The sequence below is a fragment of the Microchirus variegatus genome (assembly GCF_963457635.1).
Source record: "Microchirus variegatus genome assembly, chromosome: 2".
In the NCBI taxonomy this organism is placed as follows: domain Eukaryota; kingdom Metazoa; phylum Chordata; class Actinopteri; order Pleuronectiformes; family Soleidae; genus Microchirus; species Microchirus variegatus.
In genome coordinates, this window is record NC_139803.1 from 43,975,301 (window position 1) to 44,041,988 (window position 66,688).

Genomic DNA, 66,688 nt, shown 5'->3' on the forward strand with positions numbered 1-66,688 from the left:
ACTGGCAGTGAAGTGAAAGAGGCCTCGCCGCTCACGTGTGACATCATCGCTGCGTCCGCGACAACAGGCGCTAACATCGCGATAAAGTCACGCAGACGCCTCACGGAGCTGGAGATGCTAACGGGCGTTTTTTTTTCTTTTTCCATTATCGTGTTGTTTTTGCAACAGCAGACAGGTAAGTTACAAACAGCTTCACTTCAAAGCTGCCGTTCGGACGAGTTTGGATCGCGATATATAAACCGTTAGCCTCCGAAATCTGTCCACGATTTCCTAGTAACATTTTCAAAAAAAAAACCATAACCGGAAAAATAAATGAAGATTTTTAGCATTTTAACACTGTGCTCAATTCAAAAACCTGGTAAAGCTTTAGCAAACTTTAGAAGACTGAGCGGAAGCTAGCGCTAACGCGTAAAATCCGGAAAATAACGTCGCCTTGCGTAAAGACCGAGGGACTAAAGCCACAAGATATGAGACCAAAGTAAAATACTTCAGCAATGACAATGTGTCATGTTAGCGCCCCCCGGAGGTGGATATATTTTCATCGCAAAGGAAAAATAAATAAACAAAAACAAATTAATCAAATTTTGTTGTTTTGCCAAACGTAACAGACGTGTTTCCGTTTATAAACAGAGAATCATCTGCGTACAGGTCGACATACGTACGTAGATGTTTCAGAATAACGTGCCGTTATTAGCCTTTTTTTTTTTCACCATCGTAAACAACAAACTTCGTATAAATCTACAGAAACGCGTGAATTTGATCGAGACACAAAAACACGCTCGCGAATCACGTACGAAAAACACCTGCTCAGCTGCAGGTGAAGTTGTTGTTGTTTTTTTGGCTCCTCTTGTAGCTTCAGTGTCTGGATGGATCACCTGTCAACTTAACTCCGCCCCCTCGTCACAGGAATGCTGTCAACAAACACAAAAATCAGAAAATACTTTGTCTCCGTCAAGACTTCACATCTTGTTTTTGTAACTCTTTTGTAACTTCCTTTTTTTGTTTCTTACCAATGTCGCGCAAATATTTGTGTAACTAGCATTTTGCCGAATTTCGCTACAAAACAGGAAGTGTTCCTGTTCCACCGAATTTCCCGAAATTTGGTGGGAAGACGTTATCGACCAAGACGAACAAAAAAGTCCATCGTAACCATGGCCTCAACTCAACAGGAAGTCGGCAATTTGGAATCTTGGCGTCCATTTTGGCGATTTTCAGCCTACGCAAATGAACAAACTCGTCTGAGCGCGTTTATCGAACAGACATAAAAAAAAAAGAAAAATAAAGTGCCAATTTGTACTTGACACATTAAAGGCAAAAAGTTACCGAAAGATTTTGCGGATTCAGAAGGGCGTGGCCACGGCAACCATCGGGATTCCGACCATTAGCTACGAAACAGGAAGTGCACCCATATCTTCGCCATACATTGACGGATCGCCGCGAAACTTCGTACTACCGACCCGGAACACGTCTACGGACACCGACTTGACCAAACAGGAAGTCAGCCATTTTGAATTTAGCCGTGCCCTCTCACTATTTATTATTATTATTCTGTGGCTGTGTCGTCATTTTTGAGGAGATTAACGTTGTTTTATTTACGTTTTTTGATTTTTTTTTTTTATTGTCCGTTTTGTGTATTTATGTGACGTACTTAGCATTTTGGTCAATTCAGTTGTTTCTAAATGTGCTATAGAAATACATTCAGATTGGAATACTTCCCGAATTATTCCCGAAAAAGAAAGATCCTGTGGAAAATGTACGGAAATTTACTGGGAATTTTCCCGCCCTTTTGTAACCCTTGTTCTTACGGCACCTTTCACGACAACATTCCAGTTCCATTAAAAACCTTTGGCTCAAAGCGAGCGTCACATGATACCTGATCTCTGGTCAGTGTCAACAAATACTGACAGGAAATGACAACAACCAGAAAAAATAAGGTCCATTTCCTGGCAGGAAGTAACAAGATTTAAAAAAAATAAACTGGTCCCAGTAACTCGTAGATTCTCCGTAGAAAAATAAAACTTCTTTTAAATATAAAAGTGTAGATGATTTCTGAGAAGAAGAAGAAGAAGAAGAAAAATCAAGGCATCTGGGCTATGATTGGCTCTCCTTCACCACGCTGAGGTCTCGCTGTTGATTGGTTTGTTTTTGTTAAGGCACGAACGCGTTTCCCTCCACCGCTAACGTCAAAACACCGACGTCCACGCCGCGGTCAGACGGGCTGGAGAGACGACAGTTTCACCGCCTGACGGAAAAAAAACACACAGAGAGAGATTTAAAAGAACAACAGAAGAAGAAGAAGAAGAATATTCCACCAATCACCAGGAATTAAACACCGCAATCTCCACCCACTGATTGTTAGGATTTAAGCCCCGCCCCCTTTTTCATTTGAATTCGGTTATAAAAGCAAAAATAATGAAAAAGAAAAAAAAATCACTTCAAATAAATAAATTAATGAAAGTGAAGCTGCTGCTGTGAACAAAGGACTCTTATTCTGAAGGACGTCTTTACTCACTCAGCGTGCAGCAGTGTTGGAATGCGGCCCTACCTCAACAACAGACTAGACTGTAGGAGAGGAGACAAGGTGAGGAGTGTGTGTGTGTGTGTGTGTGTGAGCGTGTGTCTGTGTGTATGCGTTTGTGTGTCAGTATGTGTATGTGTGTGCGAGCCTACATGTGTCTGTGTGTGTGTGTCTGTCTGTCTGTCTGTGTCTGTATATGTGTGTGTGTGAGTGTGTATGTATGTGTGTGTGTGTGTGTGTGTCTGTGTCTGTCTGTCTGTCTGTAAATGTGTGAGTGTGTGAGTGTGTATGCATGTGTGTGTGTGAGTGTGTGAGTGTGTGTGTGTGTGTGCGTGTGTGCGTGTGTGCGTGTGTGTGTGTGTGTGTGTGTGTGTGTGTGTGTGAGTCTGTATGTTCTTGTACTTGCGGCATACTGAGGACCAGTGAGGGTTTTAAACCAACAAAGTGAGGTCATTTTTACCGAGTGAGGACATTTTGGCCGGTCCTCACTTTGTTTTCATTGAAATCACTTCCTTAGGTTGATATAACATGCTTTATTCAATTTGTCAAAATTTTTAATTTTGGGTGACTTTTTCTCAAATTTTGGACCATAATTTTTTTTTTTTCAAATTTTGGACCCAATTTTTTTTTTCAAATTTGGACCAACTTTTTTTTTTTCATTTTGGACCAAATTTTTTTTTTCAAATTTTGGACCAAATTTTTTTTGTTCAAATTTTGGACCAAAAATATTGGGTCAATTTTTTTCCTTCAAATTTTGGGTCAATTTTTTTTAAATTTTTTTTCCAAATTTTGGGTCAAATTTTTATTTCAAATTTTGGTCGACATAGTATAGTATGACGTTTTTGTAAAATGTTGGACCAAAAATGTAAAAAATAAAATAAAATCGAAAAAGTTTTCCAGCCCTGTGTGTGTCTGTGTGCATGTGTGTGTCCGTGTGTGTGCACGCATGTGTGTGCGCTTGTGTATGTGTGTGTGTGCGTGCATGTATGTGTGTATGTGCGGTGTGTGTGCACACGTGTGTGTAAGCGTGTGTGCGTGCATGTATGTGTGTGCGTGAGGAGACAAGGTGAGGAGTGTGTGTGAGTGTGTATGTGTGTCTGTCTGTATGTGTGTGTGTCTGTATGTGTCTGTATATATACGCGTTTGTGTGTCCGTATGTATATGTGTGTGCGAGCCTACGTGTGTCTGTGTGTGTGTGTGTGCGCGTGTCTGTCTATCTGTATGTGTGTGTGTGTGTGTGTGTGTGTGTGTGTGTGTGTGTGTGTGTGTGTGTGTGTGTGTACCTTCTGTTGTCCAGTCATCCAGCTGCGTATCGTCGGTACGAGGACTGATCCGAGCAGAATCTGAGACGGATGGTAGATGAGCAGCGGCACAGAGATGAGTGACAGGTGCTCGTAGCCTTCAAACACGATCTTTAGCATGGGGATACCTGTGGGGGGGGGGGGGGGTAGGCGGGGCCAAGGGGGCGGGGTTACAGAGAAATGAGGATTCCACAATAAAAGCATGTGAAATAGATTTTTGGGTTAATTAGCGTCGGGGGACTCAGGCGCTAAAGTTAGCGTCCAGATCCAGTGTGTGTGTGTGCGTGTGTGTGTGTGTGTGTGTGTGTGTGTACCCAGCGTCAGTGACTTGTGTGTGGAGCAGAAGATCACGGCCACAGTGTCTGCAGGAGTGAACCCTGAGCCCGACCTGCAGTGACAGAGCGTGAACAGCAGGGGTCAGTGTCACCTCACTAAACTCTCTCATCTCATTTCCTGAGGTTTTTTCACTTCACTTCCTGTCACTGCTTCAAAATAAAAGCCTGGTCATGTCACCAGGAAGCATTTAGCCGTCTCAAAATACTGCAAATATAAACGATAAAAGGCTGTACTGTGTTATAAAAAAAAAAAAACAGGAAATGAGAGACGAGACAGATTTAAACTCACGTGGTAGAAATGGCGAAAGTGAGCAGCATGAAGCTGATCTGGATGCAGAAAACTGAAAAACAACATAAACAACAAAGAGGTTCAGGATAAACTCAAGACTTTCTGAACAATTTAACAACATCTTTAACTCGTTTAAGCTTTTAAAAGTGAAGACGTGTCTAAGTTAGTTCATTTTATCATTTGGACTCAGATTAATGACTCAAAAATCTAAATATAAAGCCTCTAATTTTGTTTGATTCTTCTTTATTTAACAAACTCCACCGATGGATCAGTCTGTACGCAGACGATACGCTGTTCTATATCACAGATTTTCATCTTTGTGTCAAAGACTGGGCTTTTATTTAGTTTATTATATCTACGTGACACTTTGGGCCCAGATTAAAACAATTTTTTCAGAAAAAGCATCTAATTTTGTCAGATTTCTGTTTGATTTTCTTTAAAATTCACAGGTGGATCCGTCTGTACGCAGACGATACGCTGTTCTACATCCCAGATTTTCATCTTTGTGTCAAAGACTGGGCTTTTATTTAGTTTATTATATCTACGTGACACTTTGGGCCCAGATTAAAACAATTTTTTTCAGAAAAAACATCAAATTTTGTCAGATTTCTGTTGGATATTCATTAAAATTCACAGGCAGATCAGTCTGTACGCAGACGATACGCTGTTCTACATCCTAGATGTTCCAGCTGTTATTTAGTTTATTATATCTACATGACACTTTGGACCAAGCTTAATATAATTTTTTTCACAAAAAAGCATCTAATTTTGTCCAATTTTTGTCTGATTTTCTTTAAAAATCACAGGTGGGTCCGTCTGTACAAAATGTTCCATCTTTGTGTCAAAGACTGAGCTGTTATTTAGTTTATTATATCTACATGACACTTTGGGCCCAGATTAAAATAATTTTTTCAGAAAAAACTTCAAATTTAGTTTGATTCTTCTTAATTTAACAAAATGGCGGATCCGTCTGTACGCAGACGACTCACTGTTCTTTATCCCAGATTTTCCATCTGTTATTTCGTTTATTATATCTCTACATGACACTTTGGGCCCAGATTAAAACAATTTTTTCAGAAAAAACATCAAATTTTGTCAAATTTTTGTCTGATTTTCTTTAAAATTCACAGGTGGATCCGTCTGTACGCAGACGATACGCTGTTCTATATCCCAGTTATTTCGTTTATTATACCTACATGACACTTTTGGACCCAGATTAATATAATTTTTTCACAAAAAAGCCTCTAATTTTGTTTGATTCTTCTTAATTTAACAAACTCCACAGTTGGATCCGTCTGTACGCAGACGACTCGCCGTTCTACATTCCAGATGTTCTCAGATCTTTGCGTGACTTTAGCAGTGATTCACAGACACACACAGAGGGGACAGCACTGACTAATGAGGACGACCAGCAGCAGACTGGTTGGATCCAGCTCGATGGTGGGATTACTGAAGGTCTCGCAGAACGTGGTGTAGACGATCATGAGGAGGACGGCGCTGCTGACGGCGCCGAACGGCGGCTTCTTCCTCTCCAGGAACTCCCTGAAGAACCGACGACAAACCTGCAAACGCGGGCCTGAGGTTAACACAATAACAACAACACAACAACACCCACACACACAGAGAGACACACACCTGACCCAGAATCAGAGGCACCACGACGGTCATGAAGAGCTGAGAGAAGATGGAGGAGAAAGGAACAGAGGACGACGAGCCGAGCTGCAGGAGGACGAGCAGAGCACAGATCAGTGGATCACACACACTTTAAAGGGATATTACACGACTTTATCTTCACTGTTAAACTGACTTTTCCTTGCGTAAACTGAAGTTTGTAAAAACACTCACTCTCCCACACCAAAGTCCATAGAGTAAACCAGTGATTTTAACATCACAGAGACACAGGAGTTCACAGGAGTTGTTGATCCACTGCTGCCTCCATCACTAACTTACAATGACTTATTCTGTAAAATTCGGGCTTTTGAAAATCTTTTATTTGGATGTACTATAGTGACACAAAGTGACCACACGAGGCAGCAGAGGACCAGCAGCTCCTGTGTCGCGGGGAGGTAAAATCACTGATTTTCTCTATGGACTTTGGTGTGGGAGAGTGAGTGTTTTTACAAACTTCAGTTTCCTACATAGATTTTATGAAGTGAGATGTTGATGATGTTGATGATGACGACATGAATAAAGATGAACACATGAGTCAAACTCACAAACAGCAGCAGCAGAACTGGAGTCACGACGATACCCTGCAAAACACCAACACACTGATGAGTCGTCGCATTCTTGCGTTCATAATCACATGTTCATATTAACACGTTCATATTAACACTTTCATAATCACACGTTCATATTAAAACGTTCATAATCACATGTTCATATCAAGACGTTCATAATAACATGTTCATAATCACACGTTCATAATGAAACGTACGTTCATACTCACACATTCATATTAACATGTTCATACTCACACGTTCATACTCACACTTTCATAAAAACATGTTCATACTCACACATACGTTCATACTCACACGTTCATACTCACACGTTCATATTAACATGTTCATAATAACACGTTTATACCCACACGTTCATAATAACATGCACGTTCATATTAACACGTTCATACTCACACGTTCATACTCACACGTTCATAATAACACATACGGTCATATTAACACGTTCATAATAACACGTTCATACTCACACATTCATACTCACACGTTCATAATTACACACGTTCATACTCACACGTTCATATTCTCATGTTCATACTCACACATTCATAATAACACATTCATAATAACACGTACGTTCATACTCACACGTTCATATTAACATGTTCATACTCACACATTCATAACACGTACGTTCATAATAACACGTTCATACTCACACGTTCATAATCACATGTTCATAATAACACGTTCATAAACACTGTGACTTTTAAACTTCTTACCAAGAAGCTTCCAAACGCTGAGTTAAAGATGGCGGCAGCCTGAAAAAACACACACACACACACATTGCGGTTACCGTGACAACACACTGCTCCGTGTCATCTGACACGACACCATGAATGAACCAGTGAGGGTTAACGTGAACACACATGAACGAGTGAGTGTTACCTCGTTACCGCCGACAGCCTTGGTGAGGATGACAGCTGAGGAGACAGGAGGAGGCATGCAGCTCACCGTCTGTAACCTAGGCAACAACAACACTCTGGTCATTACTCATCAACCAGGTAGTTAACGAGTTAGAAACTATCAGCCATATCAATCCTCATGATTCATCCCTAAGTCTACAACGCCCCCTTGTGGAGAGAAGAGGAAAGAGACTTTGCAATGCTGCATTCAATGACATCAGGACTCTCCCACACCAAAGCCCATAGAGAAAACCAGTGATTTTAGCATCATAGTGGACACAGGAGCTGCTGGTCCTCTGCTGCCTCGTGTGGTCACTTTGTGTCACTGCAGTTAAGCCGATTAAATTAAATATTTTAAAAGCCGAATTCATTAAAATCAGTCATTGTAAGTTAGTGATGGAGGCAGCAGTGGATCAACAACTCCTGTGAACTCCTGTGTGCTGTGATGTTAAAATCACTGGTTTACTCTATGGACTTTGGTGTGGGAGAGTGAGTGACTTTGGTGTGGGAGAGTGAGTGACTTTGGTGTGGGAGAGTGAGTGACTTTGGTGTGGGAGAGTGAGTGACTTTGGTGTGGGAGAGTGAGTGACTTTGGTGCGGGAGAGTGAGTGACTTTGGTGCGGGAGAGTGAGTGACTTTGGTGCGGGAGAGTGAGTGACTTTGGTGCGGGAGAGTGAGTGACTTTGGTGCGGGAGAGTGAGTGACTTTGGTGCGGGAGAGTGAGTGACTTTAGTGCGGGAGAGTGAGTGACTTTGGTGTGGGAGAGTGAGTGACTTTGGTGTGAGAGAGTGAGTGACTTTAGTGCGGGAGAGTGAGTGACTTTGGTGTGGGAGAGTGAATGTCTTTGGTGTGGGAGGGTGAGTGACTTTAGTGTGGGAGAGTGAGTGACTTTGGTGTGGGAGAGTGAGTGACTTTGGTGTGGGAGAGTGAGTGGTTTACAAACTTCAGTTTACACAAGGAAAAGTCTGTGTAACAGTGAAGATAAAGACGTGAACACGTTCTTAAGACGTCGTAGACTTAAACTGACGTAGATGAGTCTTTTAAGAGGCTAAAATCTTTTTCAGTACACACCAAAGTCACTCACTCTCCCACACCAAAGTCACTCACTCACTCTCTCACACCAAAGTCACTCACTCTCCCACACCAAAGTCACTCACTCTCCCACACCAAAGTCACTCACTCTCCCACACCAAAGCCACTCACTCTCCCACACCAAAGTCACTCACTCTCCCACACCAAAGTCACTCACTCACTCTCTCACACCAAAGTCACTCACTCTCCCACACCAAAGTCACTCACTCTCCCACACCAAAGTCACTCACTCTCCCACACCAAAGTCACTCACTCTCCCACACCAAAGTCACTCACTCTCCCACACCAAAGTCCACAGAGTAAATCAGTGATTTTAACATCACAGAGACACAGGAGTTCACAGGAGTTGTTGATCCACTGCTGCCTCCATCACTAACTTCATACGGGTTATTTTGTCAATTCGGCTTTTGAAATCTGTCGTTCAGATACACAGCAGTGACACAAAGTGACCACACGAGGCAGCAGTAGACCAGCAGCTCCTGTGTCCCCTGTGAGCTAAAATCGCTGGAATTCTCTATGGGCTTTGGTGTGGGAGAGTGAGTTCTTTGACAAACTTCACTTTCCTGTTAGTAAAAGTGTGTCAAAGTTCAATTTCTGCGCAGTCTACGTGTCAGAGAACACACACACACACACACACACACACAGAGAAGTGACCGTTGTAGCAGTGAATGTGGGTCTTTCACTCCATACATGACTCGTTTTTCAGGTACAGTGGAGTTACATAAAGGACGGCATTCACACGCACACGCACACACAACCACACACACACACACACACACACACACACACACACACACACCCTCTGAGCAGCCATTGGTCGATGGGCGTCAGCTGCAGCACTCTGAGCAGCAGCCACACGGCCAGCGGGAAGAAAACCAGGGTGAACGACTGAACGAAGAGATGGAGGCGAACGTGAAGCAGCGCACTGGTCAACTCCTGAGAGACAGATCGTATTGTCATTATTATTATTATTATTATTATTATAAAAAGTATAATCAGATAAAGATGAGCTCAGACGCTCCACTTCACCTCCGTCCTCAGCGACAGGCCACTGTTGAAGAAAATGAGCGAGACGGCAAAGTAGGCGACGGTGACCTCAGGCCTCAGTGGACCTGAGAGAGAGAGAGAGAATAAACAAGTTTGTTTACTTGTTCCACCCTGAGTAAACATGACAAACATGGCACACAATAACACACTTATTATGTGTTTATTAGAAATAATAAAGAGCAATATTACGTGTATTTTAACTCCATATAACGTCTAATTATTCATATTTATTTCACTTACTCACTGTTAGACAGACTTTTCCAAACAGGAAACGCAAGCTCATATTAGTAAGTAAGTAGTAGTAAAAAAAAATGCTAATCAATATGTTGCTAACATTAGCCACTTAAAGATGCTACTCACATGCCTAGCTTGTGATTGTCGGTAATATTAGCTCATGTTAACCTCCACAGGTGCTGCTCTACGCTAGTCGATAATGTTAGCTAACTGGCTAATTAATCACGTATGTATCACAAATCGTTAGCTATGGTTAGCTAAACGTAACTACGTTGCGAGAGGCCAATTGTCACTGCTAGTTCAACATTAGTTAGCTAAAGTAAGCGGGTTAGCGGGTATAAGTCGCTTATCAAGTTGGTCATTATTAGCTAACATAAAAGATGCTAGTCATCGATATGTCATGATATTATCATTTGCTAACATTAGCCACTTAAAGATGCTAGTCATATGCTTAACTTGTGATTGTCGGTAATATTAGCTCATGTTAACCTCCACAGGTGCTGCTCTACGCTAGTCGTTAATGTTAGCTAATTGGCTAATTAATCACGTATGTATCACAAATCGTTAGATATGGTTAGCTAAACGTAACTACGTTGCGAGAGGCCAATTGTCACTGCTAGTTCAACATTAGTTAGCTAAAGTAAGCGGGTTAGCGGGTATCAGTCGCTTATCAAGTTGGTCATTATTAGCTAACATAAAAGATGCTAGTCATCGATATGTCATGATATTATCATTTGCTAACATTAGCCACTTAAAGATGCTAGTGATTGTCAGTAATATTAGCTCATGTTAACCTCCACAGGTGCTGCTCTACGCTAGTCGTTAATGTGCGCTAGTTCGCTAATTAATCACGTATGTCTCACAAATCGTTAGCTAAACGTAACTACGTTGCGAGAAGCTAATTGTCACTGCTAGTTCGACATTAGTTAGCTAAAGTAAGCGGGTTGGCGCGTATCAGTCGCTTTATTAAGTCGGTTATTATTAGCTAACATAAAAGATGCTAGTCATCGATATGTCATGATATTATCATTTGCTAACATTAGCCATTTAAAGATGCTAGTGATTGTCAGTAATATTAGCTCATGTTAACCACCACAGGTGCTGCTCTACGCTAGTCGTTAATGTGCGCTAGTTCGCTAATTAATCACGTATGTCTCACAAATCGTTAGCTAAACGTAACTACGTTGCGAGAAGCTAATTGTCACTGCTAGTTCGACATTAGTTAGCTAAAGTAAGCGGGTTGGCGCGTATCAGTCGCTTTATTAAGTCGGTTATTATTAGCTAACATAAAAGATGCTAGTCATCGATATGTCATGATATTATCATTTGCTAACATTAGCCATTTAAAGATGCTAGTGATTGTCAGTAATATTAGCTCATGTTAACCTCCACAGGTGCTGCTCCACGCTAGTCGTTAATGTTAGCTAACTGGCTAATTAATCACGTATGTATCACAAATCGTTAGCTATGGTTAGCTAAACGTAACTACGTTGCGAGAGGCTAATTGTCACTGCTAGTTCGACATTAGTTAGCTAAAGTAAGCGGGTTAACGGGTATCAGTCGCTTATTAAGTTGGTTATTATTAGCTAAAATAAAAGATGCTAGTCATCGATGTGTCATGATATTGTCATTTACTAACATTAGCCACTTAAAGATGCTAGTCATATGCTTAGCTTGTGGTTGTCGGTAATATTAGCTAATGCTCACCTCCACAGGTGCTGCTCTACGCTAGTAGTGTTGTTAGTTGTTGCTAATGTTAGCTAATTAGCTGTATCTGAAGTTTGTAAACCACTCACTCTCCCACACGTGTGTTACGTGTGTTCGTAAAGTATGTGGTTTACAGAGAGCACGTGAACGCAGCACAGACTTTATCTTATCTCCACAGTAGCAGCTGGAGTTTCACTGTTATCACTGTTATCACTGTTATCACCGATCATCAGCTGCTTTAACGAGCCTCCACCTGAGACAGGTGCGAGGCGCTCTCTGACGTCACGGCCGTGGGAAATAAAAGGTACATTTACGTATTAGGACTAAATAAACACCTTATTATGACCCAATCGGCGGCGCGCACACGGGAGCGCGGAGTGTAAGGAGCAAAGTTGACATTAGTGTTAGTGAATGCAACGTGTCACTGTGGACCACACACACACACACACACACACACACACACACGCACACACAGAGTAATAGAAAACTTAAAATATCACTCATGGTAACGAAATCCCATTGAGAAAATCCTAAATTTTACGCTCTTTCACGTTTTACACCTACATGCGCGTTCACTGTGACATTCGTTTAAACTTTATCACGATGAACACGATCCACGGTGTCATTCGGCATCGGTTACGAGCACGACATATTTCGTGTTTTCACACTTTTCCCCCGTTCATTTGCTCTCAGCTCGTACATTCCGTCGCCCCCGTCAGGGTGAGACAAACAGCGAACTAAAGTAGAAAAGAGTGACTTTTGTTTAAAGACAAACGCAGGCGGATCAAATGTCTGGCGCCGATGTGTTGTTCGAGTCCTGTCGGTTATTTTAACGTCTAAAGTTTGACACCGAGGACTTTGTGTGTGAGGATGAGGGAAGAATAAAGATGGAAACCTCTCGATAAGTCAGTGACTCAGGCTCTAGCATCTTTCAGACGCTTTTACAGCGGGACTCTGGTGCTGTTGTGTCCCGCGGTTAAAACTCTCTCACCTCCCTTGACGCCGACGCTCGGCTGCAGTTTGGCCGATAAGATGACCAGCACGATCCCGATGATGAACCACTCCTTCCGTATCCTCGCCAGGAGGCCCATGTTCGAGCCCCGGGCTTCACCGGGTCACCCGCCGGCGTACCCGTCGCTCCAGTCGGACACAAGTTTCCCAGCTGAGCCGCTCTCCTGCTCCGGAGCGTGTGTCAGAAAACACATCAGCTCCACCAGCGTAATCGTTTCCGGTCACGTGGGTCATGGGGAAGCCGTAAAGACGGAAGTAAAGGCGCAACAGGGTTTTATCACAAACTACCGTAATATATATAAACGCAACATACTTTACAGTGTTATGCTATACTATTATCTGCTAGGCTATACTGTACTAGACTATACTATGCTAGGCTATACTATATTGTACCAGACTATACTATGCTATGCTATACTGTACCAGACTATAATATGATATACTAGGCTATACTATACTGTACCAGACTATAATATGATATACTATACTGTACTAGACTATACTATGCTAGGCTATACTATACTATGCTAGGCTATACTCTACTGTACTAGACTATACTATACTGTGTAAGACTAGACTATACTGTACTAGACTATAACATTCTAAGCTATACTATACTATGCTAGGCTATACTATATTGTACTATGCTAGGCTATACTAAACAATGCTAGGCTATACTCTACTGTACTAGACTATACTAAACTGTGTAAGACTAGACCATACTGTACTAGACTATAACATGCTAAGCTATACTATGCTAGGCTATACTATATTGTACTATGTTAGGCTATACTAAACTATGCTAGGCTATACTCTACTGTACTAGACTATACTATACTGTGTAAGACTAGACCATACAGTACTAGACTATAACATGCTAAGCTATACTATACTATGCTAGGCTATACTATATTGTACTATGCTAGGCTATACTCTACTGTACTAGACTATACTATACTGTGTAAGACTAGACCATACTGTACTAGACTATAACATGCTAAGCTATACTATACTATGCTAGGCTATACTATATTGTACTATGCTAGGCTATACTCTACTGTACTAGACTATACTATTGATGCTATACGATACTATGCTAGGCTATACTATACTCTGTAAGACTAGACTATATTGTACTAGACTATAGCATGCTAAGCTATATTATAACATGCTAAGCTATACTATTACTGTACTAGACTATACTATGCTAGGCTATACTATATTGTACTATACTATACTGTACTGTACTATTGATGCTATACTATACTATGCTAGGCTATACTATGCTAGGCTATACTATACACTATTAGACTATACCATACGATGCTAGGCTATACTGTACTAGACAATACTATGCTAGGCAATACTATTCTATGCTAGGCTATAGTATATGGTGCCATGCTATTCTGTTCTATTCTAAACACACTATTCTGTACTATACTAGATAATGATGACTTAATATGACTTATTTTAACTTTTAACAAACGATTGGTTTGTACATAAATGAGTTCTAAGGACAAAGTTTACAAAATAGCAGAAATAAAAATGACATTAAAAAGTGCAGTTATTCATTTGAAATAAAGAAAAGGTGAAAAGGCTTTTATTTTGACATCAGTGTTGTTCAGATGAGTCGACGCTCAACTTCCTGATCAGAGACCGAGGACGAGCACACGCCAGCCACACCTGAGGGAGGCGGAGCCACACGCAAGGACATTCTGTGATTGACAGGTCAGGTAAAAAAAAACATGACGTTTAAATACAAACGTTTAAATACAAACATACCTGAGATTTCTGCAGCAGAGAAACGTCTGCTGTCTGACAGGAAACTTCATAAGACTGAAGGAAGAAGTCAGACGCTCTGCTGTAATCACCCTGAGAGACAGACATGCAGACAGACAGGTGAGACAGACTGAAGTTTGTAAACCACTCACTCTCCCACACCAAAGTCCATAGAGTAAACCAGTGATTTTAACATCACAGCACACAGGAGTTCACAGGAGTTGTTGATCCACTGCTGCCTCCATCACTAACTTACAATGACTGATTTTAGTGAATTCAGCTTTTAAAATATTTACTTTAGACTTAACTTCAGTGACACAAAGTGACCACACGAGGCAGCAGAGGACCAGCAGCTCCTGTGTCCACTGTGAGCTAAAATCACTGTATTTCTCTATGGACTTTGGTGTGGGAGAGTGAGTGGTTTACAAACTTCAGTTTACACAAGGAAAAGTCTGTCTAAACTGTGTGTGTGTGTGTGTGTGTGTGTGTGTGTAGTACCATAGTGTAGTAGAATTTGCCCACACACATACAGGCGTCCACCAGGTTGTGTTTCACTCCACGTCTTTGTGCGACTGCGACAAACTTCTCCAGAAACTGGACGGCTTCCTGTGTGTTTCCCTCACTGTCTCACACACACACACACACACACACACACACACACACACACACACACACACACACACACACACACACACACACACACAGGTTCTGCCTCATTAGGACCAGGTTTTGGTCTCCGTGTGTGTGTGTGTGTGTGTGTACCTCTCCATAGACTTGGCCATAGCCTTGTAAGCGTTTCCCAGTCGCTCCGTGTCCTGCAGCGACTCACACATCTGTGCACACACGCTGAGAAACTGGACACACACACAGTTTGTTATTATTGTTTAGTGAATAACACACACACACACACACACACACACACACACACACACACACACACACACACACACACCTTTTTGGCTGTGTGGTGGTCTCCTGCGCTCTGATAGGTCAGTCCCAGTCGATACGCAGCCGTCGCTTCAGCCTGTTTGTCCTCAGCTGAAATAAACAAACAAACACAGGTAAACAAACAAACACAGGTTAACAAATAAACACACAAACAAAGGTAAACAAATAAACACAGGTTAACAAATAAACAAACAAACACAGGTAAACAAATAAACAAACAAACACAGTACACAAACAAACAAACACAGGTAAACAAATAAACAAACAAATAAACAAACAAACACAGGTAAACAAACAAACAAACAAACAAACGCCGGTAAACAAACACAGGTAAACAAATAGACAAACAAACACAGGTAAACAAACAATCAAACAACCACAGGTAGACAAACAAACGAACGAACGCCAGTAAACAAACAAACAAACACAGGTAAACAAATAACCAAACAAACACAGGTAAACAAGTAAAAAATAAACAAACACAGGTAAACAATTAAACAAACAAACAGGTAAACACACAGAGTGTCTGCACCTACACTCTGTGGCCACACGGTGGCTCCTGTGCAGCAGCTGCAGGGCGTCAGTGTAGTTCCGCGCGTGCAGTGGCGCGTCAGCGAGTCGGTCGTAGATTCTCCACAGAGTCCCGCGAACCCGCAGCTGCAGACTGCTGCTGCTGCTGCTGCTGCTGCTGCCCCCTGCTGTCTGTGTGAGGCACAGCTCCGCCTGCTGCCTCGCCTGCTCCAGCTCTCCTGAACCACACACCCACACACACACACACAGAAGAGGTTCAAACACACGGGATGTGTGTGTGCCGAATTAAAGACAACATATTGTTTGTTAAGTTAAGATGTAAAATGGTGGTATTTTTAATGTGAAATACACGTATATATAACGATTAATGTTAAATTTAGTCATTTTCTAAATGGAGTTTTGTTCTTTTTTACCAAGAAAAACTGAAAATGGTGTGTGTGTGTGTGTGTGTGTGTATACCTGCAGCATACTGAGGACCAGTGAGGGTTTTTAACCAACAAAGTAGGGTTATTTTTACAAAGTGAGGACATTTTGGCCGGTCCTCACTTTGTATTCATTGAAATCACTTCCTTAGGTTGCTACAACGTGCTATACTCAATTTTCAAATTTTGGACCAAAAATTTTGGGTACATTTTTTTTTTCAAATTTTGGACGATAGAGTATAGTATGACGTTTTTGTCAAATTTTGGGTCAATTTTTTTTTTCAAATTTTGGGTCAATTTTATTTTTCAAATTTTGGGTCAATTTTTTTTTTCAAAGTTTAGACGATATATTATATGAAGTTTTTGTCAAATTTTGGGTAAAAAAAATTGTGTCAAATATTTTGTCAAATTTTTGACGACAAAGTATAGTATGACGTTTATGTCAAAAAAATATTGTCAACGATTTTTTCAAATTTTGGACGATATAGTATAGTATGACATCTATGTCAAATTTTGGACCAAAAATAAATAAATAAAAAAAATAAAAGTTTTCCAGCCCTTTTTGCTCTGGGGCTCCACCTGTAGACATTTTATGGTACTGCAACCAGTAGTTCTTTGTGGATGTCATTCATGAAGTAGATATTTGTAATTGTGTTGATTTATAAAGTGGAAATGCTGGTCCTCACTTTGTCAGCAAGTACAAGAATGTGTGTGTGTTTGTGTGTGTGTGTTGTCCACCTTGCTGCAGGTGCAGCTCAGCCACACATGCCCGGGCCTCTGCGGTCGCCCTGCAGCTGCCCGCTCGCTCTCCTGCTGCGCAGCAGCTGTGGAGGAAGTGCAAACTCAGGACACGATCCTGCGGCGCTGAGAAGTACTGACCCAGGACCAGACGCTGCTCACACACCACTGACCAGGAACCTGCACACACACACAGGATACAAGTACGAGTTAAATCCTGCCCTGATTTCCCTCATTCTCTCATTTTTCTATGTTCAGTAACAAAACCCCATTGAGAAAAACCATCACAATTACATTAAACCATGATATAGACCTGTATATCACATACACTGACCATCATTTTACATTTTGACATAAAAAATGACCCGCTGTCTTTAATTCGGCATCCAACCCATAATGCTGCAGCATGTGTGTGTGTGTGTGTGTGTGTGTACCGCTGCGTTCAGCTTGCTCGGCCCTGCACAGGTGAAGCCTCATCGTCTCCAGTTTCTCTGCCTGCAGCTGCTGAGCTGATCCTGGGTCAGACTCCGCCCCCTTCTGCTGCTCCACGTGCAGCAGAGAGAAGAGTTCAGAGAAAGACCTGAGAGAGAGAGAGAGGCTGTGATTGGTCGAGGCCGCAGACCAATGACAGAAGGTCAATGTCGCTCACACACACACACACACATACACACACACCTGTGAAAACCCTCCTGCAGCATCTGCACACACACACTCTGTTTGTCGCTGGTCCTGAACCTGCGCGCGCGCGAGAGAGAAAGAGAAAGAGTCATGTGATGTAGTGTCGTCTCTGTGACAGCAGGGGGCGCACTGACAAAAAGAGACTTCAAGTGTAAACTCACTTTGCAATTTCTTGTTTGGAGCTGATGTGAGGGAACTGGTCCATGTTCTTCATCCTGCACACACACACACACACACGCACACACACACAGATTTTATACTAAATATTAAAAATAAGTAGATTTTTTTTAAACACACCTGTGTTGAACACCTGATCGCCACTTCCTGTTCCTGTTGTTGTTGTTGTTGTTGATGTTCGTCGTTGTCGTCACTTCAGGCAGAAACGAGAGTCCTTGTGTGTGTCTCACAGCGGCGTCCATCCTCACCTGTCAATCAAACACACACACATCAACACAATTACAAATATCTCCTTCATTAATGACATCTATAAAGAACTGCTGGGTGCAGTACCATCAAAATGCCTGCAGGTGGAGCCCCAGAGCGAAAAGTGTGTGATACACCGGGGTTTTTGTACCAAATCGAGGAGGATCTCTGTTAAAAAAAGTATAAGTATAGCATGTTTACAACCTCAGGAAGTGATTTGAATGACAACAAAGTGAGGACCGGCCAAAATGTCCACACTTTGTAAAAAGGTCCTCACTTTGTTGGTTAAAAATCCCTCACTGGTCTTCAGCATGCAGCAAGTACAAGAACAAACACACACACACACACAATCAACACAATTATAAATATCTCCTTCATGAATGACATCTATAAAGAACTACTGGGTGCAGTACCATCAAAAGTCTGCAGGTGGAGCCCCAGAGCGAAAAGTGTGTAATACACCGGGGTTTTTGTACCAAATGGAGGAGGATCTCTGTTAAAAAAGTATAAGTATAGCATGTTTACAACCTCAGGAAGTGATTTGAATGACAACAAAGTGAGGACTGGCCAAATGTCCTCACTTCGTAAAAAGGTCCTCACTTTGTTGGTTAAAAACCCCTCACTGGTCCACACACACACTCACACACTAACAAAGTGGCACACAGTCGAGTTTCACAGTGAAAAACAGACAGATTTTTACCTTCAGCTGAGAATCAAAGTCCTCTTCAGCAGCTGCAGCTGCAGAGTTTGTCCGTTACCATGACGACGCAGGAAAGCGGCCGCATTCCAACACTGATCGGACCTGCTGAACTGAACTCTCCTGCTGCTGCGTTCCATTCACAATCAACCGTCCGTAAATAACGTTGTTGTACATTTGTCGTGTTTACATTTGATTACGTTTGTCGGTTTTATTTTGAAATCACATATTTACAATGTTACTTCTCTATGTTTACGTATATTTTGCACTTTTTATATCATATTAACAAAGTGTTTTCTTTATTGTTATTTGACGTTTTAAGGACAAATAAAACATTTAACTTTGATCGAATGAGACGAGGAGTTGAAACGCTGTAATAAAACACACACGCACACACACACACATCTGTCTCTGTTCTTCAAAGAGTTGCTAATAAAGTTCTAATAAAGACGGTGGAAACAACAACAGATGTTTCCTCTCGCTCTCTTTTTGTTGTCGTCACTCGTTCGTTATTAACGCACAAAAATAAACATAAAGTAAACACAGAGTTTGTTTATGACGACGTTTAAACACGTGACAGCGACGCGTTAGCGTCAACGTTAGCGTCAACGTTAGCATAAGTGCTTTTCCTGGGTAAATGTTGTGTTTACACAAGTGTGTGCGTGTGTGTGTGCGTGTGTGTGTGTGTGTGTGTGTGTGTGTGTGTGTGTCGGTCTGACTTTCAGGGTTGACCTCTGACCTTCTTCAAGACCATCGCACTTTTTATTGAAGTTAATCAGACTTTTTTTTTTTAAAGTAGAGATTAAGTCAGAGTCAGAGCTAAATTTAGCTAGAAAGATAAGTGTGTGTGTGTGTGTGTGTGTGTGTGTGTAGAGATAAGCCTCTACGTGACTTCAGACACATGATGTGATTCCACACACACACACACACACACACACACATTATACAATCTACGTCAGCTTACACAGACTTTTCCTTGTGAAAACTGAAGTTTGTAAACCACTGATTTTCTCTATGGACTTTGGTGTGGGAGAGTGAGTGGTTTACACACTTCAGTTACTGCGAATTCGCTAACATTAACGACTAGCGTAGAGCAGCACCTGTGGAGGTTAACATGTGCTAATATTACCGACAATCACAAGCTAAGCATATGACTAGCATCTTTAAGTGGCTAATGTTAGCAAATGATAATATCATGACTTATCGATGACTAGCATTTTTTTATGTTAGCTAATAATAACCAACTTAACAAGCGACTGATACCCGCTAACCAGCCTCTGATTAACTTTAGCTAACTAATGTCGAACTAGCAGTTGCCTCTTGCAATGTAGTTAAGTTTAGCTAACCATAGCTAACAATTTGTGATACATATGTGATTAATTAGCGAATTAGCTAACATTAACGACTAGCGTAGAGCAGCACCTGTGGAGGTTAACATTAGCTAATATTACCGACAATCACAAGCTAAGCATATGACTAGCATCTTTAAGTGGCTAATGTTAGCAAATGATAATATCATGACTTATCGATGACTAGCATTTTTTTATGTTAGCTAATAATAACCAACTTAACAAGCGACTGATACCCGCTAACCAGCCTCTGATTAACTTTAGCTAACTAATGTCGAACTAGCAGTTGCCTCTTGCAATGTAGTTAAGTTTAGCTAACCATAGCTAACAATTTGTGATACATATGTGATTAATTAGCGAATTAGCTAACATTAACGACTAGCGTAGAGCAGCACCTGTGGAGGTTAACATTAGCTAATATTACCGACAATCACAAGCTAAGCATATCACTAGCATCTTTAAGTGGCTAATGTTAGCAAATGATAATATCATGACATATTGATGACTAGCATATTTTATGTTAGCTAATAATAACCAACTTGATAAGCGACTGATACCCGCTAACCAGCCTCTGATTAACTTTAGCTAACTAATGTCGAACTAGCAGTTGCCTCTTGCAATGTGGTTAAGTTTAGCTAACCATAGCTAACAATTTGTGATACATACGTGATTAATTAGCTAATTAGTTAACATTAACTACTAGCATAGAGCAGCACCTGTGGAGGTTAACATTAGCTAATATTACCAACAATCACAAGCTAAGCATATGACTAGCATCTTTAAGTGGCTAATGTTAGCAAATGATAATATTATGATATATCTTGACTTGCATTTTTTTTAGCTAATAATAACCAACTTAACTGTGACTGATACCAGCTAACCAGCTTACTTTAGCTAACTAATGTTGAACTAGGAGTTTGCTCTCACAATGTAGTTAAGTTTAGCTAACCAAAGCTAACAATTTGTTATACGTACGTGGTTAACAATAACTAACTTGGTATACTTTTTATAGACCATAATGCTTTGTAAAATCATGAATAAATTGCTAACTAGCTAACATTAACTACTAGCGCAGAGCACCTGCTGATACCCGCTAACCAGCATCTGGTTAACTTTAGCTAACTAATGTTGAACTAGCAGTAATTAGCCTCTTGCAACGTTGTTAAGTTTAGCTAACCATAGCTAACGATTTGTGATACGTACGTGGTTAACAATAACTTACATGGTGTATTTTTTTTATAGACCATAATGCTTTATAAACTGCTAATTAGCTAACATTAACTACTAGCGTAGAGCTTTAATAATGAAAACGCTTTAAAAAAGTATTTTGAAGACAGTAAAATAAGCTAAAAAAAAACTATTTTTGAAGCAGAAAACGAATCTCACTTTGAGAAAAGATATCACAGTAAACTTTAAAACTTTAATTATTTGCTAAAAACAATGTTTTTTGTGCTAATTCTACCATAAAAATCCTTTAATTCGGCTTCATCAGGTCCATGAAGACTCATTTTAAAGTAAATATGTCCTCGTTTTCCCATGTTTTAAAGAACTTTAAAGCACGTTTGTAGTGACTTAAACTCCAGCGACATCTTTAAAGACGTGGAACACTTTCATACGATCGACTTCCTGTGTCGGAAAAACAGTGAAATCAAACAAATCAAACAAACCGACGTCGTAAACGTCGTCTTCAAACGCGTCAGGAAAATCAAATTAGTCGTGGACAAATTTAACGACTTCTTCGACTTCCACGACGCGGTTTTTTAACATTTTAATCAACGACGTCTTCAGAGCGAGTTTTTAATGTGCGACGGTAAAAGAGTTTATGGATGTTCCGCTCTGCACCAATTAAGAAGAAGAAGAAGAAGAAGAAGGAGTTTGTTTTTTCTCCTCGTCTAAACTTACATTATCGTCACTGTTATCAAGAGGAGAGGAGGCGAGGCCAGAGGAGAGGAGGAGATAACTGAGGAGACATGAGGAGGAGGAGGAGGAGGAGGAAGAGGAGGCGGAGCCAAGTGCAGCCGTCAGACAGAGTTAAAGTGAGGACGCTGCAGGACGTTCACTCGTCTTTGTCTCTGAAATCAAGAGTTTGGACCAAAGTTAATTTGACATCACGGAAAAACACAAACAGGTGAGTTTGTTTTCATATTTATATTTATAATAATAACCTTTAACCTTTAAGACTGTAAATTATGCATTTTAATCTAATATAAATTATAAAATATAAAAAAATATAATAACATATGACATGTCAATAAGCTATAATTTAATGTTTTGTTACTCTAAACAATAAATAATGCAAAAGAAAATGATTATGAATATCAAAAAGTACTAAAAAGACACATTTATTAAAGCTATTTAGTATATATTTACTATATATAACATATATAACATGCTATTGTTTATTGTTATTGTTATTTTGTGAAATAAAAAGGAAATTATCCATTAAAAAACAAATATAATATATATAAAACAAACAAATTCATAAGGCATTTAAAGTCGTAAATATTTCAAACAGAAAATTTACATCACTTACATTGTTTATCAAAAAAATAATAACAAAAAATAGCTTAGATCAATATTTTTTATATGTTAAACCTGTAATAAAAACATAATTATGACGTTAAAACACAGTTTAACTGTGAAAAACATTATCATCATTACTGTAAACAATAAATAATGCAACAAAAACTCATTATTAATATCAAAAAGTACTAAAAAGACACATTTATCTGAGCTTTTTAGTATATTTTTACTATAGAACTATAACATGCTATTGTTTATTGTTATTTCTAGACGCTCTCAGTTACTCTACGTTTCTTTATTGTAAAATAAAAAAGGAAATTATTCATTAAAAAACAAATAGAATATATCAAAAAAAATTATTCATAAATCATTTAAAGTTGTGAATATTTCAAACAGAAAATTTACATCACTTACATTTTTTATCCAAAAAAATAGCTATAATTATGATGTTAAAACGCAGTTTAACTGTGAAAAACATTATCATCCATATTTACAGTAATACTTCTCTTGTCCACTAGGACCAGGTTTTCACAGAAAAACTGCAAAAGAACCCACGATTCTAAGAAAATTTATTTTTCTCAATGAAAAACATTAAATATAAATATACTTTTGTTCACGTCTACTAAACAACAAACTTGTTATTTCTTTTTTCTCAGAATCCTGAATCGCCTGAAAACCACCGAACATCTGGAGTCTCCAGAACGAGAAGGTTTCTGGACTCAGACCAGGTTTCCAGATTGGGGTTCAGAAAAGACTTGGTTTGTTCTAGACCTGCGGAGGGTTCAGGAACTCTCACCAGACTCCGGGTTCTTTTTCAAAATCATTGCACAGGATTCAGGTTCTGAAGCAGACGCCCAAGTTTGCTCTAGACCTACAAAGGGTTCAGGACTAACTGAAGACTGAACTCAAAGCCAGAGATTCAGAAAAGGATCAGTTTAGCAGACTTTGGTCTGTTCTGGACCTGCAGTGGATCCAGGATCAGAGCTGGAGATCCGGGAAAGGTTTCTTGAATCCCTTCTTAAGCAGATTTCTCACTGTCACCTAGATCTGCGGTGGGTTCAGGAACTAATCCAGGATTCTCAGTTGCATAAGATTCAGACAGTTTTGTGGTTCGGTTCCAAAGCAGGCACCCGAGACCTAGAAAGAGTTCTGGAACAGGTCGAGGACTCATTGTAGACTCAAGGTAGTCTATATCGGAAGGTCAAAGCCAGGGATTCAGAAAAGGTTTTAAAGGATCAGTTTAGCAGACTTTGGTCTGTTCTGGACCTGCAGTGGATCCAGAAAAGGTTTCTTGAATCCCTTCTTACGCAGATTTCTCATTATCATCTAGACCTGCGTTGGGTTCAGGAACTAATCCAGGATTCTCAGTTGACTCCAGGTTGTTTCTCTGGATTGGTTCAGACAGTTTTGTGAATCGGTTCCAAAGCAGGCACCCCAGCTTGCTCTAGACCTAGAAAGAGTTCAAGAACAGGTCCAGGACTCATTGTAGACTCAAGGTCGTCTTTATCGGAAGGTCAAAACCAGGGATTCAGAAAAGGTTTTTAAAGGATCAGTTTAGCAGACTCTGTAGTCTGTTCTGGATCTACAGTCGATCTGGATCAGAGCTGGAGATCCAGGAAAGGTTTCTTTAATCCCTTCTTAAGCAGATTTCTCATTGTCATCTAGACCTGCGTTGGGTTCAGGAACTGTTCCAGGATTCTCAGTTGACTCAGGAATGGTTGCGTAAGATTCAGACAGTTTTGGTTCCAAATCAGGCACCTGAGACCTAGAACAAGTTCAAGAACAGGTCCAGGACTCATTGTAGACTCAAGGTAGTCTATATCAGAAGGTCAAAGCCAGGGGTTCAGAAAAGGTATTTAAAGGATCAGAGGCGTTGTGTTCAGGGACTGTTTTAGGACTCTTTAAGTTTGCTAGAATGAGACCCGTGTTGGGTTCCAGGTCTGCATCCAAACATCGGACGGTTACCGCGTCGCTGCTGCTGCTGCTCGTCTGGTGTTCGGGTTGCATTCGTCCGGCTGGTTGCCGCGGTAACTTCTCATCCGAGTCTTCTCCGTCAGACGTCTCTGATTTCCACGGCACAGACTCACCGTCGCAGCCCGGACTCGAGCTTCACGTCCAGAACTCGGACCACGAAGATCCAAACCTGGTGCAGGAGACGGTGAACAAGCCGGTTTCCTCTCTGGATTCTCGCCTGGCGAAGTCCAAGCTCTTGAGCAAACTCAAACACGTCGTCAAACACGACAGAATTCCCCACTCGCCTTCCTCCAACTCGTCGGCGAAAGGTCGCGCGCGCCCGCCGTCGCCCCCTGGCTGCACCCGGGAGATGTCCATAAAAACGGCCTTCAAGTACATCAACACGGTGATGAGCTGCGCCATCTTCGCCGTGGGGATGATCGGCAACGCCACGCTGCTCAGGATCATCTGCCAAAACAAAAGCATGCGGAACGGACCCAACGCGCTCATAGCTAGCCTCGCGCTGGGAGACCTGCTCTACATCGCCATCGACATACCCATCACCGTCTACAAGGTAGGCTCGGTTTGTCGCTCCCTCGCGCTCGATATTGCGATATATTTCACGTTGTACGCCGCGTAAAGCAGCACCTGCGGAGGTTAACATTAGCTAATATTACCGACAATCACAAGCTAAGCATACGACTGGCATCTTTAAATGGCTAATGTTAGCAAATGATAATATCATGACATATTGATGACTCACATTTTTAATGTTGGCTAATAATAAACAACTCAATAAGAAACTGATACCAGCTAACCAGCATCTGGTTAACTTTAGCTAACTAATGTCAAACTAGCAGTTGCCTCTCGCAACGTAGTTAAGTTTAGCTAACCACTGCTAACGATTTGTGATACGTACGTGGTTAACAATAACTAACTTGGTATATTTTTTAAAGACCGTAATGCTTTGTAAAACCATGAATAAATCGCTAATTAGCTAACATAAGCTACTAACTTAGAGCAGCACCTGTGGAGGTTAACGTCCTAATATTACTGCCAATTACAAGCTAAGCATATGACTAGCATCTTTAAGTAGCTAATGTTAGCAAATGATAATATCATGACATATTGATGTTGATGTTGATATTGATGATATGTTAGCTTATAATAACCAACTCAATAAGCAACTGATACCAGCTAACCAGCATCTGGTTAACTTTAGCTACCTAATGTCAAACTAGCAGTTGCCTCTTGCAACGCAGTTAAGTTTAGCTAACCATAGCTAACGATTTGTGATACGTACATGGTTAACAATAACTAACTTGGGATATTTTTTATAGACCGTAATGCTTTGTAAAACCATGAATAAATCGCTAATTAGCTAACATTAACTACTAACTTAGAGCAGCACCTGTGGAGGTTAACATGTGCTAATATTACCAACAATCACAAGCTAAGCATATGACTAGCATCTTTAAGTAGCTAATGTTAGAAAATGATACCCGCTAACCAGCTTACTTTAGCCAACTGATGTCGAACTAGCAGCGACAATTAGCCTCTCGCAACGTGGTATGTTTTCATACCGCGTCATGATCAAGCTAACGAGAGGCTAACGAGAGGCAATGGTTCTCGAGTGTGCGTCCTCCGGTGTCATGAGTGTTTCACTCAGAAGGTCGAGTGTCACTGATAACACAACTAAAATACCCTCCGGAGATAACACACACACACACACACACACACACACACACACCAACAACAAGGTTGTATCACCATGTCTCTCTGTGTGTCTGTAGCTGTTAGCGATGCGGTGGCCATTCGCCGACAGCACCTTCGGTTTGTTCCTCTGCAAACTCTTCCCCTTCCTGCAGAAAGCGTCCGTCGGCATCACCGTCCTCAACCTGTGCGCTCTGAGCGTGGACAGGTAAGTCAAAGCTCGGCCCAACGTCCACTTCCTTTCAGACAGGAAGTGGTGAGCCGACAATCACAAGCTAAGCATATGACTAGCATCTTTAAGTTTTTTATGTTAGCTAATAATAACCAACTTAATACGCGACTGATACCAGCTAACCAGCATCTGGTTAACTTTAGCTAACTAATGTCGAACTAGCAGTTGCCTCTCACAACGTAGTTAAGTTTAGCTAACCATAGCTAATGATAAGTGATACGTATGTGGTTGACAATAACTAACTTGGTATACTTTTTAATGCTTTGTAAAATCATGAATAAACCACTAATTAGCTAACATTAACTACTAGCGTTAACATTAGCTAATATTAACGACAATCACAAGCTAAGCATATGACTAGCATCGTTAAGTGGCTAATGTTAGCAAATGATAATATCATGACATATCGATGACTAGCATTTTTTTATGTTGGCTAATAATAACCAACTTAATAAGTGACTGAGACCAGCTTACTTTAGCTATCTAATGTCGAACTAGCAGTGACAATTAGCCTCTCGCAACGTGGTATATTTTTTTTATAGACCATAATGCTTTGTAAACCGCTAATTAGCTAACATTAACTACTAGCCTAGAGCTTTAATAATGAAAACGCTTTAAAAAAGTCTTTTGAAGACAGTAAAATAAGCTTAAAAAGCTCTTTTTGAACCAGAAAACGAATCTCTTGTCCTCAGGTATCGGGCGGTGGTTTCCTGGTCCCGGGTCCAAGGCACGGGCGTTCCCATGGCGACGGCGGTGGAGATCGTGGCGATCTGGCTGCTGTCGGCGGCGCTAGCCGTGCCGGAGGCCGTCGGCTTCGACATGGTCAGCTTCGAGTACAAGAACCAGACGCTGAGGACCTGCATGCTGCAGCACCCGAAGACGCCGTTCATGACCGTGAGTGCGTTCGTTTACAGTCGGTGGCGTTTTAAAAGAGCAGGGAATGTGATCTGTGAATGATGGTGTGGACGATGCTGACCTGATGGTGGAACTCTCTAGAACACAGAAGCAGAAGGTGCCGGTTGAGTCCGGTTCTTGTTTGTTTAGGTTTGAAAGGGCGCGGCGTCTTCATCTGTGTTTACGACATCATTTCCTGTTGATGTCCCAGTCGTTGGTGGCCGACGTAAACAAACTGAGGCCAGGAAATGGAAAGTGATTCTGGGTCAGCTGACCTGGCTCTAGATCTTTAGATGGAGATTATGATCCAGGGAATTTAATGATGGCTCCACCGTGTCCTCGAAGAGTTTGTCAAGTTTCCAAAGTTCTAGAACTTCTAGATGAGAGTTCTGTCGGACTTTCAGAAGAGTTCTGGAACGACCAAAGTTCTAGTTTAACACATCGGTCTATTTTTGTGTTACTCCAGAAAGTTAACATGGTTCCAGAATGGTAGAAGAATTGCATGATGGTTCCACCACGTCCTTGAAGAGTTTGTCAAGTTTCCAAGGCTCTAGAACTTCTCAAAAAGATTTCTGTCAGAATTTAAGAAAAATCTAGAATGACCAAAGTTCTAGTTTAACACATCAGTCTATGTTCGAGTTACTCCAGAAAGTTAACATGGTTCTATAATGGTAGAAGAATTGCATGATGGTCCCACTACGTCCGTGAAGAGTTTGTCAAGTTTCCAGAGTTCTAGAACTTCTAGATGAGAGTTATGTCGGACTTTCAGAAGAGTTCTGGAACAACCAAAGTTCTAGTTTAACACATCGGTCTATGTTTGAGTTACTCCAGAAAGTAAACATGGTTCCAGAATGGTAGGAAAATTGCATGATGGTTCCACCATGTCCGTGAAGAATTTCCAAAGCTCTAGAACTTCTAGAAAAGAGTTCTGTCGTACTTTCAGAAGAGTTCTAGAACAATGAACAAACTGCGGTCAAGATGAAGAGATGAAGATTATGATCCAGGGAATTGCATGATGGGCCCACCGGTCTTTCTAGAAAACAGTTCTTTCGGAGTTTCAGAGGAGTTCTAGAACCATCAAACTGCGTCAAACTGCGGTGAACGTTCAGCACCATCGGTCAACTTTCAGGCCACGCGAAGATCTAGCGAGATGTCGAACACTCTTGACCACAGCACTCGCCTTCTCGGTGGTTAAAAAAGTTCTTGAATGATCCGGACACAGTTTCAGGGGTTTTGGAAGAACTCGTTGTGGTTCTTGAATGCTCTTGAACTGTCCTCGGGTCGCGTTACCTCTTCTCAGTGCATCTGATCTTCTCTGTGGTCCAGTTCTACCGCGACGCCAAGGACTGGTGGTTGTTTGGCTTCTACTTCTGCGTTCCTCTGGTCTGCTCCGTCGTCTTCTACGGCCTCATGACCTGCGAGATGCTGCGACACCAGAGAGGAAGTCTGAGGATCTCACTCAGCGAACACCTGAAACAGGTACACGCACATGCACATACGGTATATACATATATATATAGCTAGTATATTACTCAAGTTCACATCTGCCACTAGGGGACGAACAAGAACTTTACTTGATACCTGATGCACTTTGACAGTGAGCTGAATTTCTTGAGAAAAACTCGGAATGACTTGAAATTTACCATCATAATAGTCGGCATCGCCCTGAACAAGGATCCATTGAAAATATTTGCAAACATCTTGAGGAATAATTTAAATGAATTTTTGAAATTCAAAAAAACAAAAAGTATCTCGGAATGACTTGAAATTTACCATCATAATAGTCAGTAACGCCCTGAACAAGGATCAGTTGAAAATATTTGCAAAACTCTAAAGAAATAATTTTTACGAATTTTTTAAAATTCAGGAAATGATCCATTTACCCTGATGCACTTTGACAGTGAGCTGACTTTCTTCAAAAAAATTAAAAGTATCTCAGAATGACTTGAAATTCACCATCATAATAGTCGGCATCGCCCTGAACAAGGATCTGTTGAAAATATTTGCAAAACTCTAAAGGAATAATTTTAACAAATTTTTTAAATTCAGGAAATGGTTCATATGCCCTGATGCACTTTGACAGTGAGCTGAGTTTCTTCAAAAAAATAAAAAGTATCTCGCAATGACTTGAAATTTACCATCATAATAGTCGGCATCGCCCTGAACTAGGATCCGTCAAAAATATTTGCAAACCTCTGAAATAATTTTTTTTACGAATTTTTGAAATTCAGGAAATGATCCATTTGCCCTGATGCACTTTGACAGTGAGCTGACTTTCTTCAAAAAAATAAAAAGTATCTCGGAATGACTTGAAATTTACCATCATAATAGTCGGCATCGCCCTGAACAAGGATCAGTTGAAAATATTTGCAAAACTCTAAAGAAATAATTTTTACGAATTTTTTAAAATTCAGGAAATGATCCATTTGCCCTGATGCACTTTGACAGTGAGCTGAGTTTCTTCAAAAAAATAAAAAGTATCTCGCAATGACTCGAAATTTACCATCATAATAGTCGGCATCGCCCTGAACAAGGATCTGTTGAAAATATTTGCAAATCTCTGAAGGAATTTTTTTTACGAATTTTTGAAATTCAGGAAATTATCCATTTGCCCTGATGCACTTTGACAGTGAGCTGACTTTAGTCTCAAAAATAAAAAGTATCTCGGAATGACTTGAAATTTACCATCATAATAGTCGGCATCGCCCTGAACAAGGATCTGTTGAAAATATTTGCAAAACTCTAAAGGAATAATTTTAACAAATTTTTTAAATTCAGGAAATGGTTCATATGCCCTGATGCACTTGAAAGACAGTGAAGTGACTTTCTTCAAAAAAACAAAAAGTATCTCGGAATGACTTGAAATTTACCATCATAATAGTCGGCATCGCCCTGAACAAGGATCTGTTGAAAATATTTGCAAATTGCTAAAGGAAAATTTTTTATGAATTTTTGAAACTCAGGAAATGTTCCATTTGCCCTGATGCACTTTGACAGTGAGCTGAGTTTCTTCTCAAAAACAAAAACTATCTCAGAATGACTTGAAATTTACCATCATAATAGTCGGCATCGCCCTGAACAAGGATCCGTTGAAAATATTTGCAAAACTCTGAAGGAATATTTTTAACGAATTTTTGAAATTCAGGAAATGATCCTTTTACCCTGATACAGTGAGCTGACTTTCTTCTCGAAAACAAAAAGTATCTCGGAATGACTTGAAATTTACCATCATAATAGTCGGCATCGCCCTGAACAAGGATCAGTTGAAAATATTTGCAAAACTCTAAAGAAATAATTTTTACGAATTTTTTAAAATTCAGGAAATGATCCATTTGCCCTGATGCACTTTGACAGTGAGCTGACTTTCTTCAAAAAAATTAAAAGTATCTCGGAATGACTTGAAATTTACCATCATAATAGTCGACATCGTCCTGAACAAGGATCAGTTGAAAATATTTGCAAATCTCTGAAGGAATTTTTTTTACGAATTTTTGAAATTCAGGAAATTATCCATTTGCCCTGATGCACTTTGACAGTGAGCTGACTTTCTTCTCGAAAACAAAAAGTATCTCCGAATGACTTGAAATTTACCATCATAATAGTCGGCATCGCCCTGAACAAGGATCCGTTGGAAAAATTTGCAAACCTCTTAACAAATAATTTTAACGAATTTTTGAAATTCAGGAAATTATCCTTTTACCCTGATGCACTTTGACAGTGAGCTGATTTTCTTCAAAAAAATAAAAAGTATCTCGGATTTACTTGAAATTTACCATCATAATAGTCGGCATCGCCCTGAACAAGGATCAGTTGAAAATATTTGCAAAACTCTAAAGGAATAATTTTAACAAATTTTTTAAATTCAGGAAATGGTTCATTTGTCCTGATGCACTTTGACAGTGAGCTGAGTTTCTTCAAAAAAACAAAAAGTATCTCGAAATGACTTGAAATTCACCATCATAATAGTCGGCATCGCCCTGAACAAGGACACTTTGACAGTGTCAGAGATACTTCCAAAGATTTTGTGTTAGCGTTAGCTCACTGAACACCCAAAGTGACGGACAGTTTACACGACAATGCACGAGCTACAGCTAAGATGCTAACTGTGTGTTTGCAGCGTAGAGAAGTCGCCAAAGCTGTTTTCAGTCTGGTGTTCATCTTCGCCCTCTGCTGGTTTCCGCTGCACCTGAGTCGCCTGCTGAAGAGAACCATCTACAAGTCCCATGATGCTCGCCGCTGCGACTTGTTAAAGTAGGTGCACAGCGTTAGCATTAGCATTAGCCTGCTTTTTTGTTGTTTTTTTTAAAGGTGTATCTTCGTCGTTAGCGTCGCTGTAAAAAAAAAACAACGTTGTTTTTGTTTGTTTTTGTGCCAGTTTCCTGTTGGTGTTGGACTACTTCAGCATCAACATGGCCACCGTCAACTCCTGCATCAACCCCATAATACTCTACTTTGTCTCCAAGAAGTTCAAAAACTGCTTCAAGGTAAAAGTTTTCCCCGAGTCACTGTGACATCACGGCGAGGTCACGGGGTCAGAGGGCGTGAGACAGAGATAACGTTAGATAACAGTGTGTGAGTGTGTGTGTGAGAGAGAGAGCCTTTGATAAATGAAGTGAGCAGTGACATGTTGCTTTAAAGGGGCATTCCACCGTTTTCACTCTTAAAGGTTTGTTTTGTCCTGATACAGCTGTAGCTTTAGTCAGAGCGACTAAAGCTAGGTATCAGTCACGATGTTTTCCTTTGGTTTAGGTTTGTTTACGGAACGGTTCAGTACTTCCTGTCTGTCACAATATCGCAATCGCAACTTAAATATCGTGATAATATCGCATTGTGACTTAAATATCGCGATAATATCACATCGTATCTTAAATATTGTAATATTATCATATCGTGATAATATCATGTTAATATTGCGATAATATTGTATCTTGACTTAAATATCGTGAAAATATCGTGATAATATTGCAATATCACATCGTGGCTTAAATATCGTGATAATATTGCACCGCGACTTAAATATCGTGATATGATCGCAAGAATATCACATTGTATCTTAAATATTGTGATATTATCATACTGTGACTTAAATATTGCGATAATATCGTATCTTGACTTAAATATCGTGATAATATCGCATTGTGACTTAAATATTGTGATATCGCGATAATATCACATCGTATCTTTATTTTGTGATATTATCATTTCGTGACTCCAATATCTTGATAATATTGCGATAAAATCATATCTTGACTTAAATATGGTGAAAATATCGTGATAAAAGTGCAATATCACACCGTGACTTAAATATTGTGATATCGCAATAATATCACATGGTACGTCACATATCACATATTATCATATCGTGACTTCAATATCGCGATAATATTGCGATGATATCAAGATAATATCGCATAGTGACTTAGATATTGTGATAATATCGCAATAATATCACATCGTATCTTGAATAATATGATATCATATCGTGACTTCAATATCGCGATAATATTGCGATAATATCGTATCTTGAATTAAATATCGGGATAATGTTGTGATGATATCGAGATAATATCGCATTCTGACTTAAATTTCGTGATATCATGATAATATCACATCCTATCTTAAATATTGTGATATTATCATGTCGTGACTTAAATATCGTGATAATATTGCTACAATATTGCATCATAACTTCAATATCGTGATAATATTGTGATAATATCGTATCTTGATTTAAACACCTTTTTTTTCTTCAACTTGTGAAGCGCGCGACGTTAGCCGAGCGACGCGACGACGGTCCCACAATGCACTTCTTCTGCAACATGTGACACTGGCTCCAGAAACACGGTGTGTGTGTGTGAGTTGGATGTTGCATTATGGGAAATGTAGGCTGTAGCATTCATTCATTCATTCATTTCTTATTGAGTAAAAGAGTGAAATGAGTGGAATTCCCCTTTAACCTGACTCTCTCTCTCTCTCTCTCTCTCTCTCCAGTCGTGTCTGTGTTGCTGGTGTCACTCTACCTCTCTCTCTAACAGTGTGATGCCTCTTCACCACGGGACGAGTCAGCAATACAAACACACTGAGCACTGAGAGAGAGAGAGAGAGAGCGAGAGAGAGAGAGAGAGAGAGAGAGAGAGAGAGAGAGAGAGAGAGAGCATCTGTTATATTTACTATTTAAAAACATTGATTATTTATGATATAAATGTGAAGTCAGAGACTCACCAGCGCCCTCCAGAGGCTGATTCTCTTCATTACACTCACTGTTGTTGTTGTTGTTGTTGTTGAATAATGTCACATATTCATCAGGATCATTAGCATAAATGTTGTTTTTTTTATTCTAACATTAACGTCGATCACTAAAGTCTGTGTTTGTTTGTTTTCCTGATTAAAATCATCAACACTCTACAATCACTGAGTCTGTGTAATAACATCTACATCACTTTAGAACAACATGGACACGTCTTTAAACCACTCACTCTGCCACACCAAAGGCCAGCTTTACAGAGGAAATAATAATGATAATAATAATAACGATAATGATGATAATTTAATGATAATAATAATGATGATGATGATAATAATAATGATATTAACAACAATAATGATGATAATACTGATAATAATAATAATAATATTACTGATAATAATAATAATAATGATGATGATAATAATGATGATAATAATAATAATAATATTATTATTAATAATGACAATCATTATAATAATGATGATAATAATAATAATAATAATATTATTAATAATGACAATAATTATTATAATAATTATAATAATAATAATGATGATAATAATAATGATAATAATGATAATACAGATAATAATAATAATACTGATAATAATGATGATAATACTGATAATATTAATAATAATAATAATAATAATAATAATGATAATAATAATAATAGTGATAATAATAATAATAATACTGATCATAATAATAATCATTATTATGATTATTATTATAATCATAATACTGATAATAATAATAATAATAATAATAATAATAATAATAATAATAATAATGATAATAATAATAATAATGATGATAATAATAATAATAATAATAATGATAATAATAATAATAATAATAATAATAATAATAATAATAATGATAATAATAATAACACTGATAATAATAATAATGATGATGATAATAATAATAATAATAATAATAATTATAATCATCAGTCCTTTAACTCATGTCAAAATGAATAAAACTTTATAATGTAATTTAAAGAAGTTTCTGCCTTTAATGTATTTAATGAAGGTGAAAACACTTTATATAACTATGACTTTAACATGCTTTTATTTTGAAAGTGTCTTTCCACTGTCCTGTGAAAGTGAAAGTAAGAGTTTGATGAAGAAGAAGAAGAAGAAGATGAAGAAGAAGGTGACGCAGACGTTTAACTGCGCGTGAAGAAAGCGGAGGAAAAAAAGACGATTTTTAAGGTAAAGAAGTGAAATAAAATAATGAAATATGACGATGTTTGTGATTTCACCGCGCGCGCGCAGGGTTTGTGCGTCTGTTGAGTGTGTGTTTGTGTGCGGGTGTGTGTGTGTGTGTGTGTTCAGTAAGTTTACTGCGTAACAACAACAGGCAGACATTTTGAAAAAATAAGGATAAAAGTTTATATCCATTTAACATCGATATATTGAATATATACATATACATATATGTATATGTATATACACATATATATATGTGTATATATATATGTATAAATATATATATTTATGTAAATGGAGAGAGATCGACGCACGCGGAGAGAGAGAGAGACGCACGTGAAAATCAATGTGCGTTTATTACGGTAAAGCTCGTGGTCTCGAGGACAAAGACGTATTCATGTGTTTTCTTCTGCTCATTTTTATCATTAACCTGATGTTTGTGAACAACTTTAACAAATAAAACCTTTACTTTGTCTTAATTTTAACATCCTAACAACACGATTTTAATATTGTTTATATTAATATTGTGTAATATTTTTTTCATCTGCAGGTGATGGATGGGTTTCAAAATAAGAGCACAGATTGGTTTCCATCGTTTTGTTATTGAGTTGAAAATAATCTTTATTTTAGTTATTATAATAATAATAATATTTTTTTCTTTTTTAATTCGAGTAATTTGTCTGATTTTATTGAGGAAAATGGAAAATAATTTTCAAAATAAATCAGAAACAAGTCATAATAAAAATATTTTTATGATTTTATTTATTTCTGTTGTTTTTGTTGTTTATAGAATTTTGAGATAAAAGTATCGTATTAATAATAAAAGTCTGTTAATTATAATATATAATAATAATAATTAAATGTATGGACTGAAAACAAACTTTAATGAATGAGTGAATTCATGTGTGAATGTTTGTGTTTCAGCTGCAGAAATGAGTGCGAGGAGGAAGAGGAGGAAGACGAGCGTCAGCGACGCGTCTGAACCCACAGCTCGGTAAATGAAGAGGAAGTCAACAAAACTTCAAAATAAAACAATGACTTCTTGTAAAAAAAATTTTTTTTTTTACTGACTCATTAATTCATTTTGAATCAACAGAATTGGTCATTTTCTTAAAATAAAGAAGAAGAAAAACCTATTTCAGCTTGTCTACACTGCCCCCCTGTGGCAAAAAAAACGTTTTACACAGATTATTTTTATTATTTAAAATTTTATTTTTATTTTACTGTTGACTCATTCATTCATTCATTCATATTATTATTTGCAAAACAAGTCCACTTAACTGCAGCACACATTCACGTTCACTGTGGTTTAGAAAAATACTTTATATTTTCTAATTCTGTGGTTTTTTTAAAAAAGGACTGACTGTAATGTTTGTTTAGTTATTTTAAGTTCATGTAAAAGTATAAAATATTTTCTCTTACAGTTTACAGAGGACAGAAGATGAGTCCATCACCCCTAGTGGTGACTCGTTGAAGAGCATGAACATACCAACGAACTTCAGTGATGAGAAACCACACAGGTAACGTTTACACTGTTGTTCTGCAGATTACGTTTCAACTAAGGTTTACTTCTTGCACACACTGCCCCCAAGTGGCCAAAATATTGAGATACCACTAACTCACCATTGGTGCTGTTGATGTGTTGTAGTTCAGTCCAGTCCATGTTTTCCAGTGGTGACTCTTTGAAGAGCATGAACATACCAACTAACTTCAGTGATGAGAAACCAAAGAGGTAACGTTTACACTTTGTTGTTCTGCAGATTAAGTTTCTCTAAATCGACACATTTGTATCATTAAATATCAACAAACCTGTTGGATCAACCTGAGGACAACTCGTTAGGTTTACTACATGCACACACTGCCCCCAAGTGGCCAAAATATTGAGATACCACTAACTCACCATTTGTGCTGTTGATGTGTTGCAGTTCACAGACGAGTGCAGTCCAGTCCGTGTTTTCCAGTGGTGACTCGTTGAGGAGCCTGGACATACCACCTCTCTTCAGTGATGAGAAACCAAAGAGGTAACTTGCTATGCTATTTTACAGGTTTACCATGAAAAGCAACAAATGAGAAGCAAAATTTCCCCACCGTGTTTAATGCTAATAATGCTATTAGCCAACTCATTTAGCTTCTGAAATTAGCCTCTTGTTCTGGTAGCACGAACTACACTGAGGAAATAGAATCTACCATGTGCTTCCAGAGATAACTTTCTCAAAAAGTTTTGGATGTAGTTGCTACATGGGTTAATTGTGTGTGATTGGTTGTACTACTTACAGTGACCTGCAGGTGGAGCAACCCAGCCGTTCAGTGGACAGTGAGGATCCAGGTCTCTCAACCTGGGACGAGTCAGATTCACTCAAGGGAAAAAAAGAATCCAGAAAAGATTCCACATTTTTCAAAAACGGTAAATACTTACCTAAAATGTGAATTTTACAAAATTGTGAACAAATTGGAGGTGAATTTTGCAAAAATTTGGGCAAGTTGGAGGTGAATTTTACAAAATTGTGGGCTAATTGGGGTGAATTTTACTAAATTGTGGGCAAATTGGAGGAGAATTTTACTAAATTTTGAACAAATTGGAGGTGAATTTTACAAAAAAATTTATGAAATTGGAGGTGAATTTTACTAAATTGTGGGCAAATTGGAGGTGAATTTTACTAAATTTGAACAAATTGGAGGAGAATTTTACAAAATTTTGAACAAATTGGAGGTGAATTTTACTAAATTGCAAACGAATTGGAAGTTAATTTTTTAAGATTTTTGGCAAAATGGAGGTGAATTTTACAAAATTGTGAACAAAACTGTGATTCACCACGTTCTTGTCAAACTTATGTTCAGAAATATGTGGACTAAAGACATTTCTAATCATTTATTTGCTTCTTACAGTGGACAATCCTCTTTCAAAGCTCAAGCAACGTTTCAAAAAAGATATGAAAACTAAATTTAACTGGACGTCTGAAGGTAACAGTGAGCGCACGAGTCCTCTTGACAACATCTACACAGAACTTCACATCATACCTGGAGAGACTAAAGAGCCACTTGGAGAACACGAGTTCAGTCATCTTGAACGTAAACGGAGAGAATCCAAATCGAGTAAAATCACGCTCAACGATATCTTCAGACCTTTGTCTGGACAAACGTTAAAAGGCCAAAGAGTCGTTCTGACGAAGGGCAACGCTGGCATCGGAAAGTCTTTTTCTGTGCAGAAATTCATTCTTGATTGGGCCAAAGGAGAAGCTAACCAGGAGTTTGACTTCGTCTTCTATCTTCCTTTCCGAGAGATGAATTTGTGTTCAGATATGAAGAGTTTGCACATGCTCCTGACAGAGTTCCACCCTGCGCTCAGCGATTTGAAGAATCCCGATCGTTACGCCCAAGCAAAGATCGTGGTGATCCTGGACGGACTGGACGAGAGCAGACTGGACTTGGAGTTTGAGAACATTCAGAAGATCACATCTCTCACTGAAGTGACAACCCTAAAAGTTCTCCTTGCAAATCTAATCCAGAAAAACCTTCTCCCAGAGTCAAACATCTGGATAACTTCCCGGGCAGTCGCAGCCCATCAGATCCCCACGAAGTACGTCCACATGGTCACAGAGATCAGAGGCTTCAACGACGCCCAAAAACGTTTATATTTCAAGAAGAGATTTAGCTCCGACTTGAGTCTCGCTGAAAGGATCATTTCACACATCGAGTCTTCACATTGTCTGGACATTATGTGTCAGATCCCGATCTTCTGCTGGATCTCTGCCATTTTATTTCAGGAAGTTTTCGACGGAGACAAGAACGTTGAAATTCCTCAAACCCTGACAGAGATGATGGCGTATTACCTGTTTGTTCAGTCAAAGCGCAAAAGCGCAAAATACGGCTACGCGAAGAAGGAGGAGAACTTTCCGGAGACTCAGAGAGAATTTCTGTTGAAACTCGGCAAACTGGCTTTTGTTCATCTGCAGAAGAACAGCCTGATCTTCTACGAGGAAGACCTGGAAGCCTGTGGCATCGACGTAGCAGAAGCATCAGAGTTCTGCAGCAAAGTTCTTCGGGAGGAAGACGTTTTCTCCCAGAGGAAGGTTTACTTCTTCGTTCATCTGACCATACAAGAGTTCTTTGCAGCAGTGTACGCGTACGACTGTCTCACCGCCAAGAAAACATCGGAGCTGAAGACAACGGAGCTCTTCAACTTCCTCCACCCGAAGGACCAAGACTACACTTTGCTGGAGCTTCTGAAACTCACAGTGGAGACCGTGTTGCAGAAGGAGAAAGGCCACCTGACGTACTTCCTGCGATTCCTCCTTGGCCTCGTGGTCGAAGCCAATCGCAAAGTCCTCAAACATCTTCTCAAAACTCCAGACACGAGCCAAGACGTCGACAAGAAAATCCTGACTTACCTCAAATCCCTCCGGAGAAAGACTCTCCCTCCAGACGTCAGCATCGCCCTCTTCAGGACCATGGTGGAGATGAGAGACCATAAAGTCAAAGACGAGATTGAGGACTATCTGAAGACTAAAGAGTTTGACACCGCCTTGACTCCCTTGCATTGCTCTGCACTGGCCTTCATGCTGCAGGTGTCCAAGAAAGATCTGGAAGTGCTGGATCTGAAGAGCTACAACACGACAGAGGAGGGCAGGAGGAGGCTGATACCGGCGATGAGGAGCAGCAAGAAGGCCATGTAAGTTTATGAAAGGCTAACAGTGACATCACAGAGGTTTAGAAGAAGAGATGAAGCTACCTGATGATCTGGCTCTCCAAGAGACAGCAGCAATAAGTCATCTATTAACTAGAACCCGTCTTATTGGTCCTCATCTAAGTATCAGCAAGGTTGCGTGGAGGTTGGGAAGAAGGTCCAGGTCCATCCTGGTCCGTCCCAGTGCCTCGTTCCTTCTCCCAGGGTAGTGGTAGTAGTAGTGCATCTGACCAAGTTTCTTGACGTTAGGTCTGGAGATGGTCCTCAGGTGCTGCTCAGTGGCTGCACACTGCTTCTAGTTCTAGAAAGGTTCCTTGTCGAAGGAACCACAGATCACGATTGACTCCAACATTCGCTCTTAAATAATCTGATCTCGGTATTTATCGTTATCTTCTTGGGCTGCAAACATCCCTCTGAAGGTCCAACGATGAGTTTGGGCAGTCAGTGAGTTGGCGATGGGTCTTGCTGCTTGTCCTTCGTACTCATCGATGCATGTCTTCATATTCTAAACCTGTTTTCCCGCCTCTAGACTAGTGGACTGTAACGTGACGATAGACTGGGTGGAACACATGGCCTTCTGTCTCAGGTTCCCCAGTTCTCCACTGAGAGAGCTGGACCTGAGCAACAATGACCTGACGGATTCAGGAGTAGAGAAACTCTGCGAAGGACTGCGGAGTCAGTGCTGTCGACTGAAGACACTCAGGTATCTAACCAACAACGATGCTAACGTGGACATGGATTCAGTCTTTGGGTGGACGACACTTCTCAAAATGTCTTAACTTTGGGAATCTGTCTTAATCGCTGTAGTTGCTGCTGATTGACCAAAGTTCTGCACTTCCTTTTCCTCAGGTTGTCAGGTTGTCTCATCACAGAGATCGGATGTTCTTCTCTAGCCTCGGCTCTGAGGTCCAACCCTTCTCATCTGAGGGAACTGGACCTGAACTACAATGATCCAGGAGACTCTGGGATCAAACTTCTCACCGAGCTGAAGAACGACCCACAGTTCCAGCTCAGCGACCTCCGGTAAATATCGTCTTAGTTGTCTTCTGAAACTTTGTTTTGTTTGCCCTAAGTTTGTCTTCAGGTGTGGATTTACTGCAATTAAAACTGGTACCAACTGATGTTTGCTCTGACCTTGAGGGGCAGTGTTGAGCCTTCATCCACAGCTATAGACATTAAGTCTTCAGAACTTGGTGATTATCAAGTCCTAGAACAGTTCTGCACTTCTGCTCGTCCTTCTGTTAAAGTATCGTCACACTTTGGACTTTTCTTCTCGACGAGATCTTAACCCTCATTTCTCTCGACAGTGTCGACCATCGTGGAAGTCGCTGGACGCAGCCAGGATTGAAGAAATGTAAGTTTGAACGTTTTGCTGAAGGTTCAAAGACGTCGGCAGCTCCATGGTCTGGTTCCATGTGTTGATGATGATTGTTTTCTTCTGTCCAGACGCCTGTGAACTCAGTCTGGATCCCCTCACAGCTCATAAGAACCTCCTGCTCTCCAGTAACAACAGTCAGGTGACCTGGACGACTGAAGAGCAGTCGTATCCTGATCATCCGCAGAGGTTTGATCGGCTCCCTCAGGTTCTGTGTCTGCAGCCTCTGAACCGCGGACGCTTCTACTGGGAGCTGGAAGTGTCGGAGCCCTTCAACGCCGGAGTGACGTACGCAACCATCGGGAGAAAGGGCGACGTGGACGACTGCAGGCTGGGCTTCAGTGAGAAGTCCTGGAGTCTGAGATGTTCCAGCAACGGCTGTTTCATTCTGCACTCCAACATCAAAATGGCCGTCACCTCCCTGTGTCAGCGCTCCAGTCGGATGGCGGTGTATCTGGATTGGTCGTCTGGAACTCTGTCCTTCTACAGAGTCACCTCTGACAAACGGCTTCACCTCCACACCTTCAGGGAAACCTTCACTGAGCCGCTCTATGCTGCAGTGGAGCTTTCAGACCCACAATCCTCTGCGTCTGTGTCTAAACTACAGTGATGGGGTTTGTTTTGGTTTGGTTTTGGTTTAAACGAGCACTTTAAGAAGTGTGCTGTGTTTTTGTTGTGTGTTTTTGTTGGTTGTGTTTTGATCGTGAATCATTTCAGACAGATCATTAATTTACTTTGACTGTGTAAAATTGCCGACTTTTGTTCTTTCGGATTGACGTTCCTGGAGCTAGCTTCTCAGATCGAGTCAAGCTAACGATCAGAACGCGTGTTTTGCATCCGAATTATTCGCAGCGCGTCCAGTGTGCAAAGACCTTAACTGTTACATGCTAACAAAAACATTTTCATTATGATACGCGACAAATTTTTTTGAGCTAAAGGCTACAAAAGTTAGCTCATGTAGCCTGATTATATTTTCCATCACTTTGACCAAACAAGATCTGTAACAGGCGACAAGTAGCGTTATGTTTCTGCGTATGTATTAGAGCTAATACGCTTAAGCTAACGGCGAACATGCTCATAAAGTAGGTGAAGACTTGTATTTTCCCTATGTTTTAACTTTACTTACGCGTAAGAAGTTATGGTATAGTACATGTAAGTGAAATATCACGTAAATATGCAGACATTTTTTAATTAGCTTCAACACGCGACGACAAAGCGTACAATTGCCGTCTTCTTTTATATTTTCCACCAATTAGTGTTTGTGACTTAAACCAGGTCTTATCTGTAACTTGTAAGATGTTGTGCTATATTTTACATCAAATGTAACCCGCTAATGTATTTCAGCTACATGCTAACATGACAATGTTGTTTATACTGTAAATAGCGCAGACATTTGTTCATTAGCTTCAACTCAAAGCTGACGATGTTTGCCTTTTTATGACAAATCACACGACAATCGTCTTGTTTAAAGTGAAGTAAAGCAAAATTTTGAGTTAGCTAAAGCTAACGCGACTGTAAAGACGCTGAATCTTACTTTGTTTAAGGAGGTTTTTTTTTGTTAGAAAAAAGAAAAACAAAGAAAAAGTCTCTGAAAGTCTGATTTCTTTATACGAACGCTAACAAACGCTAACGTAAACGTAGATAAACAACATTCATGAAAACTGTTAGCGGTTAAACCACCGCTAAATGTTAGCGGTGGTTTCTTTTTCACCGCGACGTCGTCACGTCATCATCTCAGAAGTGATAACGACTCTGTCTGTTATCGCTGATTCTTCTGATTTCAACTTCTGTAAAAAAAGAAAATTGCTCATTATTTTGCTGTTTTCTCGTCACTGATCACATTTTTACACTTTTTAAGAAATGTAAAGTTTTATTCATGGTTTGAGAAATTCAATGTTTTTTGTTTTTTCAAACCTCTGACATCCACACAAACACACATACACACACAAACACATACACACATGCACAGACACATACACACACAAACACATACACAACCACACACATACACAATCACACACACACACACATGCACAAACACATGAACACATACACACACATACACAACCACACACATACACACATGCACAACCACATACACACACAAACACATACACAATCACACACATGAACAAACACATACACACATGCACAAACACATACACACATGCACAAACACATACACACACATACACAACCACACACATGCACAAACACATACACACATGCACAAACACATACACACACATACACAACCACACACGTGCACAAACACATACCCACATGCACAAACACACATACACACACACTAATTCGTAGTAGTTTAAATGTTTCCAGCTGTTTTAACAACACTTTGTGTTTTCTCTGTTTTACTTTTTCACGTTGTATAAGAATCTTTGTAATAACAACTTTATAAAAAACATTAAACTTCTGTCTGGATTATTATTATTATTCATGTTTTTATTAATGTTGTTATTGTGCTTCGTAAGGTTTGACTGACAGTGGAGGGCGGGGCCGACAGTGGAGGGCGGGGCCGACAGTGGAGGGCGTGGCCAACAGCTGGGACCCAATGATCAGATAACACATTTATCTCTGGAAATTAATTATAATAATAATAATAATAATAATAATGATAATAATGAATAAAGAAAACGTGTTTGGGCCCAAACTAAATCTCCTGTGACTCATGTGTGGAACATGAGCCAGTGTTTGAGAACCACTGTTCTCTGTTTGAGTAGAAAAAAAAAGAGTGAGTGATTTAAAATTCAGTGACAGACAAAAGAGAGAGAGAGAGAGAGAGAGAGAGAGAGAGAGAGAGAGAGCGAGGTAGACAAAGAGAGAGAGGGAGGAGGAGGGGTGAAGAGACTCTCTCTCTGCTGCAGCGGCCATGCTCTCTCTCTCTCTCTCTCTCTCTCTCCGGTCACTCCTCCTCCTCCTCCTCTTCCTCCTCCTCCGCCGGTGTGAACCGCCTGCTGCAGCCGCCGGTGCATCGCTGCATCCCGGGTTAGCGGAGCGGGTCGGGCCGGGTGTGTGCGGGGTCTGCGCGAGGACAGAGATCCTGCGGTTCCGGTTCCGTCTGCGGTGAAAAGAGAAGAAGAAGAAAGAGGAAGAAGAAAGAAAAGAGAAGAGAAGAGAAGACTCCATAGCAACAAACCGGTTCTACGGCGTTATTGGTAGGTGCCTCCCTCTCCCTGTGTGTGTGTGCGTGCGTGCGCGTGTGCGTGTGTGTGCGCGTGTACTGATGGAGTCAGTGCATTGACGGTGATCCTGCAGTGAAACGTGTGAACGTCGCATTTTTATTGCGACGCTTATTTTAATTTCACTGTAAATCAATGAGCGTCATGTTTATCTCTGTGATTTTATTATGTTTATTTATCTTTTATCTCATATTTTATAATTATTCATAATCACACATACACACACACACACACACACACATATTACTACATAAATACAGTATGTTTTTAAAGCGGCGGTTGTGTGTACTGTGACAGTGAGGACTGTGCTGTGTGCGCCCCCTGCTGCTCACAACCACACTGACACATAAAGGTCTATCCTGAAAAAAGAATTTAAAGAAAAGAACAAAAGATTCCCCTGATAATAAACCACTCACTCTCCTCACACCAAAGTCCACAGAGAAAACCAGTGATTTTAACATCACAGGGACACAGGAGCTGCTGGTCCTCTGCTGCCTCGTGTGGTCACTTTGTGTCACTGAGTTAAGTCTGAAGTAAATATTTTAAAAGCCGAATTCACTAAAATGTGGTGTGGGAGAGTGAGTGACTTTGGTGTGGGAGAGTGAGTGACTTTGGTGCGGGAGAGTGAGTGACTTTGGTGTGGGAGAGTGAGTGACTTTGGTGTGGGAGAGTGAGTGACTTTGGTGCGGGAGAGTGAGTGACTTTGGTGCGGGAGAGTGAGTGACTTTGGTGTGAGAGAGTGAGTGACTTTGGTGTGGGAGAGGGAGTGACTTTGGTGCGGGAGAGTGAGTGACTTTGGTGTGGGAGAGTGAGTGACTTTGGTGTGGGAGAGTGAGTGACTTTGGTGTGAGAGAGGGAGTGACTTTGGTGTGGGAGAGTGAGTGACTTTGGTGTGGGAGAGTGAGTGACTTTGGTGTGGGAGAGGGAGTGACTTTGGTGTGGGAGAGGGAGTGACTTTGGTGTGGGAGAGTGAGTGACTTTTGTGTGGGAGAGTGAGTGACTTTGGTGTGAGAGAGTGAGTGACTTTGGTGTGGGAGAGGGAGTGACTTTGGTGTGAGAGAGTGAGTGACTTTGGTGTGAGAGAGTGAGTGACTTTGGTGTGAGAGAGTGAGTGACTTTGGTGTGGGAGAGTGAGTGACTTTGGTGTGGGAGAGTGAGTGACTTTGGTGTGGGAGAGTGAGTGACTTTGGTGTGGGAGAGTGAGTGACTTTGGTGTGAGAGAGTGAGTGACTTTGGTGTGGGAGAGTGAGTGACTTTGGTGTGGGAGAGTGAGTGACTTTGGTGTGGGAGAGTGAGTGACTTTGGTGTGAGAGAGTGAGTGACTTTGGTGTGGGAGAGTGAGTGACTTTGCTGTGGGAGAGTGAGTGACTTTGGTGTGGGAGAGTGAGTGACTTTGGTGTGAGAGAGTGAGTGACTTTGGTGTGGGAGAGTGAGTGACTTTGGTGTGGGAGAGTGAGTGACTTTGGTGTGGGAGAGTGAGTGACTTTGGTGTGAGAGAGTGAGTGACTTTGGTGTGGGAGAGTGAGTGACTTTGGTGTGGGAGAGTGAGTGACTTTGGTGTGGGAGAGTGAGTGACTTTGGTGTGGGAGAGTTGAGAAACGCACAGTACTGTTTAATCTGTGGGTGACTTCACTCCCGTTTCCCAGTTCTGATGTAATTTGAACATACATAACCACGCCCCCTTTCCTCTGAATCCTCCCCCTTGTTCATCGTATGTGAAACTCCCGAAAACGTCCGCGTCTGAAAATAACTGTTGTCTTTTCTCTTCTTCTTCCTCTTTTTTTTTGGTTAGGGATTATGGGATGTCAAAGTATTATTAAGGATTATCAGGACGACGCCCGCTCACAGCTGGACGACAGGAACTCATCGTGACCGATCCAGGTTTGAAGTTACAGCAATTTCAGCTTTTAAGCTTCAAAACCCTGAACAGTCTGTGTTTTTAATCAGTTTAATATCACGTGTTTGAAATTAAGTTTCAGGAGTGAACGACTTTGTTATTATCACAGACCTAGACCAGACCCAGACCAGGCCAAGACCAGACCCAGACCAGGCCCAGACCAGACCTAGACCAGGCCCAGACCAGACCCAGACCAGGCCCAGACCAGACCTAGACCAGGCCCAGACCAGACCTAGACCAGGCCCAGACCAGGCCCAGACCAGACCTAGACCAGGCCCAGACCAGACCTAGACCAGGCCCAGACCAGGCCCAGACCAGACCTAGACCAGGCCCAGACCAGGCCCAGACCAGACCTAGACCAGGCCCAGACCTAGACCAGACCTAGACCAGGCCCAGACCAGACCAGACCTAGACCAGGCCCAGACCAGACCTAGACCAGGCCCAGACCAGACCAGACCTAGACCAGGCCCAGACCAGGCCCAGACCAGACCTAGACCAGGCCCAGACCAGACCTAGACAAGTCCTAGACCAGGCCCAGACCGGACCGAGACCAGGCCTAGACCAGGCCCAGACCTAGACCAGGCCCAGACCAGATCAGGACGAGACCAGGCCCAGAGCAGGCCCAGGCCCAGAGCAGACCTAGACCAGGCCCAGATCAGGCCCAGACCGGACCTAGACCTAGACCAGGCCAAGGCCAGACCTAGACAAGGCCCAGAGCAGACCTAGACCAGACCTAGACCAGAGCAGACCTAGACCAGGCCCAGACCAGACCTAGGTTTTCTGATGTAACTGGCAACCCGTGGTTGCTCGGCAGATTTGCAGTCTGCAAAATATATTTAAGTCTGTACTGTTGTTGTTGGTGAGTTCAGTTAGTTATGAACATTATTCCTGAGTCTCTGTGACATATTAGGAGGATTTTATCATTTATTACATAATGCACCTTTAAGTATACGTGTGATTCAAGATTCAAGATTCAAGATGCTTTATTTATCCCGAGGGAAATTATTGTGCAACAATTGGGAGGTAAAAGTGTAGATGTACAAGAGTTAAAAGATACATAAAATAAAATAAAATAAAATAAAATAAAATAAAATAAAATAAAATAAAAATAAAAATAAAAACAAGTAAGACAAATGCAACAAAGTGCCAAACAGAAGGAAAAACAGTAACTTACAACAGTAACTTAAATGCGACAATGCCACAAAAAGAATCAAAAAAGAATCACAGTCAACGTAGGTATATATAATATACAGCAGTACGCACGGAAATAAAATAAGTACAACTAAAATATGGTGAGCAAATGTTGAAAGTGATAAACAGTGATAAGGTGACTAATGTTATCAGCATAGTATAAGGTGACTAATGTTATCAGCATAGTGTAAGGTGACTAATGTTATCAGCATAGTAAATATATCATGATGGAATATTGTCAACACTTGTTTTTTTTCCCCACTTGACCACAATAGATGCTCATTGGCCCCCCCGGTCATTTGAGTTTGAGAGCCCTGGAGTAAACCCCTGCAGCTGTTCTTGGTACAGACCGACTGGACTAAGCGTCTTCACAAGTCTTTATGTTGGACAATATTGGGATTACAGTTGCACTTCAAGGGCGAGCAGTTTTATAGAAGGACCGCTGGTTCTGCACCACTGGGTCGGGTCTTTGGGGCCCAATCGACGAGCCTTAAAAACAAAACCAGGAACCAGGACAAACGCCACGTTTTTTTGTTTTTTTTTTACTGTCGGACGATGAATCTTCTGTAGCGGAGAGTCTTGGATTAAACGTCTGCACCGGTCGTCACCATGTCTCTGAGCAAGACCCTGGAGCTGGAGCACTTCGATGAACGCAACAAGGTCCGCCGCGGACGCTCCACCCGGGCCAGGAGAGACGACTCCGCGGGTTCGGGTCCCAGCTCCCGGGGCAGCAGCCTGGTGCCGAGCCCCGCCCACAGCGCCAACTGCAGCTACTACCGGACGCGGACGCTGCAGGCGCTCACCTCGGAGAAGCGGGCCAAAAAGGTCCGGTTCTACCGCAACGGCGACCGCTACTTCAGGGGCCTGGTGTACGCCATCTCCGGCGACCGCTTCCGCTCGTACGACGCGCTGCTGATGGAGCTGACGCGCTCGCTCGCCGACAACCTGCACCTGCCGCAGGGCGTGCGCACCATCTACACCATAGACGGCGGCAAGCGGATCGGCAGCATGGACGAGCTGGTGGAAGGTAACGCCCACTTTTGTCTTCCGTCCTTTTCACGGTTGATTCGATTTCTTCTTTGTACACAAAAAAAATAAAACGAGTAAAAGTTGACTCTAGTGACGGGATTTAAAGATGATACTGAAGTCAGGGAACTCTAGAGCAGTGTTTCCCAACTCCGGTCCTCGGGGAACTCCCTGCCATGTTTTACATGTTGCCCTGCTCCAAAAACACCTGATTGTAATAAATCGAGAGCTCATCATCGAGCTCAACTTTTGTCAATTATTTTTTAAAAATGTATTTATATTATATATATATATATATAACTTTTGTCTTATAAAAAATAAATAAATATATATATACACATATATATACACATGTATATATATATGTATATATATATATACATATATACATATATATACACATATACACACGTATATATACATATACATATATATATACATATATACATATATATACACATATACACACGTATATATACATATACATATATATATACATATATATATATACACATACATATATATATACACATTTACATATATATACATATACATATATACATATACATATATACATATATATGCATACATATATACATATATATACATATACATATATATACATATATATGCATACATATATACATATATACATATATGTATATACATATATACATATACATATATACGTATATACATATATACATATACATATATACGTATATACATATATACATATACATATATACGTATATACATATATATATATACATATATGTATATACATATACATATATACGTATATACATATATACATATACATATATACGTATATACATATATACATATACATATATACGTATATACATATATACATATACATATATACGTATATACATATATACATATACATATATACGTATATACATATATACATATACATATATACATATATACATATACATATATACGTATATACATATATACATATACATGTATATACATATATACATATACATATATACGTATATACATATATACATATACACATATACATACATATATATATATACGTATATATATATATATATACGTATATATATATATACACGTATATATATATTTAAAAAAGTAAAAAAATATTTCCTTTTTTTTTTTAAATGTAATGTTTCAACTTTTGAAAATAAATAAATAATAGTAAATAAAAAAAGAATGTTTCATCTAAATCAGGTCTTTTTTTGGAGCAGGGCGACATCTAAAACCTGGCATTGGCCGCGTTCCCTGAGGATCAGGCTCTAGATCTAGAGCGAGTTTAATCGCTTAATAAAAGGGACGATCTCTTGAAATAGATGTAACTTCCGGACCTGTGTCAAACGCCCCGACGCTGCTACCACCACCTAGTGGTCATTTGGTGACAAACAAACTAACCCGACGAGGCTACGCACAAACAACAACTTCACCGGACACCGAGTGGCGCTCGATTTTTGCGCCGTCGTCACCTCCTGTCGTCGCGTGCGTGCGACGCTGCTCGATCCGTGCTTGAAAATCCACAAAAACACTACTTGCAAACTACAACTGTGTGTGTATATATGTGTAAACTATGACCTGGTAAAACTCGGCGTAATCTTTACCGACACAGAACACTCAGACTGAAGTCGCTGAGAGTCACTCGGGTCATAAATACTTCAGAATCGAGCTTCAGAGTCCGTGAAATGACGACGGTTAAAAGCTCCCGTCAGGGAAAAAAGGAGGCATGAATGAGTAGTTTGTGGAGCGTCAGCTTCCTGTCACACTGAACTAAGCTCATTAGTGGACATTACGGCCGCTCACGGATCAATACTGATGATGTTAGCGTTAGCGTTAGCTCGGCTGTAACATCCTGTTCGCACAAATCTCCGCACAGGGACCACGTTTATGCTCCCTGTGCGGAGATTACGACGGATTATTCTGACGTACGCAGAAATAAATAATTCACGTGCGTCTGCAGGAAGAAGACGGCGACGACGTTAGCCGACGACGACGGTTCCGATAATTGACCCTTTTAACGTGAAACCGTAAAGACGGCCGCTTTGTACTCGCGATTCCCGACAGATCGTTTATCAAACGGATAAAATGGCACAAAAAACGTAACCCTAAGGTTTAAACTACTAACGAATTTAGCTTGAAACTGCGTCCTTTTTACGTGCTAATGGTTTGTTCTGCTCGTCGTCGGGAACTCAGTGAATTAACCTGAGTCCTAAACGGTTGAATAACTGTAAAATTTAAACGTTTTCTGACTATTCCACAGCCACAAAAGGCAGATTATCTTCACTGTTTTTGCTTCGTCTATGAATTATATTTTTTAAAATAATTGACTCGTGTGATGGACAGTTTTTTGTGTGCGTGCGTTTCTTTGTATTTGAATAAAAACTGAGCAGCTGCTTTGAATCGCAAAGTGAAAGTCAGCAGGTGGGCGGAGCCAAGAGACAAGGTCAAACACACAGCATGTGTGTGTGTGTGTGAGAGCGGCACAGGTGCAGTGTGTGTGTGTGTGTGTGTGTGTGTGTGAGGCCCGTGTTTAACCATATAAGGTAAAGCGGCAGATGCTGCACCTGTGATTGGCTGAAATCTGAGCAGATTAATCACATTAACTGACCTGCGGCTGTCCTTTGTGATCAAATATTAAAGGCGCCATATGTAAGAATGTGGCCAAAAACGGTTACTACATTCAAATTCAAAATACCTTTTAGGTCTTTTTAGGTTTTTTCGTTTTCTGACGTAACTGGCAACCCGTGGTTGCTCGGCAGCTGAGACTCTACTGACTGCAGTGACTGGTAGACGGCGGTAGGTGGCGCCACATGACGCCAAAACATGATTTGCAGTCTGCAAAAATATTTTTTTTAATGCAAATATTTTGTCTGTACTGTTGTTGTTGGTGAGTTCAGTTTGTTATATGAACATTATTCCTGAGTCTCTGTGACATATTAGGAGGATTTTATCATTTATTAATTAATGCAATTAAATCAAAAATATCACAAAATGAAAAATTATAATTTTATAAAAATTTTTTTTAATAATTTTCTTAATTTGGTCAGAAAATGTCTCCTAAACCTGGACATGATGACGTCCTCAAGTGTCTTCTTTTGTCCACAAACACTTTTTAATGATTTCTTTGTTAAATGGAGCAAAGAAAACAGAATAAAGCTGAATAATAAAGTTTAAATCACATTATAACCTCTCTCTGTGTGTGTGTGTGTGTGTGTGTGTGTGTGTGTGCAGGCGAGTGTTACGTCTGTGCGTCTAATGAACCGTACCGTAAGGTCGACTACACCAAGATCTCCGTCCCGAGCTGGAAGCCCGGAGCCGCGGCCGGGGCGGCGAGCTCCGCCCGCTCCACCGCCACCGCGTCCACCGGGGTGGCGGCGGGCGGCGGCACCGGCAGCGTGGGCGGCAGCGGCGGTGGGAGTGGAGGTGGCGGCTGCGGCGGCGGCGCGGCCTCCTCTAGAGATCGCGCGGAAAGCCGCGAGGGCCGAGAGAGCAAAGACTTCATCAAACCCAAGCTGGTGACGGTGATACGCAGCGGCGTGAAGCCGCGCAAGGCCGTGAGGATCCTGCTGAACAAGAAGACGGCGCACTCCTTCGAACAGGTGCTCGCCGACATCACAGAGGCCATCAAGCTGGACTCTGGCGCCGTCAAGAGGCTGTACACGCTGGACGGGAAACAGGTGAGGGTCAGGGGGAAGAACCACGGGAAACTAGTGTCACTAAAATTGCGATGTACAGTAAATCACAACATGAGAATATCGTGATCTCCTCTGATCCACATGTGTCCTGATCCACACTTTGGGAAACACTGTTTTAAATTATCAGGAAATTTACATTACTCTTACAAAAGGCTTTTATTTTGAAGGAGGGGAGTCATACTGGAGGCTTTTATTCTCTAACAGAGTGTGTTTTCAGACTCAGTGTGTGTGTGTGTGAGGGTGTGTGTGAGTGTGTGTGTGTGCGTGTGAGAGTACATGTGTGTGTGAGTGCATGTGTGTGTGAGAGAGTATGTGTGTGTGTTTGTGTAAGAGAGTGTGTGTGTGTCTGTGTGTGTGTGTGAGAGAGAGTGTGTGTGTGTGTTTGTGAGAGAGAGAGAGTGTGTGTGAAAGAGTGTGTGTCTCTGTGTGTGTGTGTGAGAGAGAGAGTGTGTGTGTGTTTGCGAGAGAGAGAGTGTGTGTGTGTATGTGTGGGTGTGAAAGAGTGTGTGTCTGTGTGTGTGTGTGTGAGAGAGAGAGAGTGTGTGTGTGTGTGAGAGTGTGTGTGTGTGTGTGTGAGAAAGAGGGTGTGTGTGTGCGTGAGTGTGTGTGCGTGAGTGTGTGTGTGTGTGTGTGTGAGAAAGAGAGTGTGTGTGTGTGTGCGTGAGAAAGAGAGTGAGTGTGTGTGTGTGCGTGAGTGTGTATGTGTGGTTTCCATGTGAACCACACACTGCTGCAGTGTCCAATTGTGTGTTGGTGTTTCTGTTTCTGTGTTTCTGAGTAGCTGCACAAAGAGGACACACACACATTTAACTGAGTGTGTGTGTGTGTGTGTGTGTGTGTGTGTGTGTGTGTGTGTGTGTGTGTGTGTGTGTGTGTGCGTGTGTGCGTGTGCGTGTGCGTGTGTGCGTGTGCGCGTGTGTGTGTGTGTGTGTGCGTGTGTGCGTGTGTGTGTGTGCGTGTGTGCGTGTGCGTGTGCGTGTGTAGCTGACCTGTCTGCAGGATTTCTTCGGCGATGGCGACGTGTTCATGGCGTGCGGCCCGGAGAAGTTCCGTTACGCTCAGGACGACTTTGTGCTCACACACACCAACAAAACACAGGCGTTTGTCAGCGGTGAGACACACACACACACACACACACACACACACACACACACACACACACACACACACACACACACACACACACACACACACACACACACACACACACACACACACACACACACACACACACACACACACACACACACCAACAAAACACAGGAGTTTGTCAGCCGTGAGACACACACACACACACACACACACACACAACACACAGGAGTTTGTCAGCGGTGAGACACACACACACACACACACACACACACACACACACCAACAAAACACAGGAGTTTGTCAGCGGTGAGACACACACACACACACACACACACACACACACACACACACACACACACACACACACACACATCCTCATCTTCTCTCTCTGTGTCAGAATGTCGGGCTAAATCTCGCTCTGTGGCTCCGCCCACGAAAACTACAACTCCCAAGATTCTTAGCGGTTCTGGTTTCTGCTCGTCAAAGACGCCTAAAGGTTTGACCAGGACCAAGTCACCTGGTCCAGGTGAGGATCAACAGGAAGTAAACAAACAAACAAACAAACACGGTCACATGACCTGTGTAACGTTACAACGAGTCATCTTTCCTCTCGTCTGCAGCCAATGAGGCGTCAGGATCGCAGTCAGGTGGGAAGTCGGCCAGGTCAAGCCCCTCCCCCACCAGCCCCGGGAGTCGACGCAGCCTCAAGGTTTCTCAGACGATCACCGATCAATCGATCGATTGATTGATTTACTTTTTCTAACGTTTTCTCCGCCTTGTTTTTAAAAATCTGTTGTTTTATTTTATCGCAGATTTCTCCTCGCAGGACGTCGTCCACCGACGTGAACGGAGACGCGGAGCAGCTGGACGAGGCTGTGGAAGGTGTGTGTGTGTGTGTGTGTGTGTGCGCGCTCTTATTTTGAAAGGCAGATTTAAAATAAGCTAACTCAAAGAACGTCAAATATTAACGATGAGAAAACAGCGTGGAGTTTGTTTCAAACATACAAGAGTTACGACATCATCATCGTTTTCCTAAAACTAGCATAAATTTAGCTACTCGTGGATAAAAAAGTCGCAAACTTTTGCGAATTCTCCTTTTTTTCTCGTCAGTTAACGGAAATCGCTCGGTCTCGTCGTCCATCATCAACGATAAGTACAAAGTCGGGAAAGTGATCGGAGACGGAAACTTCGCTGTGGTGAAGGAGTGTGTGGAGAGGTGAGAGAATACACATCTTTTTTTTGGTATTGAAGTATTTTCGAAGTATTTGTACTGTGCAGGTGTGTAGTTGAAGTATTCTTTGATGTATTTGTACTCTGCTGGTGTGTAGTTGAAGTATTTGTACTGTACAGGTGTTTAGTTGAAGTATTTTTGAAGTATTGGCACTCTACAGGTGTGTAGTTAAAGTATTTTTGAAGTATTTTTACTCTGTAGGTGTGTAGTTGAAGTATGTTGAAGTATTTGTACTCTGTAGGTGTGTAGTTAAAGTATTTTTGAAGTATTTGCACTCTGCAGGTGTGTAGTTGAAGTATTTTTGAAGTATTTGTACTCTGTAGGTGTAAAGTTGAAGTATTTGTACTCTGCAGGTGTGTAGTTGAAGTATTTGTACTCTGTAGGTGTGTAGTTGAAGTATCTGCATTGTGCAGGTGTGTAGTTGAAGTATTTTTGAAGTATTTGTACTCTGCAGGTGTGTAGTTGAAGTATTTGTACTCTGCAGGTGTGTAGTTGAAGTATTTTTGAAGTATTTACACTCTGCAGGTGTGTAGTTGAAGTATTTTTGAAGTATTTGACCTCTGCAGGTGTGTAGTTGAAGTATTTTTGAAGTATTTGTACTCAGCAGGTGTGTAGTTGAAGTATTTGTACTCTGCAGGTGTGTAGTTGAAGTATTTTTTAAGTATTTGTACTCTGCAGGTGTGTAGTTGAAGTATTTGTACTCTGCAGGTGTGTAGTTGAAGTACTTTTTTGAAGTATTTACTCTCTGCAGTTGTGTAGTTGAAGTATTCTTTGAAGTATTGTACCCTGCAGGCCTGTAGTTGAAGTATTTGTACTCTGCAGATGTGTAGTTGAAGTATTTGTACTCTGCAGGTGTGAAGTTGAAGTATTTTTTGAAGTATTTGTACTCTGCAGGTGTGTAGTTGAAGTATTTTTTGAAGTATTTGTATTGTGCAGGTGTGTAGTTGAAGTATTTTTAAGTATTTGTACTCTGTAGGTGTGAAGTTGAAGTATTTTTGAAGTATTAGCACTCTGCAGATGTGTAGATGAAGTATTTTTTGAAGTATTTGTTCTCTGCAGGTGTGTATTTGAAGTATCTGTATTGTGCAGGTGTGTAGTTGAAGTATTTGTACTGTGCAGGTGTGTAGTTGAAGTATTTGTACTGTGCAGGTGTGAAGTTGAAGTATTTGTACTGTGCAGGTGTGTAGTTGAAGTACTTTTTGAAGTATTTGTACTCTGCAGGTGTGTACTCTGACTGACAGGTGTCTGTGTTTTGATTGACAGGTCGACGGGTCAAGAGTTTGCGCTGAAGATCATCGACAAAGCTCGGTGCTGCGGGAAGGTAACGCTAACCTGCTAACCCGCTAACCTTTAGCGTTAGCTCGACTGTTGCCATGACGATGCCTCTGTGTGTGTGTGTGTGTGTGCGTGTGTGTGTGTGTAGGAGCACCTGATAGAGAACGAGGTGTCTGTGCTGAGGAGAGTTCGTCACCCGAGCATCATCCAGCTGATGGAGGTCGACGAGACGCCGTCTCAGCTCTTCCTGGTGATGGAGCTCGTCAAGGTGCTTCATCTTCATCGTCGTCATCATCGTCATCGTCATCCTGTGTGTTTCCTCTGTGTAAAGCCTGTCTCCTCCACCAGGGCGGCGACCTCTTCGACGCCATCACCTCGTCCACCAAGTACAGCGAGCGCGACGCCAGCGCCATGATCTTCAACCTCGCTGGAGCCGTGAAGTATCTGCATCGTATGAACATCGTCCACAGAGACATCAAACCAGAGAACCTGCTGGTACACACACACACACACACACACACACACACACACACACACACACACACGCGCGCACACACACACACACACACACACACACACACACACACGCGCACACACACACACACACACACACACACACACACACACACACACACGCGCACGCACGCACGCACACGCGCACGCACGGTTCATGTTAAAGGTGTAGTTCAGGTTTTAGCCACCGAACAAAAAGTCTACGATATTTTTATGTTTCACGTCACTCTCCCAGGTGCGTAGTTAAAGTATTTTTGTAATATTTGTACTCTGCAGGTGTGTAGGTAAAGTATTTCTGAAGTATTTTTACAGTGCAGGTGCGTAGTTGAAGTAGTTTGAAGTATTTGTACTCTGCAGGTGTGTAGTTGAAGTATTTTTTGAAGTATTTGTACTCTGCAGGTGTGTAGGTAAAGTATTTTTGAAGTATTTTTACAGTGCAGGTGCGTAGTTGAAGTATTATATGAAGTATTTGTACTCTGCAGGTGTGTAGTTGAAGTATTTTTTGAAGTATTTGTACTCTGCAGGTCTGTAGTTGAAGTATTTTTGAAGTATTTGTACTCTGCAGGTGTGTAGTTGAAGTATCTGTACTCTGCATGTGTGTAGTTGAAGTATTTTTGAAGTATTTGTATTCTGCAGGTCTGTAGTTGAAGTATTTGTACTCTACAGGTGTGTAGTTGAAGTATTTTAGTATTTTAGTATTTGTATATCTGTGCAGGTGTAGTTGAAGTAATGAAGTATTTTTTAAGTATTTGTATATCTGTGCAGGTGTAGTTGAAGTATTTTTTAAGTATTTGTATATCTGTGCAGGTGTAGTTGAAGTATTTTTTAAGTATTTGTATATCTGTGCAGGTGTAGTTGAAGTATTTTTTAAGTATTTGTATATCTGTGCAGGTGTGTAGTTGAAGTATTTGTTTATCTGTGCAGGAGTGTAGTTGAAGTATTTGTATATCTGTGCAGGTGTGTAGTTGAAGTATTTTTTGAAGTATTTGTATATCTGTGTAGGTGTGTGAGTATCCAGACGGCACCAAGTCTCTAAAGTTAGGTGACTTTGGTTTGGCGACGTTAGTGGACGGACCTCTCTTCACGGTCTGTGGAACGCCCACGTACGTCGCCCCCGAGATCATCGCAGAGACCGGGTGAGAAGACGATTCAGCATGTTTGTGTTTGTGTTTGTGTTTGTGTTTATGTTTATGTTTGTGTTTGTTATTTATTAAATTCTACATAAACACTAACTGTTGTAACTCTGTGCAGCTACGGTCTGAAGGTGGACATCTGGGCTGCAGGAGTCATCGCCTACATCCTGCTCTGTGGATTCCCTCCCTTCAGAAGGTCAGTGAACGCAACCTTTTCTCCTGTAATCATCGATAACGATGGAAACACTCACACTTTGTTGTTGTTGTTGTTGTTGTTGTTGTTTCCTCAGCGAGAACAACGTACAGGAGGAGCTTTTCGAGCAGATCCTCAAAGGGAAGCTGGAGTTTCCGTCTCCAGACTGGGATTCTGTCAGTCTGTCTGCAAAGGTAACACTGATATATACGTGAGACGGTGTGTTCATGTGCTGCAGGGACAGTAGGACATTACAGCGTCATGACTGGGGAAATCTTAAAGGGACATGTTCACGTCTTTGTCTCCCTCACACCAAAGTCACTTCACTCTCCCACACCAAAGCCCATAGAGAAAACCAGTGATTTTAGCTCACAGGGACACAGGAGCTGCTGGTCCTCTGCTGCCTCGTGTGGTCACTTTGTGTCACTGAGTTAAGTCTAAAGTAAATATTTAAAAAGCTGAATTCACTAAAATCAGTCATTGTAAGTTAGTGATGGAGGCAGCAGTGGATCAACAACTCCTGTGAACTCCTGTGTCTCTGTGATGTTAAAATCACTGGTTTACTCTATGGACTTTGGTGTGGGAGAGTGAGTGACTTTGGTGTGGGAGAGTGAGTGACTTTGGTGTGAGAGAGTGAGTGACTTTGGTGTGGGAGAGTGAGTGACTTTGGTGTGGGAGAGTGAGTGACTTTGGTGTGGGAGAGTGAGTGACTTTGGTGTGGGAGAGTGAGTGACTTTGGTGTGAGAGAGTGAGTGACTTTGGTGTGGGAGAGTGAGTGACTTTGGTGTGGGAGAGTGAGTGACTTTGGTGTGGGAGAGTGAGTGACTTTGGTGTGAGAGAGTGAGTGACTTTGGTGTGAGAGAGTGAGTGACTTTGGTGTGGGAGAGTGAGCGACTTTGGTGTGGGAGAGTGAGTGACTTTGGTGTGAGAGAGTGAGTGACTTTGGTGTGTGAGAGTGAGTGACTTTGGTGTGAGAGAGTGAGCGACTTTGGTGTGGGAGAGTGAGTGACTTTGGTGTGGGAGAGTGAGTGACTTTGGTGTGGGAGAGTGAGTGACTTTGGTGTGGGAGAGTGAGTGACTTTGGTGTGAGAAAGTGAGTGACTTTGGTGTGGGAGAGTGAGTGACTTTGGTGTGAGAGAGTGAGTGACTTTGGTGTGAGAGAGTGAGTGACTTTGGTGTGGGAGAGTGAGCGACTTTGGTGTGGGAGAGTGAGTGACTTTGGTGTGAGAGAGTGAGTGACTTTGGTGTGGGAGAGTGAGTGACTTTGGTGTGGGAGAGTGAGTGACTTTGGTGTGGGAGAGTGAGTGACTTTGGTGTGGGAGAGTGAGTGACTTTGGTGTGGGAGAGTGAGTGACTTTGGTGTGGGAGAGTGAGTGACTGGTGTGGGAGAGTGAGTGACTTTGGTGTGGGAGAGTGAGTGACTGGTGTGGGAGAGTGAGTGACTTTGGTGTGGGAGAGTGAGTGGTTCACAAACTTCAGTTTCCTGTTGTTAAAGTCTGTTTAACAGTGAAGATAATATAACGTTAAACTCCAAATGTAAAGAAGTCAAATCAACTTCACTGTTGATAACGTGTCACATGACCTGATCCTCAGATGCTGATTAGTCAGATGCTGCAGGTGAACGTGGACGCTCGTTTCACTGCAGAGGAGGTTCTGTCACATCCCTGGGTGACGGTGAGCACACACACACACACACACACACAAACGCACGCACACACACACACGCGCACGCACACACGCACACACTCTTCTAAAATGCTAAGCGTCTGTGTTTGTGTTCAGGATGAAGCTCCTGTCGACTCCACCACTGTGAGCAGCACTGAAGACCAGAGCAGTGGAGACGCACTGGAACCAGAACCAGAACCTGAACCTGAACCAGAACCTGAACCGGAACCTGAACCAGAACACGACTCCTCACTGATACTGGAGACCAAACAAGTTCCCTCACCTCTGGTCTGAAACATCTCGTCCTCTCCTTTATCACCTGGAAACTGAACACAATTCACTTACATTTGACCTGGAAACCAAGAAAGTTCACTCAAAATATCCTGTTTTTAGGTCCACCACGAGAAACCAAACTGTCTTCTCAAATGATGTTCCTCACCTTCTAAGTTCCAGAAATGTCAGGTCTAGAGGAGGTTCTTCTCAACAGGTTCCTTCCTTTGGTTTCATTAAATCCATTTTTATGAAACAAGCTCCATCATCCATCATCTAGAATCTGGTCTGGACCATGTCAGGTTCTCCTTAAATCTGTTCCAGAGAACATTTGCATATCTTTACCGAACAACCATGGAATCTCCGACACCTCTGGTCTAGAACACGCCCAATTTTCTCAATTTACTGGAAACCAAACACGTGATCTGAGCTCCAGTCCAGAACCTTTTCAGTATCTTCTGCTCAAAACCATTCCTTGGAGCTGGACACAATTCACTTAAATTTGACCTGGAAAAGTCTGATCTAGAAGACATCAGGATTTATCTACGAGTGACCAAACTGTCACTCCTTTGTCTAGAATAAATATGTTCATCCTGAAAACTGAGCAAGGTTCCTCAAATCTGGTCCTACAGCAATCCTGTCTTAACCACTAGAAACCTTCTAAGTTCCTGTATTATTCCTCTAGAAATGTCAGGTCTAGAGTAGGTTCTGCTCAACAGGTTGCTTCCTTTGGTTTAATTAAATCCATTTTTATGATACAAGCTCCATCATCCATCATCTAGAATCTGGTCTGGACCATGTCAGGTTCTCCTTAAATCTGCTCCAGAGAACATTTGCGTATCTTTTCCGAACAACCATGGAATCTCCGACACCTCTAGAACACGCCCAATTTTCTCTATTTACTGGAAACCAAACATGTGATCTGACCTCCAGTCCAGAACCTTTTCAGTATCTTCTGCTCAAAACCATTCCTTGGAACTGGACACAATTCACTGAAGTTTGACCTGGAAACCAAGAAAGTTCAAGTTCAAAAACATCCTGTTTTTATCGTTTGGAAACAAAAATGACCACGAGGTCCAAGACGGAACATGGTTTCACCAACTGGAAACCAACAAAGTTCCTCAAGTCTGATCTAGAAGACATCAGGATTTATCTACGAGTGACCAAATGTCACTCCTTTGTCTAGAATATGTTCAATCTACTGAAAACTGAGCAAGGTTCTTCAAATCTGGTCCTACAGCAATCCTGTCTTAACCTCTAGAAACCTTCTAAATTCCTGTTTTTTCCTTTGGAAATGTCAGGTCTAGAGGTTCTGCTCGACAGGTTCCTTCAGATTGGGTTTCATTAAATCCATGTTTATGAAACAAGCTCAATCACCCGTCATCAAGAATCTCTAGAATCTGGTCTGGACCATGTCAGGTTCTCCTTAAATCTGCTCCAGAGAACATTTGAGTATCTTTACCAAACAACCATGGAATCTCCGACACCTCTGGTCTAGAACACGCCCAATTTTCTCTATTTACTGGAAACCAAACACGTGATCTGACCTCCAGTCCAGAACCTTTTCAGTATCTCCTGCTCAAAACCATTCCTTGGAGCTGGACAGACCTCATGAGCTCCTCAGCTCTGGTCTGGGATCAAGCACTTAATCGACCCAAGACTTTGACTTTTGTACCGTGAAGTAGTTCCTTCAGTTTGGACTGTACCAAGTGTCCCTGGACATTTAAGCGCATCAACACTGGAACACCATGAAGGTGCTAATGGACTGGTTTCACCACCCAGAGATTCATGGGCCGCCATCAAAGTAGAACACTTCAGAACCTCTCTGAAAAAGGTTCTGCAGAACATTTTCATGTGGATTGACACAGGTGATTCAGTTACAGGACACGCCCCCTGGTTCAGGGGTCGGATTCTTGCTAGGCTCCGCCTCTCTGCAACCAGGAAGTCTTCCATTTATTCCGGGAAACGTCCCATTTCTCCTGCCTTCACCCTCCTCCTGCTCTCCTCCAGCTGCCTTCTTCTTGGCGTCCACTAGGAGGAGACGTTCAAATTACTGTGCCTGTTTACGCTGCTGAATAACTCCTCCCCTCACAACCGAGAACATATTATTTACGGTCCACATTCAAGAGGCTAATTTGTCTACGTTTGTTTTGCGACTGTTAACAAAATCAAATTTGGGCCATATGTTGTTAGCTTAGCGATTAGCTTAACAAGCTATGGCTAAGCAATGTGTAGCCATAGCTCGTTTCCTGAAATTGAACTTAGAGAATCTTGGCTCCTGGGATCTTCTCGCGCAACATTTTTTGTTTGGAGATGCTAAAGATCATTTTCCGATTTTTTAAAATCTCGCTAAGCTACAAATTAAAATTCGGATAAAAAAAAACGACGAGCCCTCTTGACAAAACAGCCGTATTTATCGCGAAACCTAAATTAAACCGAAAGACGCCCAAAACGCGTCGTTTCCCCATCTCCGGTATGAATGAGCTAACCGAGCTAACGGAACTACGAGGAGAAACGCACTGTAAATACTGTAAATATAAGCGTCTGTTGTGTCGTCTGTGTGTGTGTGTGTGTGTCAGTTGTGATGTCCGAAAAATAGTAGCAGAAAAAAAAAGAAAAACACAATGAAAAGAAATAAATCTCATCACAGACGCTACCAGTTAGCACCCGAAAAACCCGCCAAAAAACCTAGTTTTTCGCAAAAAAAAAAAAAAACTCCGTTAAATCTTAAATTTAAAAAATATTTTCCACGTTGCTATGGAGATATTTTCACACGGCCAGTTATTAATTTAAATATCTATAAAAAAATTTAAAAAGGCAGAAAAACAAAGGTTTCTGAAGGGTGTTGACGAGCGCTAACGAAAGAGTTCGTAACTAAGGCGGACGTCTTTCTTTACGCGGCATAGTGTCTGAGACGAGGCGTAGTCGGGTCATTCATCCACCAATCACGTCGCTCCATCCGCACGTCATCATTCATGCCGTCTGTCGATGTTACCGTTAAAAACCCCGTCGTACGCGGAAATCACGTCCGCACACGCGTGAACTGTCTCTCGGCGACGTCGCTACGGAAAGATACGCACTTTCTCACTTTTTTTTAACGATATTTTGTGATTTACGAATAATACCAACGTAGTTTTACGAGTATTTGGTGCAAAAATTCGAGCAAACATCGGAGAATTAGTTTTTTGTAGATTACCGAGTTTTGAGGGTAAATGTGCGCTTTTATGCAGATGATGTGACGTTTTTGAACGCGAATAAAAAGTGAAATCGAGTTACACCGAATTTCCCGAAACTTGGTGGGAAGATGTTGTCGACCAAGACGAACAAAAAAGTCGACCGTAACCATGGCCTCAACTCAACAGGAAGTCGGCCATTTGGGATTTCGTCAGCCATTTTGTCATTTTGTCAATCGTCGAGAAACAGTCAAGTTGTGTGCGAACGGAATTTTAACGGCGGAAAAAGTGTGTGTGCATTTGTAAATAAGTGTGTGCGTGTTTACATTAATCGAGGGGGTGGGGTCACCTTTAAAAAAATAAATAAAAAAACTTGAAAAGTGTCAGTGGTCGTCTGGATTACAGCGTTGACCTTGACACAGTGTTGTGACCTTACTGTGACCTTTCCATGGCCTTTACCTTTGACCCGAGCCACTGGTGAGGAGATGGCAGCAGGGCGGAGCTTAGCGAATTTAGCGTTAGAAAACTCGTTCGGGGGCGTCGCGACCTCGAGCGTAAAGCGAACGTCGGTGGAAGCGACGTCGCGATCGCAACCTTTCGAAGAAAAGGTGGAATGGAGGATTTAACCACGCCCCCCACAGTGTTACGGTTGTCGCCGTTGTAGCACGACGATGCGTTAGCTCCTCCCGCTAACCTGAAGCTGCTGCTAACGAACGGCTCGACCTCTGACCTTCTATGCCTGCTATGAACCCAGTCGTCTTAATTATTTTCTCTTTGCTTTAAAAACCAAGCGCAGCCTTCTTCTTCTTCTTCAAAGTTTTGACCCCGGGGCGGCTGCAGTGGTTCGGCCCTTTGAGTGTGTGTGTGTGTGTGTGGGAGAGACCATTTCACATCATGCCTCATTGTAGACCAGAGGTCTCAAACTCGTGGCCCGTGGGCCACATGTAGCCCGTCTGTATTTTTTTTTTTTTTAACAGTAAATTTGAATAATTTATATATTTTTATTTTTAACAATGTATCGTTCCATATCAGGGCTTTTATTTTGAAAATCTCTCAAAAATATCATCACAAATACTACGTTATCAGGATGGAATATCCTGATTATAATTTATCATTTTAAAAACTCTACTGACCATTTGCCGTTTCCCCCTAAAAAATTGGACAGTTTTTACTTTACCGCCCCCTAGTGACCAGGATGCTCATTGGCCCCGAGGTCATTTGAGTTTGAGGCCCCTGATTTTTATAAAGTGAAGTAGATGAGTTAGGATTTTAAACACCGCTGGTTTTCCTAAAATGTAATCTCTTTATTGAATTTTATTTAATTTAATTTAACATTAAAGACAATCCCTTTTATTTAACAACGAACCCTGACCTTTGACCCTGGCAGCTAAAAAGAGCAAAGAATCAAACCAATCTTTGTTGAGCCAATCCTGGCGTTTGATTTTCTGTGGGATGATTTTAGGAAAACTCGGAAAACACGGCTCAGCGTGGGACGGAGACGACGTCGTCGTCGTCCGCGGCAACGCTGATGTGTACCGCGAAGTGTGTTGATTTGAAACATGTATGTTTGTTGGGGACAAAAAAACAAAAACACAAACGATTGTTTGTAATCCTGAAAAGACTGAAATTAAAATGGATGCAGTGGCATCATGTGACCCTGCGGTGTCGCTGTTGTCTTCACGCGTTTGTTCTTTCAAACACAACAAAGTTTTACAGACAATTTACAAGTCATTTATAGACAACCGTTTCTTAACGCTTGGGGGGGAAGTTAGCATTAGCAGCTAAACTCCGCCCACTAAACACAGAAAGGTGTTTTTTTTTGTTGCTTACATAACGATGCGTTACTGGTTCCAAGATGGACGCCATTCGTAAAAACTCTAAAAGCTACTTTTACCGTAAATTGCAGTGAAGCAGTCGTATGCGTAGTAAATTGTTGCTACGCTGTTTCTGTGCGATAACAGGTATTGCTAACAATGGCTAACCTTTTCGACAAAAGTAAGTTATGTTTTGTGCAACAATAAAAAAGAGTGTTATTATTAACAATAAAATATTTTTGAAAAAAAAAAAAATTGGACAAATTTTAAGTTTCTTGAAGTTGCAAGAAGATGTTGATAGCAGCTAGCATGCGGCTAACATTGACGTAATGCAAGGAATATAAAGATGTACGTAATAATTACAATCTCTTAACGGCTTTAACTACAATAGCTACACTGTTTCTGTGCACAAAAAGAAAAATGTGTAGAGCGTCGTAAGAGCAACCGGTATTGTTAACAATGGCTAACGATGGCTACCTTGAGCTACGTTTTTATTTACGACAAAAGTAAGCTACGTTTTGTGCAACAATAAAAAAAAAACTGTTTTTCGGAACAATAAAATATTTTAGAAACGGACGAATTTCAAGTTTCTTGAAGTTGCGCGAAGACGTTGATAGCAGATAGCATGCGGCTAACGTTGACGTAATGCAAGGAATATAAACATGAGGAAAAATTCAACGTCGTTTTTTGAAGATGTACGTATTAATTTCGAACTCTTAACGAATTCAACTATACAATATATAACAAACATTCAAAAACACACTTCCAGTAGCTCCACAGACACTTTCCTCTTGCAATGCTGCAAATACAACATGAGGGGGCGCTCACATGGACTCACCTGGTAAACATTTGTGGGCGTATTTTCATTTAAAAAATAAAAAATAAAAATACAGATTAAATTTAAATTACAAATGTAAAAAAAATTGTGTTTATCCGAATCAGCTGCTAAAACAAATGATGAAAAAACCCCAAAGTGGTTTAATATGAAATGACTCAAAGTTTTATTTGGATTAAAAACTTGGGAATGTTTGATTACACATGAGAACACACACACACACACACACGCACGTCTCCGACACCGCGTTAGCGTCAAAGTGACTGAAATGTTCAAAAAATACAAACGTTTATTTCCTTCAAACGACGACGAAAATAAATAACGTAGGAATAATGTCGGGAGTGAATCGGAGAACGCCGCAATTCGCCGACGTCTTCGGAAAATGGAGGAGATAACGTTCGTGAACGTCGCAAAAGACAAAAAAAAAAGCAATAAATCGTTTTTTTTAGGTGACGAACTGTAAAGTTTGCGATAGATGCGTCATCAGTCTGTGGTTCACTTTGTATCAGTCATCAGGGTGTTTTAAATTAGGTTAAAAGTCAACAAAAAGTTGCGTTATTCGCTTCCGTTAAAGAATGAATTTCTTTAACTTCATTCCATTGAGACGTTAGCTTAGCATTAGCATTTTTTATAGTGTTGTACCGTTTCGCCCTTAGTGTCAGTTTTAATCTGGGGAAAAAATAAATAGATAACGTGCAGCACTGTGAAAAGTTTGCATTTGAAAAGAAATGGTTAGGTTTACGATGTTTTTCGTGAAATTATCTTTTGTGGAGGAAAAAAAACCCATTAAACACTTTTGTGGTCGCGATCCAAACGGTGAAAAAGCTGCTCACGCATCCGACTGAAAAGTCCGTCATCGTCCGACTCAGACATCAAACAGAAGACGGACACTGAGACGTCGCCTCGTCGAAGCGTTCCGCTCAAATATCCCGATCGAATGTTCCACAGAAGTGTCCAACATTCCGTCCCACACACAAAAGTGTCCTACAGAAACGTCCCATTGAGAAATCCTGCTCAAATGATCCGTTGGTACTTCCTGTTGAAAAGTCTCGAGAAAGACATTGAACTGAAACTTCACGATCTGACGTTCAATTGAAATGTCCCACTGAGATGTTCCACTGAAACTTCTTGGGACATCCCCCATTGAAGCATCTCAAAGATGTCCCATTGAAGTGTCCAGCTAAGATGTCCCATTGAAGCATCTCAGAGACATCCCATTGAAATGTCCCACTGAGATGTCCCACTGAAATGTCCAGCTCATATGTCCCATTGAACCTTCTTGGACATTGCATTGAAGCATCTCAGACATCCCATTGAAATGTCCCACTTGGATATTCCATTGAAACTTCTTGGACATCCCATTGAAGCGTCTCACA

At 41.1% G+C, this 66,688-nt stretch overlaps 5 protein-coding genes across 6 annotated transcripts; 3 read left to right on the forward strand and 2 right to left on the reverse strand.

Annotated features, from left to right (window-relative positions):
* Positions 1 to 2,133: 2,133 nt before the first annotated feature.
* Positions 2,134 to 12,762, reverse strand: slc10a7 (solute carrier family 10 member 7; the record flags this gene model as incomplete). The annotated part of the gene is made up of 12 exons (XM_083902298.1): positions 2,134 to 2,242; positions 3,802 to 3,947; positions 4,134 to 4,207; positions 4,444 to 4,495; positions 5,840 to 6,005; positions 6,079 to 6,162; positions 6,660 to 6,695; positions 7,409 to 7,447; positions 7,575 to 7,650; positions 9,483 to 9,619; positions 9,713 to 9,795; positions 12,663 to 12,762. The coding sequence occupies 12 exons, from the start codon at positions 12,760 to 12,762 to the stop codon at positions 2,210 to 2,212; spliced, it is 1,026 nt and encodes a 341-aa protein (XP_083758424.1). The 3' UTR covers positions 2,134 to 2,209.
* A 1,531-nt stretch (positions 12,763 to 14,293) lies between these two features.
* Positions 14,294 to 17,992, reverse strand: ttc29 (tetratricopeptide repeat domain 29; the record flags this gene model as incomplete). Its single annotated transcript, XM_083907743.1, has 10 exons — positions 14,294 to 14,365; positions 14,465 to 14,554; positions 14,960 to 15,083; positions 15,224 to 15,315; positions 15,414 to 15,499; positions 15,946 to 16,158; positions 17,101 to 17,280; positions 17,535 to 17,680; positions 17,776 to 17,835; positions 17,940 to 17,992. The coding sequence occupies 10 exons, from the start codon at positions 17,990 to 17,992 to the stop codon at positions 14,294 to 14,296; spliced, it is 1,116 nt and encodes a 371-aa protein (XP_083763869.1).
* Positions 17,993 to 24,685: 6,693 nt separating this feature from the next.
* On the forward strand, positions 24,686 to 33,652 carry LOC310942374 (endothelin receptor type B-like; the record flags this gene model as incomplete). The annotated part of the gene is made up of 7 exons (XM_083907754.1): positions 24,686 to 25,297; positions 26,517 to 26,644; positions 27,361 to 27,562; positions 28,889 to 29,041; positions 31,680 to 31,813; positions 31,938 to 32,046; positions 33,554 to 33,652. The coding sequence occupies 7 exons, from the start codon at positions 24,686 to 24,688 to the stop codon at positions 33,650 to 33,652; spliced, it is 1,437 nt and encodes a 478-aa protein (XP_083763880.1).
* Positions 33,653 to 34,920: 1,268 nt separating this feature from the next.
* Positions 34,921 to 43,524, forward strand: LOC310924146 (NLR family CARD domain-containing protein 3-like). 2 transcript variants are annotated; one of them, XM_083885791.1, is made up of 11 exons: positions 34,921 to 35,029; positions 35,951 to 36,020; positions 36,451 to 36,546; positions 36,675 to 36,758; positions 36,952 to 37,047; positions 37,303 to 37,430; positions 37,913 to 39,695; positions 40,240 to 40,413; positions 40,560 to 40,733; positions 41,018 to 41,064; positions 41,157 to 43,524. In XM_083885791.1, exons 2-11 carry the CDS (start codon positions 35,959 to 35,961, stop codon positions 41,693 to 41,695), a joined length of 3,183 nt encoding a protein of 1,060 aa, XP_083741917.1. In that variant the 5' UTR covers positions 34,921 to 35,029; positions 35,951 to 35,958; the 3' UTR covers positions 41,696 to 43,524. The 2 variants fall into 2 exon arrangements, with proteins under 2 accessions (XP_083741917.1, XP_083741918.1); XM_083885792.1 differs by lacking the exon at positions 36,952 to 37,047.
* A 4,455-nt stretch (positions 43,525 to 47,979) lies between these two features.
* On the forward strand, positions 47,980 to 59,514 carry LOC310942385 (serine/threonine-protein kinase DCLK2-like; the record flags this gene model as incomplete). Its single annotated transcript, XM_083907765.1, has 15 exons — positions 47,980 to 48,397; positions 51,655 to 52,100; positions 53,103 to 53,229; positions 53,608 to 53,736; positions 53,831 to 53,919; positions 54,023 to 54,092; positions 54,321 to 54,426; positions 55,705 to 55,762; positions 55,865 to 55,984; positions 56,065 to 56,211; positions 57,232 to 57,365; positions 57,481 to 57,558; positions 57,653 to 57,749; positions 59,149 to 59,229; positions 59,338 to 59,514. The coding sequence occupies 15 exons, from the start codon at positions 47,980 to 47,982 to the stop codon at positions 59,512 to 59,514; spliced, it is 2,277 nt and encodes a 758-aa protein (XP_083763891.1).
* Between the last annotated feature and the right edge of the window lie 7,174 nt (positions 59,515 to 66,688).

Excerpts from the sequence above, each read along its gene's own strand:
- LOC310924146 (XM_083885791.1), top strand. The coding sequence starts at position 35,959 with ATGAGTGCGAGGAGGAAGAGGAGGAAGACGAGCGTCAGCGACGCGTCT. Across the intron at positions 37,431-37,912 it reads TTCCACATTTTTCAAAAACG|TGGACAATCCTCTTTCAAAG; the intron begins GTAAATACTTAC and ends TGCTTCTTACAG. Across the intron at positions 39,696-40,239 it reads AGGAGCAGCAAGAAGGCCAT|ACTAGTGGACTGTAACGTGA; the intron begins GTAAGTTTATGA and ends TCCCGCCTCTAG.